This window comes from Terrapene carolina, unplaced genomic scaffold, assembly GCF_002925995.2.
Source record: "Terrapene carolina triunguis isolate 2854851 unplaced genomic scaffold, T_m_triunguis-2.0 Scaffold147, whole genome shotgun sequence".
NCBI lineage: Eukaryota > Metazoa > Chordata > Testudines > Emydidae > Terrapene > Terrapene triunguis.
This window is the reverse complement of record NW_020664498.1, coordinates 5,711,406-5,782,716: the sequence shown is the minus strand read 5'-3', so window position 1 is coordinate 5,782,716 and position 71,311 is coordinate 5,711,406. Positions and strand designations below refer to the sequence as shown.

The window sequence follows — 71,311 nt, the reverse complement described above, 5'->3', positions numbered from 1 at the left end:
CCTTCCCTCCAGCTGTTTCGCGCGCCGCGGCCGCTCGGGGTCTCCCCCTCCCTCCCAGGCTCTCAAACCTGGGAGGGAGGGGGAGATCCCGAGCGGCCGCGGCGCGGGCGCCGCTTCTCCCCCTCCCTCCTAGGCTTGAGAGCCTGGGGGGAGGAGGCAGGGAAGGGGCGGAGTTGAGGCGGGGCCGGGGGTGGGGTAATTAAAAAACGGGGCGGGGGGCAAAATTGTTTTTGCCTTGGGCGGCAAAAATCCTAGAACCGGCCCTGCTTCCTTCTGAAACCCTTTTCATGTGCCATTCTCCTCTCAAGCACACAACCTGAGGGTGGGCAGGGGGAGTTCAAAAAACACATTTTACAAAAATCTCAGTGTTTTTTGAGGTCTGACACATGAGTTTGAACTTTTGGGGTTGGCAATACTGAGGGTCGCATACACATACGGTGATCAGCAGAGGGGTGAGCCCAGGACCTGCAACTCTAAAAGCATAGACCTTTGTCTCTAGAGCAGGGGCAAGCAAACTTTGTGGCCCAAGGGCCACATCTGCATATGGAAATTGTATGGCAGGCCATGAATGCTCCTGAAATTGGGGGTTGAAGGGCAGGAGAGCTCCAGCTGGGGGTGCGGGCTCTGGGGTGAGGCTAGGGATGAGGGGTTGAGAGTGCAGGATGGTGCTCTGCGCTGGGACCAAGGGGTTCGAAGAGTGGGAGGGGGATCAGGGCTGGGGCATGGGAGAGGATCAGGGGGGTAGGCTCTGGGTGGTGCTTACCTCAAGTAGCTCCCAGAAACAGCGGCATGTCTCCCCTCCGGCTCCTATGAGGACATTCAGCCAGGTGGATCTGCGCACTGCCTTATCTGCAGGCGCCGCCCCTGCAGCTCCCATTGGCTGTGGTTCCCGGCCAATGGGAGCTGTGGGGGCAGCACTTGGGGCAGAGGCAGTGTGCAGAGTCCCCTGGCTATCCCTATGCTTAGGAGCCAGAGGGGGGACATGCCCTTGCTTCTAGGAGCCGTGCAGAGTGGGGAAAGACCCCGACCCCGCTCCCCAGCTGGAGTGCCAGAGCAGGGCAAGACCCAGACCCCACTTCCTGGCGGGAGCTCAAGGGCCGGATTAAAACATCTGGAGAGCTGGAAGTGGCCCCCGGGCTGTAGTTTGCCCTTCACTGCTCTAGAGCTAATGAAGTTCTCCAGGACAACAAATGGGGCTCCTGGGGAGTTCAGGCTTCAGGTTTTGCTGGGCTCTATGTAAATTAATAGCTGTTCTTGCGTATTGCTTTGCTTCCAGCCACCTCTTCTTTATCAACTGTGCCAGCTCAGTCGCCCATTTGTCATCTTCCCTCATGAATGTTCTCATGTTACCTTGTATGCATGGAATGTCCTCCCTGAACTACACCATAGATGAGAGCACATCTATCCTCCCTGTCCCTCCTCAAGGCTCGCCTTTGCTACAGTGTCTGCAAGAAATCAGCCAGATAGTGGTAGTTCATGGCGGCAGGGAGATAAATATCAAGAGTGGACTCTTTATCCTTCTGAAGGAAAAAGCGCCCTTGCAAATTACATTAAAAGCTGTATTGAATTGATTCAGGTACTTTTGGAAATTTTAACCAAGTCCCATTTTCAAAAGCATTCAAGTCCCAAGTGAGGAGCTGTGATAAATGAAGCGGGGTGGGGATTAGCTCCCTTTTATGGAAACCCAGCCAGCCAGTAGCTATAAAATCCTCTTAGTAGCTGTTCTCCAATTGCTCTGCCTGTAAAGGGTTAAAAAGTCTCACTGCAATGCACAGGTAAAAGGAAGTGAGTGGGCACCTGGCCAAAAAAGCCAATGAGAAGACTAGAACTTTTTAAAATTGAAACAAGACTCCCCCTTTGTCTGTCTGTGGTTGTTCTCCCAGAGAGAGGGGACAGGGCAGAGTTATGCTGTGAGAAGTTTGGGCCAGGTATGAAAAAACATCAGTATCATACCTAGAAACTACTCATCTAAAACCCCAGATATGTAAGTAGATCAGGAAATGTCTAGGAAGATGCGATTAGGTTTATCTCTTCTTATTGCAGTTCAGACAGACCCTTAGATTCCGAAGTAATTTAGGTGCTTTCGAAAACATTCTCCCATATCCCTCTCCTCCACCTTCCTGTGCCTTCTTTCTAGATTACCAAAGCCCTCTGGAGAGGGAATGCATACTTTTATATAGCATCCTGCCTAGCACAATGGGACCTTGATCTTGACTCTCACCTTTGGGGTGCTATTGCAATAATAGATAGTTTCTGTTTGAGTTCTGGGCAATGGATCTGTTCCTGTTTTATCTAAACAGGTTATTCAAGCTTAGTTGTTATACAATAGAGCAATCAAGATTCCTGTCCAATTATTCAGATAGTTGGCTTTAAAATACAAAAGATTTTAGATGTTAGAATCCTGCTGGACCTTCCAAGTTACCTCAGAAGGTAGTAGAAAATATTAATTCCCTTCTGGGGAGAAGGCAATATATGTCATGTGACAGAAACTGCTGCTCTGGTCATTTTATTTTTATCCTGGTGACCAGCCCAGCATGGGGGAATGGAGGTAAAGTGATATAGCAGTGCTCGTTAGAATAGGTTATGTAATGTGGGTACTGTATAATCTATGGGTAGTGGAATGTTTCCATTCTTAAACTGTCACTCAGAAAATTTGCCCTTTCGATGTCAGAGCGATGGTATGACAAAGTTTTGAGAGATAATTTTTTTTCTTTAGGGTCAAGAGTATTAAACTGAAATAGATGTATTTATTTGTCTCCCTGGCTGTCGGAACAGTACAAGCTCTTGCTGCAATTCGCTAGAATTGAAATAAGTGCTTGGAAGTGGATTTTAACTTCCAGGAACCTAAGTTCTATTTTGGGGTCCAATTGTGTGTGTGCTTATTTTTATTTTTTATCAACAACTTTTGTGGAGAATATTTTCGGAAGTGACTAGTGATTTCAGACTGAAAGAGCATAAAGGGACAACCTGATTTTTTTTTTTAAAGTGCTGAGCACTCACTCTCTGAAAATCAGGTCCTTTTAAAGTATCCCCAGTTAGGAACACAGAAGCTGAGATACCCCAGGTCACTAGTTACTTTTGAACTAGTCTTTGCCAGACTCTCCAAGTGACATTCTAAACCACACACCCTGCTTTATCATTACAGATTTAGCCCTATACATAGCCAATATTTCCTTGTGGTCACATGCAGGTATCTGAAGCCCAAAAAACTCAAACTGGAAATTAGGCACATTTTTATCAAGAAGGTGATTAACTAGGGTAACAAACTACCAAGAAAATGGTGGGATTCTGCATCTCTTGATGCCTTCAGATCACGACTGGATGCTTTCCTGGAAGAGATGCTTTAGTCAACCACAAGTTATTGGGCTCAATACAGGGGTAACGGCCTGTGTAATACAGGAGGTCAGGCTAGATCTAATGCTCCCTTCTGGTCTTACCTAGGTTCATAGACTTTTTCTCTCCATGAAAAAGCTGGTACTTGGACACATTGACATTCCTAACCAGGTCAGCTCTAGTACCCCAAACACTGATAATAGGAAGTGTTGCATAATGTATTTATCATTTTTATTATGATAGTGTCTAGCAGCCACCCAAGAAATGATGCCCTATTATGCTAGATGCTGTACAGACTACTATAAAAGACCGTCCTTGCCTTGAAGAGCATACAGTCTAAATAGAGAAGACAGAAAAAGATATGGGGAAAGAGAGAGAACATACAAGCAGAGGGAACGGTGCAACAGCAGTAAACGTCCTGTTAGTTCTGCATTTTTTGTTTGTTTGTTTATTTTAAATTCTTTAAGTGAGGCGGGATTAGCTAGATGGAAAGACTAGGGAAGAGACGGGGTTGGAGACTGGGAGGGAGATAAAAGGAGGAATTAGTGCAAACAGGCAATCAGCAAAGAGATCATGTTCAGAGTGAAAACTGGAGAACACACTGATAGCATCCTCTGTCCATCAGTCCTAGATTGAACTGCTTTCTACAGCTGCTGTGCTGGCTTCCTAACCTCCGAAGAGTAGACCGATGATATTCCCTCTTACAAGCCACATTGTACATCTACCTGTAGCGGGGTGGTTACCCCGCTCCTGCCCTGAAGGGCTTAAAACAGCCCTGGGGGAAGGTTGTGGCTGAGAGCGGCTAAGCTGGGCTGATTGGGAAGCAGCTGCAGCTTGGCCACACCCCAATCAGGCCTCAGATGGCCCTATATGAAAAGGCTGTGAGCCAGAGACCAAGCAGTCTCTCTTTGCCTTCAGAGAGAGAAGGGCCTGGCTGCAGGGAGCTAGAAACAGGGTACCTGAGTGGAGCAGGGCTGGGGAAAGGCAGAGGAGCTGGGGAGCTCCAGCCTGGAAAGCCCCAGGCCGTGGCCTAGTATAAGGCCAACAGGTACTGGGGGTTGCAGAGGACAGCCCAGGGGTAGGCCAAGGCAGCAGGTCCAAACCCTCCTTGTCAGTGATGAGTAGGCTGATACTGCAGTCTGCCCCAGGCATGGGGCTAGACGATGACTGGCAGTAGCCTTATACTGAGGTGAGGTGGGGATAGTGGGTGGGGGTTCCCCAGGGAGGGGAGACCCTAAGACTGAGGGGTTACTGCCAGGGGCCAGCACCCCAGGTAAAAGGGCACCGGGGTCCAGGGAGGGACACGGGGGCCAGAGGACAGGCGGATCACTGGCCTGCAGAGGGCGCTCCGGAGCTGGAACGAGCTAATTCCCGGAAGTCACCAGCAGGAGGTGCTGCAGGGTTGAGTCCACTCCTCTACACTACCCAACGCCAATAATTTTTTTTCATGCTACCATCACTAATATCTGCTTCAGTTTACATTATGAACTCTCACTTGTCTTGGGTTCCTAACATCTGTGTAAATGTAATCTCTGGATCTGCTTAACATAGGGTTCATGGAAGGAAATTCTGTCCCCATTGAAGTCACTGGGAGTTTTGCCTCTTACTTCAGGCTTTACATCCCATGTGTCCAGGCTTTGAGATCTGGAAGAGGAAGAATGGAGCTGACATGGTTTGTATTGTTCTCCTCTGTGTCTTTACACATCTGGAAGTGAGTGTTGTATTGCCTAGTTCTGAGCTCAGAGGGCCTCACTGTTTGCTCCACTCTTTGGCCATAATTTCAGTCATGTCTTTGGAGAGGAGGCTCTTTTGAAATAGCAGCCAACAATGTAAAATTTTAGTGCATATTTTTTTAACTTAGTACCTTAGTAAAAGCTGAAATGTGACAAAATTCTTAGAAGCACTGAGTTTCCCCCCATAAATCAACTGGGCAAAGAAGGCAGGAGGGAGGGAAACCACCGTGATATTTTGGCCAGACCACACTGGAGGTATAGTTGGAAAAATCTGGCATTTTGAAAGTTTAATATTTAATTTTAAAATGAAAGCTCTGAATAAGGTTCCGGTTGAAATGATTTCTTTCCTCCTAACTGGAAGATTTCCCTTTTATTACAAAATATGCTGTTATTTGGAGAAGTAGGGTTTTGAACAATTGTATGGGAAGACGACATATATAATTATATAAGATTATCCTAATGAAAGTTTGCAGCTGCACTGCAATGCTAATAGCATGCAGGAACCACTACGCTTTGAGTTGTTTTGGCAAAAGTTAAGAAACTTTATATATACATACTTTTTTTTTTTTTAAGTTAACCATAAAGCAAATCCAGATGGTCTCCTTTTGCACAGACAAGCAGTCTTTAAACTAGACATATAGCTATGGCACAGCTACGGCTTTTTTGATTTTTGCAGATTGAGACAGTCACATTCAAAAACAAATGGCCCAGTTCTACAAAATGCTGAGTGCCTTTGACACTCATTGAAGTCATCTAAAGCAGGCACAGTGATGCCTAGAATTTGTATGACAATACTGTACATGTATAAGGGCACGCTTTGATTATTTGTATGGAGGTATTGCCAATCAGAGGTCATTATGCTACATGCTATATATAGGTATAACAAAAAGACAGTCCCTGCTCTACATGACTTGCTGTCTAGATTGTCATTTGTTCCTTCTCTCCCCCATTGTAATCACTACCAAATAATTCATTTTTATTAAAAAAATATTCAGCCCTTTAGTTGTCTTCTTTAATAGGTTACTACTTTCAAAGGTTGATGAGAGAGAGAAAGGATTAAGGTTGGCACCAAGAAGGCCTCGCTGCTGAAGTCCTACAGTGCTCGCCTGTGAGTTGCGGTATACCTGGCATGCTACTGGCACCCTAGGGGGTTGGAGTACAGAGCAATCTCAATAATTACAATAGTCTAACACAGTGATAGAAATTTGTACAAAGATCTTTCTCTAAGGAGGGTCAAGTCATTATCCCAATGAGAAATAGGTAGCATGAGAGACATGATAGGTATATGCCTTTTATGAAGGTAGAAATCAAAATTGTGTTAAATCAGGAAAATGAAAATACTGACCAAGGCAAAGCAGGTGTGAATATCTTCCTTAAAAGACAATACATCTAGGTGTTTGTTGAAACATCATGTGTATATATACATTGTTAGATGCTTGTTAAATGTTTTGATCGGATATTTATTGGAAAGTTCTTCATTATGATCATGCTTTTAAGTGTAAATTAAAAACAAAACAAACAAACTCATAATATTCTAAAGGGGACATGAAATGAAAGGTCCTGCAAAAAAAAATAATTTTCTGAGCCACGCAGGAGGTGCATGCAAATTTCTGTTAGTTGAATGGCTCCTCAGAGATAAATAATTTGCATTCATTTCTTACAGATGGGACCTGACTGGCAAACAGTGCTTATAATCTTCGTATTGTTGAAACCTTGGACAAAAGTACTCACTCCCTCTCTTGTTACATGAGATACAATGTGGGTGAGATAATATCTTTTATTGGACAAGCTTCTCTTGTTACATTGCTTTTTTAGCCGGTCATGAGCCAAATGTTCTTGTATATTTCTATAGGTATTGTTTATCCAAGTAACATAACAGACAGAAAGCTGATATAGTTTTATGAGCTTCTTGTCAACTTCTGATATTATCGTAAAGGTATTTTATCTGTCCCACTCTATTTGGCCCTGGTGAGGCCTCAGTTGGAGTATGGTGTCCAATTCTGAATGCCATACTTTAAGAAAGATGTGGACAGATTGGAGAGAATCCAGAGGAGAGCAAGAAAAATGATAAAAGGGTTAGAAAACCTGACCTATGAGGAAATGTTTTTTAATGGGCATGTTTAATTTTGAGAAAAGAAGATTGGGGTGGGAGGTGGATACCTGATACCCCTTAATATATTTGAAGACCGTTGTTATAAAGAGAATGATGATCAGTTGTTCTTCATGTCCAGTGAAGGTAAGGCAAGAAGCAATGGGGTTAATCTGCAGCAAGGGAGATTTAGGTTAGATATTAGGAAAAACTTTCTAACTATAAGGGTAATTAAGCTGTGGAATAGCCTTCCAAGAGAGATTGTGGAATCACCATCATTGGAGGTTTTTAAGAGCAGATTCAACAAACACCTGTCAGGGATGGTCCAGGTTTATTAGGTCATGCCTCAGCGCACAGGACTGGACTTGATGACTTCTTGAGGTCCCTTCCAGCCCTACATTTCTGTGATTCTATGATTGTGGCTAGAGTGTCTAGGCTGTACATTGCATCTGTCTACAGCATACAGCAAGTAACCTAGTAACAATGGTTGCATTTGTAAGGCAGTACCTGGGCTTTGAGACAGAACAAGCTGTTGCTGGGGATTAAGAAGGCATCTCAAGGAAGAAAAGACCTTGCCTTTTAATAAGCTGAATTTATGGTATTCTCCCCCATTTGTTTGGTGGGGCCCCAAGTCTAGAGCCCTGAGAGAAGGACCATTTAGGGCTCCTCTTTTCCCCCCCTTCCTTCCCCCGGATGTTACCAGGCTTTGGGAGATTTGTCCTTACCTGGCGAATAGGGCATGGAATAGAGCAGACTGGCAAAAGAGGACTGCCTGTCACCTCCTCTTAACAAAGCATGTTAGGAACAGGAGGAGTGTGGTGGCCTTCATAATGCAGCCTTATCTATCTCTTAGTCAGTGTTTAGGAGGATAGCCCCAAAAGAGGATCTGCTTTGAATGGACCCTGAAAGGGGGGGACATTGACCAATGAATAAACTACTTCTATCAGGGTGCCCTGCATACCACTGACTGCTGCAAGCAATGAAGGGACCATAACAGTTGTGTCGCACTGTAAGTACAATACATGTTGTCGCCATTAGGATGAATTGCACTGCAAGTACAATACACGTTGTCGCCATTAGGATGACCTTATCCTTAACATACTAGAGCATGACACATAACACTGTGCTTAATCAATCCGCTGGAGGAGAAATTGGGAGATTGCCACAGTCTGTTTCCTCTCACTGTGCATGAGGGCAGGGAGGTTTTCATTTTGGAAACACAGGCCAATCTATTCCCTCAGCACAACGTAAATAAAAATAAGTTGATATTTTGCATGTAACTCTAATTTAAAAGTTTTGTCCAGGCATGCTGAGTGCACATTTCATGTCAAAGTAACCTCATGTGATGCGCTGAATGCCAAAACTGAGTCTAACACAAAGTAAATAGCCAGGAATTATATTGCTGTCGGTTATCCCTTCGGTACAGATTTCAGGCTCCTTGCCAGTGCATTATAAGGGAATGTGGAAATTCCCATTCTGGTCTATATAGTCCTGGGTCCTGCCATCAAAAGTGGTCAGTCCTAGGTACTTGAGAGGAAGGTACAAGAAATCCTGAAGTGTGAGTTTATAGGATAATCTGTCCCCAGGGGAAATGTCTACCTAATCCCCAACAACTGCAGGTGGCTTAAGACCAAAGCAAGGCCAATTATATTCCTTCCAAAACTATTTTAAATCACTTACTTTTTGTCTCTGGTTGGTCTTTGTTATCTCTATAAAATGTCCAATCCTTTCTTGGATACTGCTAAGCCTTAATGATATATTGTGACGGTGAGTTCCACAGGCTAACGGTGTGAAAAATAGTTTCTCTTATCAGGTTTGAATTTGCCACCTTTGCACTGAATATTCTATGCCCCTCCCCTCAGCTACTGCTCATATTGTAACTGGTCTGTGGTTCCATAATCTGCAGCAACACTGTCAGGCTGGGTCCTCTAACCAGCTCAGAATTAACAAAATATATGTAATGTAATAAAAGAAAACAGCAAAACAATGCATCAAAATTTACCAGGGACACTTTTGCATCTCGACAGTGTAATAGCTGCACTACGCTTGGGTGAGATCGCTTCTCACTCTGAGGGCTTGGCTACACTATAGAGCCTTTGCTGGTATAGCTATGCTGGCAGAGCCCCCTAGTGGAGATGCATAAGCCAATGGAAGGAATTCTTCTGCCAGCATAGCTATGCCTCCACCCTGAATGATATGTGCTAAGCCAACACTCTTCTGTTGCCGTAGTTGTCTATACCAGGGGTTTTGCTGGCATAGCTATGTCTGCTGGGATGGTGTGTGTGTGTTTTCCCCCCCACACTCCTAGTCAACATAGCTATGCTGGCAAAACTCTGTAGTGTAGGCTAAGCCTGAGTATAGACAGTTTCCTAAGGCTCTAAGACGAGAACATCTATACACCATAAATACTGGGTATAGAGTACAGCCTTGCATGGGGAAATACACAGTCCAGACTGAGCTGTTCCACTGTGAAGTAGAAATAGGATCTGTACTGTGAAAGATGGCACAGCTGTCTTAATAGTTAGCATCCAAATACATTTGGTTCTGAATTTTAGTGGTGGTGACCCACAAAACACATACTCTGCAAAGAAATCAGGAAAAGCTAAAAAATGCCTCAGGGCTTTGAAGTAATAATTATCATCCTCCGACATAAGAACGGGAGATCCTCTCAACTCCATCCACTACTGAGGAATGAATGAGTTTGGTTGGCGCGTACATCAAAGGTCTTTCCTAGTAATTTGCTTAAGAGATTAAAAATGAAATCTGAGGGAATTATTAAAGAAGAGCAAGCTGACTTTTTTTTTTTGGAGGGAAATAAGAACAATTAAGCATCTATTCTGTCTGAAAGTGATTACTGAAAAGCTTTGTGACAACCTTCAGCAAACAGCAATTGCATCTTAGTTTCGGTGATATCAAATAAAGCATTTGAGTCATTGAGGCCTGACTAGATCTGTTTATTACCAGGGATGGGTGACTTTGGTTGAGATACAAATGAGCTAGATAATGCTTTTCCTTTGCAGAATGGAAATCTCTAAGACACTGCATTGCTAGACCATGAAATGCATCACGCATCTTAGCTTACAGAAATATTTTATGAAAAAAACTAAAGACAAATAGTGTTAGGTTTGTTACTGCACTTCTTCCACTCAAATATGCTTTTACAGGGATTGATCAAGAGAGTGGGAAGCCATTTGGGTGGGAGCTAGTGTGGCCTACTGATCATTGCATAGTCCAGTGTGTCAACTTCTAGATTCTGTTCTTATCTCTGCCACTCTCTCTTACTGATATTGTGGAAGTAATTTAATCTGTCTGCGTACCCATCTGATTGCATCATTTTACCCATCTGTAATATTGGTATAATATTGAGTGATCTTACAGGAGCATTGTGAGTCTTAATATTTGTAATTTACATAGAGTTCTTTAAATGAAAGGCTTTCTACTTGTAAAATTATTACCACCATTACCATTTTATTGTTACCTTTATAAACGATGAGTTACCAGAGAGCAAGAAAGAAAACAATCAATATCAAAACTAGCATCATTATGTAGCAACTGAAATAAAATGTGCTGAATAGATTTTTGGAAAAATGCAGATGTTTTGTTGCATTAATGGAAGAGCAATGATACATCTGAAGGATATTCCTGAAATCCTTAAGTAGTAATGTGTTCGTTTGGAAGGGTTGCAAAGGCTGCTTGAGAGACTGGCCTGCTTCACAAAGGTGAAGATTTTAACATTGCATAAGAATGATAGAGCATTGTACAGTGCATAAGTGTAGTTGATTGATTATACCTGGGAGGCAGACAGTCACATTCACTATTCTTGTACCTCTGTCTCTCAATGGTATATAATAATACTAAATGAACTATATCTGATCTCTCCGCTCTAGTCTATAATGTATCCATAAAGAGACTTTACCAATTTGAACTTGAAAATGACAGCAGGATTATTTTTGTTCTGTATTTCAACAACGGTAAGGAGTTTGCTTATCTGGGGGAGGATTTGCAGAGTGAGGTGTGAGAATTATTTATGACATAACCAATTGTGCACTAGAAGGAACATGTATCAATTTGACTAGGGGGAGGTGGGCTGGGGGGGCGAAGAAGATTGTCCAGTTTGTGATTCATATTTAGAGGAAATCTCATAATATTTCATAGATTTTTAAGGCCAGAAGGGACCATTATTATCATCTAGACCAGTGATTGTCAACCAGGGTACGTGTACCACTGGGGGTATGCAGAGGTCTTCCAGGGGGTACATCAACTCACCCGGATATTTGCCTAATTTTACAACAGGCTACAGAAAAAGCACTAGTGAAGTCAGTACAAACTAAAATTTCATACAGACAATCACTTTATATTGCTCTATATACTGTACACTGAAATGTAAGTACAATATCTATATTCCAGTTGGTTTATTTTATAATTATATAGTAAAAAGGATAGCAATATTTCAGTACTAGTGTGCTGTGACACTTTTTGTATTTTTAAGTCTGATTTTGTAAACAAGTAGTTTTTAAGTGAGGTGAAACTTGGGGGTACGCAAGGCAAATCAAACTCCTGAAACGGGGACAGTAGTCTGAAAAGGTTGAGAACCAACCGATCTAGACTGATCTCTTGTATAACACAGGCCAGAGAATGTCACCCAGTCATTCCTGTTTCAAACCCAGTATTGTTTGGTTGAGCCAAAGGACATCTTTTCAAAAGACATCCAGTTTAAATTCTTATAGTGTATTTCCTGGAGGCCCGCCCCTTATCCCCTGCCCAACATGCTATAAAAATTCCAGGGGAGTTAAAAATATTTACTCCAGACAGCTCTGGCTGAATTTAAGGCCTGTTCCTTATCTTCCTCTTACCTAAAGAATCTGATGTATTCTCTCTCCTATTTAGATTCTTTGGAGAGGGGTTTCGTCGTTGAGGTTGAGTCTTCTTCTTAGGGGGCTCAAGACATCATAGTAATAATGGATACTATTTAAAATATGAGCTAGATGAATAATTAACAGTTGTTCCAAAAGAACTGGTTATAGAATACATCCTTTATGGACTGACAAAGGGCCACAGAATACTCCACATTTTAAAGGCTACAACAGTTGCCATGTTTGGGGACAGTAAACCTGTCTCTTTTTTGGCTGTATATTTAGGAATAAGATTGTAAAGGGGACACCACATAATGAGTCTAGAGCATCATGTGCAAAGCTGACTTACAGCTAATAAACATAAAAAATCTTAATGCATTTTTCAGAGAAATTCCAGTGTTGATACTGATCTATTACTGATCTTGCCGTGGTAATCTATAGTGACCATAAATGGCCCTCCAACGTGGGGCTCAGAATCTTAATGCCTCCACCTGGTCACTGCTAGACAATAAAGACCTTGGCAAAAGTCCACTATGGCTTGTGTAACAGTTAGAAACCTTTAGACACTGCTGCGTTCTGGAGTAATGGTCTACAGGAGGAGTTTCACACTTTTTAATAGTGTGGATCACATCCTAGTGCAGGCTGTCTCAGGGACTACTCTCCTCACATACATGACCACATACAATTTGTCATATAGAACTTCCCTAAAATAAATATATATATGCTTTTAGCTGACTTTGAGATGGTGGGTGTTTTTGAAAAAACAAGTTGCTTACATTGATGACTCTTTCTGCTCTTCATTTCATCTCTTGTTGGCCCTCAAAGTCTTCTGTTTTTAAAGCCGGGAGATAGCTGGTGAGCCTCCAATCAGTTTGAGAACTTCAGGTCTAGCCCACCAAATCATACACCAGTGCTAATGTCAGAGCTGAGCAATACCAGTAAAGTAGTATGGTTTGAATATGTTTCAAATAAAAAAAGGTAATGGTTAGCGGTGAAAGTGAATTGGCGCACCAGATCACATGCCCTTCCAACTTCCGGAAGGTCAGATCCAGCTGTGAAGTAAGTGGCTTGCAGTTCGTCTCTTGTATTCTACAGTTTTAACACTTTTTTTTTATTTCTCTGAATTTGATTTTTTTTGATGAAATAAAAAATTAATGACATTTACAAAAACAGTCAGTAGTTCAGTGTATAAAGCTAAGCACTGTATGTTTTAAAGGAATCCATTTGTTACAATCAAAACATAGTTCTAAGTGAAATGTCATTTTCTCCCAATTTTACACCTGAAGATACATTTATAAGTGTGTGTATGTTTCTGAGAAGATGACTTCAAGACCAGGCAATTCACACAAGATCTTATAAACTAAAGTATTAAAATCTCCCTAGTAAAGCCTTGTATAAATATTATTATATGATCTTTCCAGATGTCAAAAACTTGATTAGATATGGCTCTGTTTGTAAATTGACACACAAATCTGTTCCATCAATTTATTTGCTGTGACATGGGGGCTGGTCAAATTTCCACTTTATGCTGGGAGTCATCTTGGATACAACTAGCAACCTCAACCTTACTGATATTCTATCAAAGGCTGTCCCATCGTGAAAGCTTGCAAGGCTCAAGGTAGCTAATTAAAGAATAGACTATAAATAAGGCTAAGATTTTGTCACGGATATTTTTAGTAAAAGTCATGGACAGGTCACGGGCAATAAAGAAAATACTAAAAATATACATGACAAAATGGGAAGCTGCTGGGCAGCTGTGGGGCAGCTGGGAACTCTGGGGGCCCCCACCACTCATGGGGGCTCTGAGTTCCAGGGTCCCCCTCCACCCACAGCTTGGAGCTGCGGGGATCCCCCGGCTGCCCACTGGGCCCGGGGGCTGCGGGGATCCCCCGGCTGCCCATGGTGGCTCAGAGCTTTGGGGGTTCTGCTGCTCCCTGCCACCGCGGGAGGCGGCAGGATCCTGAAGCTCCCAACTGCCACAGAGGTTTTTGGAAGTCACAGAATCAGTGACTTCCGCAACCTCCATGACAAAATCGTAGCCTTAACTATAAATGTCTCAGTGGTATAGATTTATTCCTTCCTGAGCGCTTCTAATTTTAGGGCATAGCCAAGTATATTCAACAGCCTGTACTCCTATTTGTGTTAGCACCAGTACATCTGCATGACATGCCAGTCGGCAATCTTCCAACCTTTAAGTGAACCTTAAAGGCAAATAAAAAGAACCCCAAATATCATAACTTATAAACTATACTCATGATTTCTAAACACTTGGGGCTGACAATATTGCAGTTCTTGCTCACAAAATTAAGTGGTGCATTATGTGTGCTTATCTAATTCCAAATTTGATTCCAGATCAATGTTTTCAATTTGCTGCTGTTACCAGAGTAGACTGAATCAAAATCCCCATGTCCAAAGAACCTCAGTGTTCAGGGTGTTTGAAATCTGGATTAGGATCTGAATTTTGTGGCTCACGCTCATCTTCAGTTAAAATGAAGTGTTAATACAAAGGCACAGCAAGGGATTCTGCCCATCTGCCTTGAGGTTTGTCTAGATGGGAATGTTTTTTCCAATATAGGTTTTCCCACTATAACTTTACCAGTATAACTACACTTAAACAGTGTGTCCACACCATGTTGTTTATGCTGGCTTAATCTAATTCTTTTGTGAGACACTGTGACTAGGCAGCCCTGTGTTTTTTGAAAATAACCACTCTGTGTTCTGGCCAGATATACCATGTTCTGCCGCTTGCTTGGTTTTTCTTGTGGTGGATTGTGGGATACCACCTGGAACCCTGGATGCCACCTGGAACAACTCCCATGATTCCTTTCCTGGTATCCTATAATTCTTCTGATTTTTAGCAGACCAGCACTTTCTCAAATTGCTGTCAGGCAGGATGGAGGAAGCACCGCTGAGCACCACAATCCTGATCATCATTATTATGAACAGGGGATCCAGATGTATGACTACCAATACAGACAGGTAGCTTTAGATGAGTTGCCGCAGAGCCATAGCATTACCATCAGGTCATCCGGTCAAGATGATCCTGGAGCAGTTCAGAGTTCATTTACAGAGCAAAGCCTTTTGGAATTCTCCCTGTACTGTGATGTCAGCAGTGCTGGTGCCCCAACAATGCACAGCCAATAGCTGTTGAAATTGTTCAGTTGAAACTTTTTTTCCATCCTTCTCCAAGCTGACGGAAATGGAAGTCAACAAACAGCGTAAATAGTGAAAAGTAAATGAAAGAAATTTTTTAAAATAATGTAGATAGTCTGTGGTGTTGGCTAGTCACTCTGGAAGGATAAACATTGCATTAAGAACAATTGGTGGCCGTTGGACTTCGCTAGGTAACTGTTGTGAGGGAGTAATGGCCATTCAGCCACCTCGGTAATTTTTTCCTGAAGGTTGGGTGCAGTGGGAGAAAAGTGAACTTAAAATCCAAATCTTCCATGAGTGTAGCAGACTAAAAAGCATCTGGAAACCTCTGGAGGGAAATAAAGAGTTATGAATGGAGAATAAAATATTGGTAGCGCAAAAGGGCTGTGGTGTCTAAAGAGCAGATGGGAAAATGTTGAGTTTGAAGTTTAAAAGACATGAGTATGAATCTTATTCAGTTAAGTGGGGGGAAGTGGTTTGGGTTTCCTTTCCTTGGAGGTTGGCTCCATGAGATGAATTGTCAAGATGTGCTATAAAGGTTTAAGATTTATAGGAGAGGGCCCACAGAATGCTAATGAGCACCTAAAAATAGATACAAAAGGAAAATATAAACTGACAAACAGAACATTCAGCATAACAATAACTTCATAATCATGAGGCTGTTGCCAACTGGAGATGGAAGACATGGCATGACAATCAGCTTTTGTTATTCACATCTGAAAGTTAAAGGAGTCAGAGTGGAAACAGATGTTCTCTTGTACAGTGTATCAGAATAATTCTAGTAACAGTCAGTTGTCACTAGAGCTGAACAAATAATTTGTAGCTAAAACTGGTCGGGATTTTTTTTTTAAGGTGATTTTCGTCAAAAAATTGCTGTGGTTTTTTTAACAACTTTATGAAAAATTGTTGACTTTGACATTTTTCATTTAAAAATTCCAAGCCTCTTCTTCCTCTAATGGTTTATTGCGAACATGACTGCTATCCAGGAAATATTCATAGAAAAGAATTTGGTCAATAATTTTGGTCTGTAGATTGTTCACTAGTGGCTTGTTGAAGATATTCGAATTCAACACATTGGAGATGTATTTTGGTTAGCTTTCATTGGATTGGACATGTAGGTCACATGGTACTGCCTCTGTTCTCTGACTGGATAGGTGTAGCTCTTATAATTAGTTTTCCTGTGAGAATACTCCTATGTATGAGTTAAAAGAATGCTGCCTGCGAATGTTTACTTAAAACTGGCCGCATCAGTGAGCAGTCTTGGAATCAAGCTCATTTGCTCAAATATTAATGGGGAGCAAGTGCCAAAAGAGAGCAAACACAGCTGGAGCAAGTTCAGCTTTTTATTTGAGTAAACACTTATGTTGAATCTGAATATGTGTTAACTCCTCTCTAGCTTTTATCCACCGAAGTATTGATTTACATACGGTACAGCATGAATAGCTAAGAACCCCAGCAGGAATCAAGATTCTGTCTCTGTGGAGTCTTAGAACTTGTGTGCTCCCAACCCAGGGCTGATTCTCTATGGTGCTAAGTGCCTCCTGAGTGACCTGAAGATCCCTTGGTTTCAGTGGGTATGGAGAATGCTAAGCACCTTACAGGATCAGGACCTGTCAAAGGTGGGTAATGTGTGGCAGATTTTGTCCACTGGAGACTCGCACTTCTCTTACAGAGGCAGGCTACTTTGGGCACTAGTTAGGAAATATCTTTTAAATCAGCTGTGGAGAAATATGAATTGAATCTTGGTTGGATTTTTGCTTTGCAGATTTTTAATTTTTATTATTATGGGAATATTTATATTTTTCCTTGGGGGCTTGTATTGGAGAGAGGTGTTTCATCTCCCGAGTAATTTCTCTGAGAACAGATTTGAAATCTGTGAATGCATTTAATTTGTCATCTTTATATGCCAATTTGATTATAAATATTTAATCAATAGTTTTTATTTTCTTTCTGATAGTTCTGTCTTCCCTGCCTGAAACCACATCTTCCTAGTGCCTGAAAACTGAAGCAGAGCCTGGAAATGCAGGCAAGGATTTGGTAGGGGTAGTATGGACTCAAATATGAGCCCAGCAGTCAACTGAGAATACCTAAGCATAGCTGCAGGCTGGGGTAACGTGGAAACTTTGTTGAAGCAGGCCCATGTCTGTTAAAGCCACTAGTCCCTTCTGCCAAAGGCCATCTTCTAAAAGAAGTGAGATTTATAGGGGGAAAGGAAGAGAATGAGACTGCTTGGCAAACTGAAGGAATGTGACTGTTCTAGGTACAGATGGTAGCAGAAAAGTGTTGTGGTGTCACAAGCGAAAGGAGATGTAGGACCAGTTTCACAGTGAGTATAAATTAGCATTTTTACAGGAGAGCTCTATAAAATAGAGGGGTGTGTGTGTGTGTGTGTGTGTAAAATTAAAAATAGTTAATTAAATGAGACAGTGTCAGTAGGTGGTACTCAAGAAAATGCATAATTGTTTCTGGGTTCTGTAGAACTAATAAAACTTCTTGTGCATTGCAAATAGCAAATTCAGTGGAACTACACTCATTTATACCAGCTGAGGATCTGGTCCATAAGGTGCAGTGAAACCGGAGAAGTTAGAAGCAAGTTTTACTGTCCAAAGCCTATTGGGACCAAGACTCCAGCTTGACATGATTCCAATAGATGTATGTACATTCCTAACTGTGAACAAATCTCAAGTGATCTTGCAAAGCATGAAAGTATCCTGCATATAAGCTCTTCATACCAAAGCATGGGGTAGCTAGGCATTCCTCAAAAGCAGAGCTATCTCTGGTACACATGGAATGAAAAGCAACAACGGGGGCAAATTAACAGTAGGGAAACGAGCTTTGTCATGCTTTAAAATCCTGGAAGGGCAGGTGGGAGCACAATGCAACTCAGATCTGGATACAGGCTGTTAGATCTGTCAAACAGAAGAAAAGTCACCCTGACTCCATATGGATAGCACTCTGATAGCAGGGTTCCCTTTGTTAAACCAGAGCAATAAGTTCGATACAGATGCGGAGGTGGGAGTTCTATTTGTTAAATGGATCTTAGTCCATCATTGCTCATGGGTGTTGTGTTTTTAGGGTACTATACTCAAAGAGCAAATGTATCTTTTTATTGAAAGTTGCATGCCAAAGAGTTACACTGGAAGTGCTCAAATTAAGCCTGCTCTGTGGGTCCTTCCCATGCTGAGGCATTACAGACCTTGGTCATGTTTAATGTTTTAGTAGTATGACATGTTCTGGTGCAAGGGCCCAGGCTGTTGCACAAGAGAAACCGCAAAAGCAACCACACCATGTACAAAGAAAAACCCGATAGAGGGGTTCTTCTTCCCATAACTGCACTGAAACTATCCTAGAGAGATGAATGTTTGCCCTGTTCTTGTAGCCAGGTTGGTCCGAGGCTGTGAGAGAGACAAGGGAGGTCGGATAATATCTTTTATTGGACCAACTTCTGTTGGTAGAAGGCACAAGCTTTCGACCTTCACAGACCTCTTCCTCCAGTCTGGAGAAGGTTACTGGAGTCTCCAAGCTAATTACAAGGTGGGACACGTTAAGCATAAGGGGTTCACACATGTTGTAGGAAATCACTTAAAATCAAGTGGGCAGTTAAGCATTAGTAGGCAGTATGTACACTGAGTTATAAATTGTTGTAAATGAGCCAGAGAATCCATGTCTCTGTTAAGTCCTTTTTTTTTTTTTTTTTAAGTGTCCTGCAGAGTTATGAGTTTAATTCCCAGGCTTGCCTTTTTGAAGGTGTTGTGCAGGTTTCCTTTGAGGAGGAGAACTGACAGGTCAGATATGGATATATCTTTTATCTTTTTTCTGTGTGAGTTCTTTCGAGAGCGTAGTGATTGCCTGGTTTCTCATAGTTGTTTGTTGGGGCATTTGATGCACTGGCTGAGATACACCACATGCTGTGATAGGCATGTGTAGGACCCCTGGATCTTGAAAGGTGTATGGGTGCGTATTTATCATTGTAGCAGTGGAGATATGTCTGCAAGTTTTGCATCTGTAGTTCTGGAGAGATGGTATAAATTAGTGCCCCGGGGTATGAAGAGACCACTATACATAGCTGTCATGGCTGTCTCATTCACATATTCATCTCCCCAGATGGTGTACATCTGTGCAATGCCCTTAATTGTTCTTTGGGAAATCACCGCTGGTGCAAAAGCCACTATGCTTGCTCCTTTTGCTCCTTTCATGTTACTATTTGGAGTCAGTAGCCTCTCCTCCCTTAGCTCTTCACAGGACAGATTTATAGTCTCTCTTTTCTTTTACAAATAAAACCCCAAGTGCAAAAACAAAGAAGGAATAATGCAACACAGACATGTCTGCTGCAATGTTCTCTATAATTACTATCATTAACACATGTCTGGGATGGAGAGCCAGAGAGATTGTTACTATATCTTCAGAAGGGGAGAAAAGACGGTCCAATGGTTGGGGAGCTGCTATAGGACTGGGGAGACTGGTGCTCAATTCCCTGCTCTACCCAAGACCCGTGTGACCTTGGACAAGTCACTTAGCCTCTCTGTGCTGCTGTTCCCCCTCTGTACAATGGGAATAATAGTACTTCCCTTTCTCAGAGGGATTTTGAGGATAAATACATTGCAGATTGCAAGGCTCATATACCGCAGTAACGGTAGTGGGGTCATATAAGCACCTAAGATGAATAGATGTTGATGAAATCATCCTTAGTGCTCATATAGTGCCATGTAAAATATGGGTGGGAAGAAGAGAATGCTTATGAGGGAACATACATGTATCTGTTATGACTAGCTCTGCACTTGCCATTATGGACAGAGAAATGCTATCGCCTTACTCAGCCTATAGTATCTGCTGCCTGTGTTTCTCACAAGTAGTAATTAGTACACTTGCAGATAAGTTTTACTAGAACTGACACTGCAGAGTCAGTACACCTATGGCAGAGTGAGTGGGATTCTATTCTCCTGGTGCATGATCAGCAAAATTGCCAGCTAAGTTCCGGTATCAGACTCCTTGTTACTGGTGAGAATTGCAGTGGCAGAAATAACAGCTGGATTTCTCAGATTCCCAAGTTGGTTTTGCAGAGCTGGCAGCTTGAAAAGCCATCTCAGTGAGCAAGCTTTGCACATGGGATCTGGAAGCTATTGAGTGAGAATAAATATGGAACCACCCCCTAATGCCTCTTTGATTTTTGTCTGATGCTAAGGGCGCTTTAAGAGATTCCTACATGGTAACTAAGCTTGGTGGGAAGAAGCCACCAGTGTGTGTAACGCATGTGGGTCAAGGGTTATGATTACTTAATCTTCATAAAATATTAATTCCAAGATGCACCTGTGCCAGAGCCTTTATTTTAGTAGATGCTCTCATAGCTACGGCATGTGTTCAATAGGCGGGCAAGCACCTATTATATCCATAAAAATACCTGCAGGAGGGGAAGGTAAGGGGGAACTGCGAAGAGATGTAACCAAGTTCAAAGAAAGGATGGAGAGGGACTAGCTGCTCACCAGCACCTGGAAGTTATGGCAAAATGGGATGACTCAAGGGGAGTATCTGGGAGCCAGCCTGACCACTGTGGGAGGGGGAAAGCTTTCCTTATCTTTCTCTTCTCAATGAGGTGCTTTTGGTTCACTTTCAGCTCCTGCAGTTTGGCCTCTTTTAGTTCTCTGGGTCCCTCTCCCAAGAGAAGGGTGGATCAACCCTGTGTGTATACTTTGAATGTTATCTAGTAATAATAAATTGTGCTGCTGTCCCTGATGTCACCTCTCAAGTGGTTGGAGATTTCTGAGATCTTGCTGGTCAGCTTCCCTACGGAGGCTAAATCAGTGACACAGAGTCTGGTTATAGTCTGAGTGTAACTTGCTTTATTTACACACGTGCACCGGTCCTGACTTGAGATGGTCAAACAGCATACAGGCAACCCCTTCTTCCAGATATCTTAGCCCAACTCCAATGCCTGCTCTGCTTCAGGAATTGACTCTAATCAGAGCCCCAGATTCAGTCTCCTGCTGCTCACACAGCTCCCTCTCACCCAAAGCTGCCTCTATGCAAAAACTCCGTACATAACCAGAACAGCTAACAGCACAGCATGCCTGCCCGTGAGTCAACACTTGCTTGCATGCTAAGAGAGAATCTAGAAGACTACATGGTATAGTGACACCTGGTGACACCTGCCCTAGCAGGACTTTTTGTGACACCTTTCATCCCAGCAACTCAGTGCTTTGCACACATGAACTTAGCCTCACAACACCACCATGAAGAAGTTACATATTATTATCCTCATCAGCTAGTTCAATTAATGCTGCTGGGCCTGCAGTGACTTGGGGCGGTCATGGGAGTCCTGCCATTGCTATTGTGAGGCTTACTGCTTGTGTTGCATTGCTGTGTGCTGTTGAACATGAGCTGCTGTTGTTGGTGGAGAGCTGTCTGGGGATAAGAATTTGAGCCCCCTGAGGAATCTGATCATGTTTCCTTGTCACAGCACTGACTGGGTCGCAGTCCAAGTTCCCCTGTTATAATGCGAGGCACATGTCAATAACACATTTGATCATTGGCGGTTTTGTTTTAATTCCACTGTGTAATCATGGAGAGGCATGGAATTTATGGGGGTTATGACATTTCTGGACTGGATAAATGCATTGAGCCTTTGGACTCGTGCCTTTCTAACATCACCTGCACTCTGCTAGGATTGCCCAGAAATGCCCTACCGTACCGTACAGACCGAGTTAAAGTGAGTCCGGTGCTCAGGAAAGGTGTCTGGTTGACAGCTGTGGAGAGTGAAGGCTTCTATCCACAAAACAGGTACAGGCCGGGCAGTGACAACACAAGATTCCCCACACTGCTCCATCAATACGCCCTGCCCCTGACATGGAGGGGGACCACCTCCAACAGTGAGAGAGTAGTTCAGCTGCCATGCTTGTTGAAATGCTTGGCCTCTCTGCTGAGACTGCCAATAAGCGGGCCACTCAGACCTTAGAGTCATAGATTCCCAGGCTAGAAGGGACCACTGTGATCCTCTAGCCTGACCTCCTGTACAACACAGGTTACCAAACATCCCTAAAATGATCCCTAGAGCTTTTCCTTGAAAAGTTGTAATACAACAGTGATTTTCTCCCCATCATTAACTGTGACCTCCCTCCCAGCCACTTTCTCCATTCCCCAATGGATCAGTCCTCTTCCAGCTGTCCTATCTTAACAGTGGAGACTAAATCAACCTTGCTATCACCTGACTCCTTTGAGGATACAAATAATTAGCATCGGTGGCAAGGGCTTACCAGTGCATATGAAAAGGAAAACATCACCTGAATTTAGCCACCAGCTCTGCAGGGAAGTCTCGTTTTCATATTACTCTGAGACACACACAGGAAGGGTGCTGCGCTCAGTAAAAACGTTACTGTGTGGCGGTTTAAAAACCCAGCAGTTCTGGGTGAGTGTATACAGCCCTCTATTCCTGCTCAGAATCTACAGTACTAAAAATACAAGCTGCATGACACTTTCACTACTGCAAGCCTTTAAGAACTCTCGAGGGAAAACATCACACCAAATTAATCTGCCGTCGAGTGGAAATTCTATATTATTTGCATTTGCCAATGCGCTGTATGGGGCTGTAATTGCATTGAAGTAAATATCTCCTTCCAGTTGTTCATGAGATAGAATGTGGTCAACTGGACGTAAAAGGGAAATCTGAATACAGAGCTGCTGCATTAGATTTGGTAGGTGCATTGTTCGATTTTGCTCTGACATGAGGTTAGCGTTCCTTTTTCAAAGGGAAAGATGGGGAATCTGAATAGAACATGGCACTAGACGCCAGGGGATCTGGATTCCTCTCCTGGCATTGTTACAGATTTGCAGTGCGTCAGTGGGGCAGTTTGCTTAACATCTTCGGGCCTCAATTTCCCCATATGTAAAATGGGGCTAACATTACTTACCTACCTCACTGAGGGGTTGTGAGGCTTGAACCAATTATTTGCCAAGTGTTTCGAGACACTGGGATTAAAAGCCAATGGAAATGGAAGCTATGATTGTTTCTATATAAAATAGCAGTGCTCAGAACATGGCTGTGGGCTCTAACTGTGTTGTGTTGTGTTAGTGATTTCACAGCTGTGCATCAGCTTCCAGCGCGTCACTGGGACCTCACATATCTGTTGATCATTATAAGGGTCTGAGAGTGTGGGGTAGTTGTGAGGGACCCCAACTAACCTACAAGGGCTTGTTGGGGTTCCAACGAGTCCACTAAGGCTTGCTGGGGAGGGAGGGGATCCAATGAAGGGGCCAGATGGTCAGCTGGTATGAATTGGCATAAGTCCAGTGGAACGACATTGACAGGCACCAGCTGAGGATCTGGCTTGTATTTCTGCAGGAGGTGAAATTTCAAACTCTCCCTGCTCGCTCCATATGGCAACTACAGCATAGTCCGGGTTCATCTATCTTGCCAGAGGTACAATCTTCCTGGAGGCAACCTGTATCTCTTGGTCTATAATCAGAAGATGTCCCCCCATCTAAAGTCTGAGGGGATCTATTCCTCTTCCTTTCTCCCTCGCTAATCGCATGTCTAGTTCCTGAAGCTGCTTGAGGAAGCCAGAGTTGGGACAGACCCCTCGATGTTTACACACAGCCTGAATTGCATCAACAAGGGTCTTGTTTTCACAGATCATTAAGAAAGCAAGTACAAGCGTTGCTGATCGGCTGATCCCCATTGCACAGTGAACTAATACTCTGCCTGAAAATAAAAGAGAGAGAGCAAGTGTCACTATTTTACACCGTATCTGCTGATGGAGTTCATCCAGCCTGAGCTTGGCCAGGCTACTGCTGCAGACAGGAGCATCTAGACTTTCATGATCAGACCAGGCATGGTACATCATCTGTGAGGGAATGTAGTTTGATGGTTGAGGACAGACAAACTCAGGGTATGTCTACATTGAATCTGAGAGCAAACCTCCCAGCCCGGGTTCCCAGACTCATACTAGTGCACTCAAAATACCTGAGTAGATGGCACTTTGACATTGAGGCTTGGGCTCTGAATGTCACCCCCAGCCGCCAAGGCTTCAGAGCCTGAGTTTCAACCTGAGCCACAACATGGTTATTTTTAGCAGCTAGCACAAGCCCTGCAAGTGCAAGTCTGTGGTCCCAGGTGCAGTGTAGACATGTCCTCCGAGGTTCTATTTTGTGCCAGTGGTTTATTTTGGCAATTCATTCATCACTCCAGATGCACATGCAGATAGGGGAGTAAGGAGGTGTAAGGACCTGTGCCTGACCCCACATTGTCAGACCCTACTCACCCTCCTGTGCAAGTGGGTACAGAGTGATGGTGGATCCTCCCCCAGGGAACCAGCCAGTGGAGCTAAGCTAACATGAAGGGGGAAGGGATGCATGCCAGAAGAAGGGCTGGAACAGCTTACTTCTATCATGAAACGAGGGAGTAGGGACTGATCTGTGCCTGAGTTACCATTTGGTCCCTGCTCTCATGACGAACTGCAAGGTACCAATCCAGCCCTTCGTCCCTCTGTGTTTGGGTTCCCTCATCCATAGCAGTGGGAATGATACTTATCCTTCTGCAAAGCTCTTTGGCTCACAGGTCTGCCTGTAAAATGTGGGCAGAGAGCCTTTCCGTGAAAGCGGGTATAGAAAGGTGCAGCATTATCTAGTAGAGCTGGCTGAAAAACTCTGAATTTCAAAATTTCCAACAAAAAAGTGAACAAACTTTTGCAAAATTTCCCCATTGTTCTACCTGCTCTATTTATCTGCCTGCAACACAAAGGGGAAGACTTTTCAGAGGTGCTGACATCTCTTCAAGCTGAGAGTGAAAATTAAGTCCTAATTGGCATTTTTCTTTGAGGAAAGTAGCCTAACATTTGAATAGGCTGTCTGCACTCATTTGAATATGATTCTCTTTGCTTTTTCCTTTTACAACAAGGGCTTCGCAATTGCTGCTATCCCTATGACATCCAGTTTGTTCTTTACTAGCAGGTAACTTTAAAAATGGATAATTGACTACCTTGAGTATGCCACTGATTTCAGTAATGTGCAAACTATGGGAAGAGCAGTATAGCAAATCCTGCAGTGTGTCACCATCCTGCCCTGGAGAGACCCTCTCTAGGTACGATTGGGTAGTTCACTTTCCACAGCTGTTCTGTACTTGAGTTCTCTTCTCCTCCATTCAAACTAGTGGGAGTACCACTCAGCATTCAGGATCCAGCCCAAATAGGGAATGTGAGTTTTATAGAAGCAGGTCTGAGACCAACTCATTTTTCAAAGGCCACTAATCCATCAAATTTCCTGCTTACCAAATGCTATTCATCCAGCTCAGCTAGATACTATTAGAATACGTTACAACTTATGTCCAGAAGAAAGTGAGAACAACTGATCCCAAAGGGGCAGAAAATATCCCATTTTGTTGTCCCTTGGAGGCAGAATACAACCATTGTGGTTATTGTAAGCCTTTAAAATGCAGGGGTGTTTGATGATGTGGACATTGTAGAGCCTACAGCTTGTCAGGGTTTGTCCTTGGTTTGTTCATTCTAACAGCATGTTAGCTTCTCTATTATCAGGGATCAGGAAAAAAGGACTTGTCTACACTTGAAATGCGACAGCTGCACCACTGAAGTGCTTCAGAGTAGACGCTACCTGTGCCGACGGGAGGCGTTTTCCCGTTGGTGTAGGAAATCCACCTCCCAGAGAGGTACTAGGTAGGTCGACCTGGCACTGTCTACGCTGACGGTTAGGTTGGCTTAATTACAACGCTCGGGTGTGGATTTGTCACGTATCCAAGTGACCTATTTAAGTCAACTTAATTTTCTAGTGTAGAGCAGGCCAAAGATACCCCTGTGTGGATGATGTCAATCTGTCCAGCCAAAGAAACTTGTTTGCTGTGCCTGTCTCCCTGGCTGTTAATACCTTGTACTCTGTGCATTGGTTTTCATCTCATATTTCATTGCTTTTGTGACACTGCTTTTATTTAAGGAGTTTATAGCAACAGTTGCAATTTTGACTAATGATGACCTTATAGTCACATGCTCAGAGAATGAGCGAGCATGTGGTTTAAAACCTCTTCTTGTCAGCAGGGTCAGAGAAGGTTTAATTCCACAATGGCCTGTATCTGATGAGACAGTCACCTTTCACTATCCTGGCATAAGAAACCTGAGCCCTGCCCCTAAATATAGACATGTCTTCAATAGAAAGCAAAGGACAAATATAGACTACAAGGAAGTAGTACCAACTCCCCTCTGTCGAGAGCAGATATTGACCAGGCTTTAAAACATTTTTTAAAATCTCTTATTATTGATCTTGCAATTAAAAAAAATCAGCTGCTGCTTGTGTTATCATTTTTCCTTTTCATATACAGATTTCAGAAATTATTGTGAGACAAATAAGGATCCCCTTTCTCATGTTGAATTGTATTTTACACCATGAGTAGTTCCACTGAAGTCAATGGGAGTATTTGCAAAATAGGCCAATATGTGCTGTGAGTAAGGGAAATGGCCTTTAAAAGATAATTCCTTGCACTTCAGAGTGCTTCATTTTCAAAGTCTTATGCAACCGTTAATCCTCACAATACCCCTGGTAAGTAGATAGGTTTTGCATTGCTCTCCTCATTTTACAGAGGAGACAGTTGAGACCCAGATAAGTTTGGACTGCGATTTTCAAAGGAGACTAAAGGAGTTAAGCACACAACTCCTGTTAAAATTAAATAGAATCAGGTGCCTATCTCCCACTGGTTTCTTTAAAATCCAAGCCTAAGTTGCTTGCACAAGGTCAAACATCAATTAGTGGCACTGGGAGACTCCAGAAGTTCTTATATACCCCAGCCCCAAATGGTGGAAATCTTGGAAGAAAGGATGTTCTTGGAAGAAGCCAGGGACACTTTCTTTTATGTGTCTGAAAAACACTGTACATATTTATGAAGCTCTAGATATAATAATATTAAAAATGTCCAGGGTTTGAGCTACATCCAGAAAAGAAGGTCCTACTGCTATGGGTCTGACCCAGCACTAGATCCATAGACTAGATTGGATCTGAATCCAAACTGTCCCTGAAATTCAGCATGGTTAAAATAGAAGACTGTTCTGAGTACTTGTCAGTCAGAACTCCATTTGTTGGCTTTGGGCTTGTGTACATGGCAAATTAGTGAGCGGCAAGCCAGGCGTGTAAATCTAAAGCGCACTAGCTTGCTGCGTTGTGTGGATCCTGCCACCATGCACTGAAAGTGCCATAATGTGCTTTGACTTTGACTAAAATTTCCTGTATGGAACTTTTTGTGCATGATAGCAGGGTCCACATGGCGAATTAGCTTGCGGCAGTTGTAGATTCACCCCCTCGCTTGCCACACACTAGCTTGCTGTACAGACAAGCCCTTGGAGTGTGAGACTGCAATCAGTAAAGCGACTGTTTTTTTTTTAAATGTTGGGTTTCATATTTATTCTCACTCAATGACTCTTCCATCTCAAGTATGCCCAGTCTCCATAGGTGCTGGAACTAGGGATGTTTCCGCACCCCCTGGCTTGAAGTGGTTTCCATTATATACAAGGTTTACAGTTTGGTTCAATGGCTCTCAGCACCCCCACTATATACATTGCTCCAGCACCCTTGTCAGTCTCCACATTTAATCTGGGATCTGGAGACCAAGCTGTGTTTTTTCCTTCTTATGCACCCCCAAAGATTCCACCATTGGAACTTACCTGACCCTTTTTTGTTAGGGATGCAGGATAAAGCCAGAGCTCCCTCTCCCATTCCTGCCTCTCCTCTGCAGGACTGGGAGCAGCAGACCTTTGATTTTATCAGTGAGTGAGTAGATATGTCTCAAATACAAAGAGAAGATGGAGGCAGTAAGAAGGTGCTGCCTTTTCATATTTGCTTCTCTGACTAGATCTTCACTTTAAATGACTCCTTTTCATATCAGCTATTAGTTTCTGAAGGTCTCCCACCAAGACACTAGACCAGCCTATGATTGGCTTTAGAGCTAATCTGCCTAGCTTTCTAAAGCACTTATCACCATGGCATGTAGATTAAGATAATTTACCTCCTTTATATTTTCAGTCTTTATTCCTGGCTGTTGTCCTTTGTTGCACAGAGATTCGGATGAATTCTACGTGCTGACAATAAAGTGACTGTTTGATGCAGATAAATCATTCACGTGAAATGATTTCATTAGTGTGAAATTGCTCTAATGAAAGAAGATTTTAATTTACTATGTGATTGTTTTGCAGCAAACAAATGAATGTTAAACTTGAGTAAGGAAAAAAAAGCCATGTTGCTGTTTAGCTCTTCTTACAGGCTGTGATCCTTGTCTGATAGCAGTTGATATAAACGGGGCAAGTGCAATCTGAACTCACTGTGATGTATTGCACTTGTTTTACTGAATCGATCCTGAAATGGGTATGTTCTGGATGGCAGACCTGAGCACTCTTGATGGCAGAATATTACCTAGGCCTCTAGCAGGGAAGCAGCTAGCAAAGATACCTTGGCGTCTGGTATCCATGCTCCAGGTCCTCATTCCCAGAGTAGAGTCAGCAGAAAGCCAGACATGCCATGGATGGATGAAGATCTGTCATCTGGCTGGGATTTACATAGAACAATAACACTTTCTTTCTAACAACGGAATATGGCTATTATCTCAGATTCATCCCTGATGTAACTCCGCTGACTTCACAGGGTTTCCACCAGGGATGAATTTTGCAAATTCAACTTTGTTGGCCAAATTCTAGTTGGAAAATTGAATGTTGTTTAACAAATTAGACATTACAGCACATAAGATCTGATTGTCCTTTTTGTTACCCACCATTAACTGAGCTAAATGCCTTGAACTAGCCTTTGCTTCCTCATAGGACTGAGTTAATTTGGGTTAAAACTGTGAACCAGCTCTTCAGCCAGTGTAAATGGGCCTTGCCCCATTGACTTCAGTGGAATAACACCAATGTACAACAGCTGAGGATCTGGCCTATTCTATGCATCTGTGAATCTTCTAGCTTACCCTTCAGGCATCTGAAGAAGTGAGGTTCTTACCCACGAAAGCTTATGCTCCCAATACTTCTGTTAGTCTTAAAGGTGCCACAGGACCCTCTGTTGCTTTTTACAGATTCAGACTAACACGGCTACCCCTCTGATAGCTTACCCTTGTTTTTCTCATCACTTGTTTTATTTTACCCACTACCATAAAGCCATGGGCAGAACCAATTGTGTCTTTACTATCAGCTGAACAATAGCAAAGGCCTACTTCCAATGTAGGGCTAATCTACACGGCACAGCAATGCTCACTAGAGGGATGTGATTTCTATATTAATGCACCCAAGGGAACTTTTGGTTCATGCCAGCAGGGTGTACACAGGACAGTTAGTACGCAACACATTGATGCGCTTTAGAAATCACCCCCCTCTAGCGCACTTTGCTGCGCTGTGTAGACAAGCCCTTATCCTATATAGTACCTATTATCTGAGGGTTTGAAAGTGCTCACAGATGTGGCCAAGAATTGTGATCAGGTGGGGAAAGTGGGAGGTTAAGTGACATGCCTAATGAGCCTGCCGCAGATTCAAGGAGGAAAATCCTTGTTAAGTCGCTGGGCCGCTCTGCCTCCCTTAAGGGGAGACCAACTTTTGCATTTGCACCAGCACAATGTTAGAAGAATGGTCTTTTCTGAACACCCATAATTTCAATGAGTTAATTGATGGTTTTCATCTGCTTGTTTAAAATATGTGCACAGATCAATAAAAAGAAAATCCTGTATTTGCAAACCTTTCTCTCCGCATGTAGTCTAATAATTTTCCATGGACTTCTCTGATCTGTGTCCACAGATTATTTTTCTCCTTCTGCAGACTTTATCAAAAACTGCAGATTTGCATTCGCATTTAGTTATAGTCTGAAAAAATGCAAATTGTACGCATTCCCATGCAAAGGAGCGAAATTGATATTCATGGTGTTGTTCTCTCCCCTAGTGCCTTCTCCTATCTGAAGCAAACAAGTTCAGTAAAGGATCAGCCAGAAACATTTCTGGCTGCATGGATTAGCTTGCTTGGAGGAGATTCATCTCACTTGCTGACCCATGAATGGGGATTCTCAAACTACTGTGGTAGTTATATTGTCAATTGAAACCAACGGTTGTACTGACTGTGTGCCATAGGGCCATGCAGGTATGGAGTGGCTGGTTTTCAAGCAGGGCACAAGCCAAAGAAGCTGGAATGGTGGCACCTCATTAAATAGTGCTCTCATGGCCTAGCTACAGCAGCAGCTTCTGGACACCTGCTCTCTGACAGTCAAGACTTAAGAGGTTGCACATTGAGGGTGATGGGTGCTCCTTTACTTACCAATACTCCAGAATAGTATTGGTGGAAAGGAGGTCAAGGGTGTCCAATAACTAAGACAACAGTTCCCCTTTAAGGATACAATAGAGCTCCCACTGAAATCAAACAAAACCAACCCTATCCCGCTGGGAATGTCTGCTGCTCAGTAACACTAGCATAAATCTGGAGTAACTCTGATTTCAGTGACATTACTCTGGATTTACAGTGGTGTAACAGAACAGAATCTGGCCTCAAGTGTAATTCTAAAGATAAAATATTTGATTCACAGCTTAAAAAAAACAGTATGTGTGTGTGCGTCATATATACTTAAATGTGACTCTGTATCCTCCTGGATGAACAAGTTAATAAAAATACCTTCTAAAAAGCTGTGTGGAACGAACTAGTCATAATTAAGTGGCAGTTCTACCAAACAGTTTCTCGATCAAACAAAAATACCATGGTATATCCTGACTTTCAAATGAATGGCCCTCGTGTTACCTGGTACATCTATGTTGCTGTGTATCACTACTTTTAAATAAATGCGGCTATTTGGATAACACACCCATCCCTCCTTTTTTTTTTCCTGTGCAGGCCCTGGATATTGAGCTGCTGAGTTACTATAGCTCAGGGAATTGTGCTTCCAGAACATCTTGTTCGTATACGTATCAAACTCTGTCACCCCTTTTAAAAAAAACTTAAAATGATGACTGTCAGCAGCAGCTGGATTGTTTTTTTTTTTTTTTTTTAATTTGGTCTTCTCTCCATTCCCAGCACTCCTGCTGGCATGTGGACTCGGGGAGTTCAGTAAAGTAATATCTATAGCCGTAACTGTAGGACTCAATTCTAGCTACGATTAGTTCAGCTGTGATTACCTTATACCCAAACTGTAGTTCCATGGGGCAGCAATATAGTCTATTTTCTTAACCGTTCCACTTTCAGTATTCTGGAATGTACCCAGAAAGGCTTTGTGGGCAAAGTTGTACTAACATCATCCGGGGGAAAGGGAGCCACTAAGTCAACATGGTTCTCATGTTTTATTCCTTTGTACATTCTCTACGCTAGAATTTACCATGGATTTACAACGGATTCTACCTTTCTTCAGAGGGCTGACTTAATTCGTAAATAGCACACACTGTAGTAGAAGGGGGTCCAGATCCAAACTCCCTGAACTATGGTGGTGGTTTTGAATGCCAAACATAGACCTCAGTTTTTCAAAGCCCAAGTAAATCTTTATGATGGGCCAGATCAAGTCTTCCAAATAGCCTCTGAACTTCTGGGTGTTCACAATCCAGGTCCAAATTTTGCCGCTTAGGACTAACCCTGGAGTGTAGTAGCTATGGACCTTTGTGTCAGATACATCCTACCTTAGTAATTAGTGTTTAGGATCAATGTTGCTGTAAAAACTTGCAACTGTTGAAACAGAACAGGCCCTTAGGTGCATAATTACCATTTGTGCAAGTCTGTAATCACTTAACTTTGTGGTGCTATGGAAAACCCTCCCAATAAAGATTTGCACTTAACTATCTGGATTCACCACAGGGTCTATGCCTCCTGACCACAGAGAGAGCCCACTCACAGAGATTGTCCTGGCAGAAAGCAGATGCAACCTGCTCTCCCCTAGGGGGCCCAAAGGGGCCGACACAGCTCAAGAAGTGGCAACACCTTTCCCCCCTCATTTGCCATCATGCTAACTACTTTGAACACTGAGTGTACAACTGCAGACCTCATTTGTTTGAAAAATCTGGCTCTTAATTCTTCTGTGCCGTATAATATTTCAGACCACTGGCTTCCTGGCATTGAAATAGACTGCAGGTTTGAAAGCAAGTCTTCTCTCTCTTTTTCCTCATGAGAGGTTTATGAGTTTTTCTTTCTAGTGCATAAGGGCTGGAGATGTTTATTCCCACCCATAGCGCCACATCTTTTAAATTTGCCTCTATTTTTTCCAATGGCCAGATGTAAAGAAGCTGTGATCTGTAACCTGCAGAAAGTGCACTCGCATAGGGGTGTGTGATTGTGGTTTAAAGATATGCTAGTCTAATGGCTCTGCATGCTATATACTATACCCCAGTGACAGACCACTCTATAGGTGCTGGGAGCAATTATGAGTGCTGGTGAGCACTGAATCGTCACATGAATTGGCAGAGATGTTACTGTAATTGTGAGACCTGTGAAGATGGCTCTTAAGATGCCCTTCTTCCTGTGTTGTGGTCTGGCGGTAACTGTGTGCAGCTTACTTTCCTCCAGCACACAGCCTGGCTGCTCCAGCTGAGTTCTGAGCATAGTGGGAGATATAGAAATAGATTTCAGTTGTAGCAAGGCTTTGTGTCTCCTTCTCTTGGCAGGGCTAAGGTTTCAGTGAAAAACTACTCACCTTCCCTTTATGGCTAATGGGCTAACTGGCTTACCAGACTAGCTGTGGGATTATGGGTAGTGGCTGTGTGACCAGGTATTTCAATTCCCACCCATCTCTACTTGGAATCTGCTTGTGCTGAATGCTAGCTGATGACTTGCTCTGCTTGTTTTTATGCTGAAGCCACGTAACGTGCATAGCCGGTGTTGTTACCTCTTGGAGAATTCAGCGCTGCTCTTATATATCTGGCAGCTTGATAGAAGTAAATGCTGAGATCAAAATTTGGATCATCATCAGCTTCTATTCCATAATAATCTACAGGCAGGTCTCTGTAGAATTTAGCTCCAGTGTCAATGTGAAATCTGCCAGCAGCAGCATTCACAATGTGGGTGATACCCATTCGGCGCAGCTGCTCTTTGTCCCGAGCTGTATATCTGAAAGAAGGAACACCTTGGGTATTCAGGGGGTTGTGCAAGGATTTCTCTGCCCACTGCCCCACAAACCTCTGGGCCAAACTATAATGGAATTGTGCTGCTGTCGGTTACAGACGCTAGGTGCTTTGAAATACTAGCAAACTGGCGTGGCTCAATTTTTCCCCATCAATATTTTTTTTTCAGCACAAACTGGCTCTTGTGAATTTTTCATTTCCATCATGTTTCTTTCAGGTTTTCATTGGAAAAAACAATTTTTTTCAAAGCAAACATTAAAAAAGTATTGTTATTATTTAAGCACTGGCAGCATGCTTAGCTGCTGTACTGATGCAGTCCTGATGCAGTGCTTCTGTATGACCACAGAGGAGATGTGGTCCATGCTCACTTTACGCCTTAGGATTAGAGGAGGCATAAAGATGGTGTAAAGCTGCCTTCTCCTCCCCTGCCCTAGGCATAGTTCAACCAGACCCAAGGATTGGGCCCCCATTAGCTGATGATTCCCAAACCTTCCATTCTCCAGTGATTTCATTTGACAGAGCCCCCATTTATCTCCTCGTTCTTGTCTCATTTTGAGGTCAGGTTCTTTAGGAGAATCTCACTTACAAGTCTCCCACGTAGAGGTTTGGCCAGACTTCATTCACGTGGCCAGTGGAAGGCTTATGTGTCCACAGCAGGCGTTGAAGCTCTGTCAGAGGTGGCGTTTGGTAACTGCTCTGGCTTCTGGGGGTCAGGCTCAAAGCGCTTCGTATCCTGGGGCGCAGCAAGTCGTCTTTGCATAACGAATTGAAAGCCATTCTGAAATACAGAATCGAGAAGACACCCCCCCCCCGTTTATATAGTTTCATTCTCCCTCCCATTCAAAAACTCACCTACGATTACAATAACAACTTACAAGATCCCTGCCCCAAAGAGCTTACTATCTATTTGTTCTGTGTTTTGTGTCCTGATCCATGACAAGGGCTCCTAGCTATTACTGCAATATAAATAGTAGTAGTAATAATAATAATATAAGCTGTAAGGGCCGTATTGTGATAGCACTGAACAGTTCAGTTCCAGTGTCATACTCAATGTCCTGACGACAAACTGCCATAGTAGGAAGGAATTGTATGAGCAGGACAGAACAATTCTGACTAATGAACAACTTCACAGACATGTAGATGTTAGCGTTTTGAGAGCATTAATTTTATTTCACTTACTTTCCTCCTTCATTCCTTTTCTCTCTCCTCTCTAAACTTCTAGTCTTGAAATAAATGTTGGAATTGCAGATAGAAAACAAAACTGACCATAGATATGGAGCCTTTACAAAATTGCCCATCTCTGCTTACTTTAGGAAAGAGAAGGAACACAGGAATTTGCATATAAGAACAGACATGCTCCACCTATTCTGATATCTTCAGTTTGACATTGATGAGTCCCAATATCAGCTACTTCAGAGGTACTTCCACCTCCAGTGCATAATGAACCTAATTGTGTCAATTCATGCCCTAACTCCAGCTGGTGATCTCAAACACCTACATGACTTGCCTGATGTCACAAAGGAAATCTGCAGCAGATTTTCTGTGTCTTAACCACCAAACCATCCGTCATTCCATTAAAAAATAGCAGCTCCCTCAGTCCCTCCCATCTCATAATAGCTGCAGCTAACCTTCCCTTCCTTTGACATATCCCATCCCTTGCAGCGTGGCTGGTGACCACTCTAGTGTAGCTGATGACCTTATAAGCTTCCTTCAGCTGTTTTGGCCTCTGTTTATTTACTGCTTCCTGTCATCCCCTCTGCTTTCTTTCTCTACTGCATAAAATTCTTGGTTGACTTTAATTAATATTGCTGAGTCTTTGAGAGCCAAAGAAACCTATCAACCTTGCCTCTCTGAGCCATACAGTAGTAATGAATTATAGGCTGTCTTGTGAGCATTCTGGGTAGCTGTGTGTAGATTGTGTTGCTGAATGAGATCTGGGAAACAGGGTGGCTTAAAATTTATCATACTGCCCCTCCAGGAATTGGACTGTTAAATTATATTAGGAGAGGGCAGTTTATCAAAATACAAATAGAGAGAGTATTTTCTTGGATAACAGTGCAGAGGCACCTATATCACAAACACAGTTAGAATTTACTGAATGCCTCAGCAGAGAGACCAAGGATTGAATGGGCCATGGAGACTTTTCTGCCCCAGGGCCTCGTCTACACTAGCTTTTCTGCACTGTTGGTCAACCAGTGGTGTACTTCCCAGAGTTGCCAGTGGTGTAAGCACTAAAACAGAGCATGCATGAGCTTTTATTTATCACCCTGTTGTCAAACTGTGTTCAGAGTGTGACCTGATGGTGAAAACACCTGCACTCCTACATTCCCTAGCAGTTCCACCAATGCTATGACTGATGGAGCTGCATCAGTGGTAGGCAAATGTTGGGATTAGCGCTGATGTAGATGTATCCCTAGAGGTGGTCGTTCCAGGAGAGCAGAGGCATGTTGACCAGGTAGTACAGGGAAGCTTGTGCTGTACGTGCCCTATGGATAAAGAGAAGATATACTGAAAGTTTTGGAGACTGAAACTAAAATGGGCGAATCCCTCCAAAGTAAGTAATCCTCAAGTAAGCTCCAGCTGTAGTCTCACCCATTTTGTATTCCAGTGAACAAGTTTACAAGCAGGGATGTTCACTGAAAAAGTAAGCATTACAGTAAATTCATGGAAATCAAACCTTGAATTCTCACCCACAAATATTCCCACTACAGCCTGATTCTAAGACTCACATTTATCCAGCTAGGGAATAGAATCGTGTCATGTGACTTCTGTGCCCAATCAAAGCTAGCTATCATTGCTCAAATTTCAAAAACAGAATACTCGTAGCAAGTTGATCACAAATGATCTATAGATAGAAAATTCCTTGTAGAAATCATTTAAATAATGAACCCATTCAAGAAAATAAGTAGCTTCCAACAGAAAATTTACAAACAGAAAAAGAAAAATATACTGAATAAACTATTCACTCCAAACTATTTTAGCTCTAGCTTTGTCTACCACTTTTTCACACACTACATTTTTTTGTCTACCACTTTTTCACACACATGCAAATTAATTTTGTATCAATTTATTTAAATGCACACTTTAAAAAAGGTGATGAAATGCATAAAGTTATTTTGTCTAGCTGAAATAAGCTAGGCATGTTGCTTAAAATGAGGCTGTACATTAAAAACATTAAGCACACATGGAATATAAATAATGTGGTTATCCAAAGCTATTGTAAAATATTTATAAATATATATTTAATGACTAGCTTGTTTAACTTATCTTACATTGCTTTTTTAAATCTTTTTACTCTATTTCTGTAGTGGGCTTGGTTTTATGGCTTACTTTACATGTATATTGTCTTTAAATGCCCATCCAGTTGGGATGCTCTTAATGATATTCATATGAGACATTTCTGGTCTTTGCCCTATTGAAACTGTATCACAGTAATTATTCAACCATGTAAGAGAAATTTTAGCACTATATTTAAATTAATTTTGAGTCACTTTATACTAGAGGTAGTAATTTTAGCTGAACTGTGTAATGTAATTTAATTAAATATATATATAATATACGTTAACTGGAGAATTGCAATCAGGCAAGCCTTTAATAGATCTGAAGGTTAGAAAGAAACATTATGATCATCTAGTCTGACCCCCTGCAGAACACAGGCCAGTGTCTCATCAGTGATTCCAGCACCTAGCCCAACAACTCCTGGAGAATTATTGATGTTATTTAGCATTGGTATTATGGTAGTGCCTAAAGGCCAACCAGTTCAGGGGCCCATTGTGCTAGATACTGTACAAATATGTAGTAAACAACAATCCCTGCTCCCAAATTGCTTACAGACAAACAAGGGAGCCTGGATGAAGGGGTGGAGGAAGACTGGGTAACAAAAGTAATATGCATAGGAAGACAGTTGATTTGTCTCATGGCAGCCTTGAAGTCCTTTCATATGTTGTCCTTTACTCTCCTCATGGGAATGCTGAGGTAGAGTCTCTCTCTTCAGCACCATTTGGGTGGGTGGGAAGGCCTTTTCTCTCTTCCCACCCAGACAAGCAACAAAGAATGCCATTTTCATTAATTCCGGCCTGCTCTACACTACTGAATTAGGTTGACGCAAGGCAGCTTATGTCGACCTAACTATGTAAGTGTCCACGCTAAAATTTTGCTCTTGCCGACGTAACTGTCTTGCTACACCAACTTAATAACTCCACTCCAGGAGAGGCGTAGAGTCCATGTTGATGTGGTTAGGTTGACACAGTGTCAGAGTAGACACTGTGTTGCTTCCAACGACTGTTACTGGCTTTCAGAAGCTGTTCCACAATGCCCCACACTGGACTTAAATTGCAGCAAAGGAGGTTTAGGTTGGATATTAGGAAAAACTTCCTAACTGTCAGGGTGATTAAGCACTGGAATAAATTGCCTAGGGAGGTTGTGGAATCTCCATCATTGGAGATTTTTAAGAGCAGGTTAGACAAACACCTGTCAGGGATGGTCTTCTAGATAATACTTAGTCCTGCCATGAGTGCAGGGGACTGGACTAGATGACCTCTCAATGATTCAATGATAGTCCAGTTACTACAAGTGCTCCTGGTGAGGATGGGCACTGCCGACACAAGGCAAAAGTGATTTAATTACTGCGGAGGCTGTATGCTGACATAACTTGAGTCGACATAATTTTGTAGTGTAAACATACCCTCAGGGGTGCCCTGAAGCATGTGGTGTAACTAGCACAGTTTCATGCCACAATATGGAGAGGACCTTTGAGGTAAGGTCCCCTAACATAAATCCCAGTCCTTTGAAACTCCATATTACTTTCCTCCCAATTTATCTGTAGACATACTTGGCTAAATAGGAAGGAAGGAAATAATAGGGCAGGGTGACTAGTGACTAAGTGACACTGTTCCTTTTGAGTCAGTACTGAACCAAACTGCCGCACCATATTAGCAGATGACACAGTGCTGCACAAAATAGTGTTGGCACTTCAGTAGGTGGTATTGTGTTCTTTGCATGGATATGAAGCCAGTGCCCTAGCACAGCGTCATCTCATCACTTCACTATACTTTTTTTTTTTCTGGCGTGATAGAGGAGAATTTTAGGAAAATTTCATGACATCATTATCCTTGCTTCAATAATCTATTAAGTGTTTTAATCCCATCAGTAATTATCAGTCTGTGCATTTGTAGAATACCATCTTTTCCCCAACTTAATAAACACGCCTTTAATGTTCACCCTGCAGAGACATTACTCATGATTTGTTTTTGACTGGCTGTGACATGTTGTAACCCTATCATTTTAGTTAAAAAGTCAACCTGAATGCACTTCAATTGGATTATGTTTGACAGATGATTGTAAAAGACCAGACTGAAGCTCTGGGTTTGGCCAAGGTAGGGCATGTCAGGTCTGTGCCAGTTGTATTTTTAGAGAGACAAGGTGGGTGAGGTAATAGCTTTTATTGGACCAGGAGACAAGCTTTAGAGTTCATGCAAAGCTCTTCTTTAGGTCTTGGAAAGGTACTTAGTGTCACAGCTAAATACAAGGTGGAACAGATTGTTTAGCATAAGTAATTAGCATATGTTGCAAGAGACCATTCAAGGTGAAGTAGGTAGCCAATACCTCTGCAGTCATCAGGGCCGGCTCCAGGTTTTTTGCGCCCAAAAAAAAAAAAAAAAAAAAAAGCTCCACCTTGTATTTATCTGTGACACTCTGACTATCTTTCTCGGACCTGAAGAAGAGCTCTGGGTACCTTGAAAGCTTGTCTCTCTCACGAACAGAAATTGGTCCATAAAAGGTATTACCTCACCCACCTTGTGTCTCTCATATCCTGGGACCAACACCGCCACAACACCACTGCTAACAGTTGTGCTTTAGAAAGTCACAAATGCTTTGCAGAAAACCTATCCATTGGAAAGATTACTCCATGATAACATATGTTTGAGGAAAGGTTTTGTACTTTATCTGTTACATCTCTACACAAATGGCAAATATTATAGTCATCATTCTTCCTTCTTGCTGTTTAACCTGATAGTCTCACTGGAGCCATAATTTATCGATTGCTGGGAGTGCTGTGGGAAATAGTATGAATCAACTACAGTGATGATTGAGGTAGGACTGGCTGGGTTTGAAAGCTGAGACATTGGCTGTTTCCTGGGATGCACAAGGTATTTGAGCAGCCAACTGTCTGTAAGAAAATCTCTCCAGCAGCTGGAGGATGTAATCCGAATAGCATTTCCAAATTTAGTAGGGACAAGTTTAGCACCAGCTGTGCATTTTGTGTAAGGTGATGACCACATGCCCTAGTCTGACTTTGCAGAATCCATTTCAGTGGCCTGCTCTTCTCTATACCATGTGGTGTCAATGTCTGGAGGAATGTGAGCTAGATCACTCTTCACACAACATAGAGCTGCACGGATGAGAATGAAACATCTGCCCGTCTTCTCCTTGGATACTATGCTGGTAGCTGGATACTATCCTCTCCCAATATAGGGCTAGATTGGGATGCCCTTACTCCACATGGAATAAGGTCTACTCAGTGTAAGTCCCACTGAATGCAGTGGAAGTATTCATGGAGTAAGGTGTACAACATCAATAAGGGCATCACTATCTGGCCTGATTTTCAGAGGTGCTGAGCCTGCCCCAGCTCACATGGACTTCAGCTGGAATTGTGGAGAGACAGCTCTTCTGTAAACCATGTCTCAGATATGTCTCCCTGATCTCTCTCTTTTCCTCTCTCAGTGATTCTGTGGGCTGGTCAGCTGGGATCATACCTGCTGATCTTGAATGCTGCAGGAAGTAAAACAGCACATGGTCCCTCCAGATGGGTCTATATTGCTCTATAGAGTATCAGATGTTCTTGTGACATCAGCTACTTGCTGTATCTCTGTTGATGAGTATTATGTGTGTGCGTGTGGTCACTGAAGGGGAGAGCATGGAGAGGATTCTCTCTATTGCGCAGTAATATTGTGGTTAATTGCAAAGTCTGGTTACAGCTGCTGATGTCGCTGTTCTTTAAAGTGGAAAATGGGCTCACCAAAGAAGTTACCTACACTGCATTGAAGGTCACGGTCAGGGGTTAAAGTTCAGGGGAACACAGCCCTTGCTCCCCTGCTAAAAGTACATGGGAGTTCCCCCTCTTCCTCTTGGCTTGGGAGACCATTTTTCCAACTGTAAGCAGGGTCTGAATGAATTCTCCCCTGACAGCTAGCTGGGAGTGGGAGAGACTTCAGGAGCAAACTGTATTTACATGAACACACCTACTCTGCTTAGATATCCATCAGATAGAGCAGCGTGGTTCAAAATAATCAACTTTGGCAGGTGTTGGGTTACAAATCACTTGAGTACTGAATGCAGGGGTAGTGAAATGCTGTTACCAATGTTGTTGTCATTATTATATGAATAAAGGGGAGCAGAACTGTGCTTAACCTGTCACAAATGAGGGGGTCATCCTCAGCTGAAAGGACCTGGTTTAGCCAGGGGCTTGAATGCCAGAGCCCTGTGAAACTAAGGGGGTGGGGACAGGTGTCCCAGCCAGGAGGTGTGGACTCTCTCTAAGGGTCCCTGGTCTGGTTTAACCTGTTCCTTCCCACTCTTCAAAGAAAGAGCTAAATAGGCTTCATTAGGAGCCTCTTTGTTATGTTAAAGTGCTCAAATGAGAGCTGAAATCACTTGAAATGGGGCAGTGTTTCTGCCCAGCCTGCAAAGAATTGAAAATTACTAAGAGACTGATGTGCAGAGGTTGCAACAGAAGGTGACTGACAGCTGGCGAACTAGTGGCTGGCAGGGCAACGAGCAGAATGAGTGGCTGGTGGGGCGGCCAGGCAGCGAGGAAGCGCAAGCAAGGTGCCTTCGTCCCCAGGTGGGAGGTGAACTCACACAGATACACCTCTGAATCCTGGGTCCTCACTGACCAAGGACAACCACTGTGAGTGGGGTATGGTGAGGGAGCAGAGAGGGACACAGAAAAGGAACTTTTGGTTGTAGAACTCAAGAACATGAGGTGGAAGGCACTGCCCCATGCACTCTGGGGTGAGTGTCCTGCTCACAGTTTTATGATTATGAATCCTGCTTCTGGCATTTCCCCTAATTAATGTTGGGTGACTTCCCTCCTTTCATTAAAAGTTTCTTTTCTACACTCAGACTCTGTGCTTGCGAGTGGGGAAGTATTGCCTCTCAGAGGTGCCCAAGGGTCGTGTGTAATTGTCCCAGGTTACCGGGTGGGGGATCGAGCTGGTTCTGTGTGGTATTGTTGAAAAGGAACCCCTAGATATTGAACCCGGCCCTGGTTGCTGCCAGCTCCACCTGGCAGAAGGGTTACACAACTATAGCGCCCCTTCCTTCTTGGTTGCCATGGTGAGGACTCAGTCTACTGGCAGGGTTACAAAATGGCTGTTAAAACATGGCTTCGTCAAGTAATGTAGGTTGGATTGCAATGATGTCTCCAAACTGTGAAGGTACACTCCATATACACACACACCCCTCCCCAGTATTAGCAGGGAGTCTGGCTATGGAATTCCTGTCCAGAAGAGGATGGGTGTCAGAGCCCTGAGAATGGGTGTGTATGTGTGCTGAGTGGGAAGATCTCACCACTTCCATGCTGGAAGAGGAAGATTTAAGGCCTGATCCGAAGCCAGCTCTGCCATTCCCCAGTAAGTAACCTGAGGGCACCTGTCTGAATGTAGCTGAAAGAGGATGTGAAAGACCAGAACAAAAGGAGCTGTAGCTTCTGTAAAGTATAGAAAGTAGCTGACCAAGAAAAGCAAGATACTGAAGTGGCTCTGCTTGGGCTTGTGTCCTGAGTGAGTTGGGTTAGAAAAGGACACCAGACCCTCTTTGCTAAGACATTGAATTAAGATAATTTATATGGCTACGGTGAGGTTAACAGGATTTGCAGGACTGGGCCCTTACTCTTGTGAGCATTCCCACTGACTTGTGCAAAGCTGACTCATGAGCAAGGGTTTGCAGAATCAGGAGTCTAATCTGTTACTCAACTGTGGGAGGAAAATTTCCCTTTATTGTATGAGTAGGTATTTTGGGCCCAATATGGACCGCAACATATAGCTATGGGGAGCATGGCAGACAGTGAACACACAGAAATCAATTTTCCATGGCTTCTGCACCCCTGCTGCCTGGAAATATTTTGTTGCTGAATTGGGCCCTTTATTTACTAGTTACGAATTTTATGTGCCACTTTAATAGCGTGCATTGTAACTATTTAAAGACCTGCATTAAACAGGCCCAGACATTGTGTTAACAATCTGCACATTACGATGTATTTTTTGTAACTGCTTGTTATAGCATCAGCTATTAAGAATTTATTACTAGTGCATTTTAGACTGTGCTTTACAGTAACTTTAATTACAGCCATCTAGCTATCATTAAATAAATATTCATCAAGAGCAGGAACCCCAGGGTAAAGTGACCCGAAAGGCTTTTACCTGCCAAGACCGGAGGTCAGGCCCTTAGGTGTCAATGATGCCATTGGCATTTGCAAGGAAACACAAACATTTAAAGCTGTGCAGGGAGCTGTGTTCCTCCCCTGTGCTAGGTGTTCATGAGGTCATCAGCTGGAGCATGAGAGAAACAGAGCCCTGAGGGCCTGAACTTAGCTCTTGGCAGAGGAGTGAAGGAAGCAGCATGGGCCAAATCCTGCAGTCAGTCCCCCTTCAGCCCATTGAAGACGGTTGGATTTTTGGCAGAGCAAGTACAGGAGAATGGCTGCAGGATGGCGGCCTGGAACAGAAACTGTAATGACTGCACGTGCATCCCAACAGAGCCCTGCTTCTAGGAGCTGGCTGAGCTCCCTCCATTCCCATCAACCTGAGCAGCAAAGTGAAACACTTAGGCTCTGGTACAACTTCAGATACGGTGATTATGAATGTGAAACAATCCAAAGGCTCTAGCTGGTCCAAAATGCATCTGCCATTTCTTCTGTAATAAAACCCATGCCACAGACACTCCACAGGCTCCCAGTCAGCTTCTACTCCCAAGTTTAATGCCTTGGTCACAGTCTTCAAAGCCAGGGATGGATCAGCTGTGTTACACACTGCCTTTCTTTCCACCAACCACCAGGACAGTTGCACCCCTCCGGGACAATGCCCAGGTTGAAGCATGTGAGAACCAGGTGAAAATGCATTCTTGCTCCAGGGGATCTGGCTGAGGAACGAATGTCTGGAGGAGAGGAGATGAATCCAGTCTGCCCACCTTTAGGAAATGCTGCAATTGCTTCCTCTTTAATAAACCTTTCCCACCATAACCAGAACAACAGTCACAACTTCAAATCCTACCCCAGTGGAGCTTTCCATTACCTGAAAAAGGAGAGGAACCAGACACTCCTTGAAGTCTACTTTACATGGATGGTGATCAGATACTGTAGTCATGGGCAGCAGCACAAAACTGCAAGATAGAAACTGTTAGTGATTCAGGGATCTCAAACATTTTCTCTGTGAAGCACTTCAGTCTGCATTAAAAGTGTGACCATGAACAACAACTGCCCTGCCCAGCTCAGATGCTGGTATTTCAAATGAAGAAAAATGGAGAGGTGCTTTTCATAGGTTTGCTTACAGCTATAGTCTATAGTTCATGCCCTTCACCCAAACTGGCCTTACAGACAAACTTTAAGTGGTATTTAGGAAGGCAGACTTCAGTGGGAGGTTTGGCTTGTGGGGTCAGGAGAGGTATATGCTGCCATTTTAAGTTTAAAACCCAGAGATTTGCTTGCTTTGTTGCTCTGCTCCAAGTTTTCTGTCGCTCTCTGTTTTGGATTGTGATAAAAATGATAATACGGCCCCTCTGTGGGCTGCCACATTGTTGCATTAGATTTCTAGACTACAACTAAGGTATGTCTACGCTACCCGCTGGATCGGCGGGCAGTGATCGATCAAGCGGGGGTCAATTTATTGCGTCTAGTCTAGACGCGATAAATTGACCCCCGAGTGCTCTCCCATCGACTCCCGTACTCCACCACCGCAAGAGGCACAGGCAGAGTCAACGGGAGTGGCAGCTGTTGACTCACCGCAGTGAAGACACCGCGGTGAGTAGGTCTAAGTACGTAGACTTCAGCTATGTTATTCACGTAGCTGAAGTTGCGTAACTTAGATCGACACCCCCCCCCCAGTGTAGACCAGGCCTAAGTAATCTCTGAGAATTTCATAGGACTATTGACTTCTCTTTCAGGAAAAATGCCTGGGTGCTGTGAGGATATGTGCACTGTTTCTTTAAATCTGTAGGAGGTCATGATGGTAAATGCCTGCCTGAGTTCTGCCTACCCTACAACTTCTTCTACAATTGGATTGATGCCAATGGTGAATTATGTGCAATAGCCTTATTGAGGTGAAGCCTGAGGAATACTCAAGCTCTGTTAGAAGTGGGGGGAGCCTCAGTTTTCACTGTTTGATAAGACAAATCATCCCTTGCCCCAGGTGACATTTTATGCATTGGGGCTAGAGTGGCTGGAGCCTGGAAAGGTTGAGAGTTTTGGTTTGGAATTCCAGCTCCAATTCCATCCCCTTGAACTTTGGGAAATTTGCATCCAGATCCAAATGTCATGGCTAGTACATCCTCCTAGTACGGACTCCAACCATCCAAACGTTCCCAAACTTGGAGAAGATTTGGATCTCAGTTCATTGAGGCTCACCTCTAATTTAGATAGTCCCCCAAACATAGGATGCTTATCTCATTGAGCCAAATTATTTGAGACTATACAATTAATTTAGAACATTTTCTCTTCCCACTTCAAGACTTCTACTTGAAGTGATGCTTGCATCAAATTTGGCTCTTCCTGTAGATAGGGGTAAATTTTGGAAGTAGGATTCTGAACCTGCCTCCTGTATGCAGGTTTTACGCGGGTGTAACTATAGTGACTCTGGTGGCATTATTCCTGATTTGCACAAGCATTAATGATCTGGATGGTGGGATGAATTGCACCCTCAGCAAGTTTGCAATGACACTAAGCTGAGGGGAAAGGTAGATACGCTGGCGGACAGGGATAGGGTCCAGAGTGACCTTGACAAATTGGAGGATTGGGCCAAAGAAATCTGATGAGGTTCAACAAGGACAAGTGCAGAGTCCTGCACTTAGGAAGGAAGAATCCCATGCAGTGCTACAGGCTAGGGACTGACTGGCTAAGCGGCAGTTCAGCAGAAAAGGACCTGGGGATTACAGTGGATGAGAAGCTAGATATGAGTTAACAGTGTGCCCTTGTTGCCAAGAAGGCTAATGGCATATTGGGCTGTGTGACAGGGTGCAAAGCAGAAAGCTGCTTAGCCAACCCTCTGTCACTCCAGCTCCAATTAAGGGAGGTGAATTGGAGCTGGGTAGATCACCTGGCCCTGATTGGGGAAGCTGGAACAGCTGCTGCCTCATCAGGCTGGGGCTGGATAAAAGCCCCAGGGGAAGGAAGCCAGGGAGGAGCTGGGAAGAGGGGAAGCTGCACTAGGGGAAAGCAGGGAAGAGTAGCTTGTCCCCTCTCTCCTGCTGGCAGACAAGCAGAAAGGGATTGTGTGTATTGTGGTGAAAAGGTGGTGGGAACGCTACTTGTAAAATAAAGCACCAGGTGAGCACTGCAACAAAAGACTCTGAGTGACTTTCTCAGCCCAGCAGGGGCAGGAGCCAGGTGGGCCCAGCAGGGACACCACTACAGGATGCATTAGTAGGAGCATTGCCAGCAGATCGAGTGAAGTGATAATTCCCCTCTATTCGGCACTGTGAGGCCACATCTGGAGTATTGCATCCAGTTTTGTGCCCCCACTACAGAAAGGATGTGGACAAATTGGAGAGAGTCCAGCAGAGGGCCACAAAAATGATTAGGGGGCTGGGGCACATGACTTACGAGGAGAGGCTGAGGGAACTGGGGTTATTTAGTCTGCAGAAGAGAAGAGTGAGGGGGGATTTGATAGCAGCCTTCAACTACCTGAAGGGAGGTTCCAAAGAGGATGGAGCTAGGCTGTTCTCAGTGGTGGCAGATGACAGAATGAGGAGCAATGGTCTCAAGTTGCAGTGGGGGAGGTCTAGGCTGGATATTAGAAAAAACTAGGAGGGTGGTGAAGCACTGGAATGCGTTACCTAGGGAGGTGGTGGAATCTCCATCCTTAGATTTTTTTAAGGCCCAGCTTGACAAAGCCCTGGCTGGGATGATTTAGTTGGGGTTGGTCCTGCTTTGAACAGGGAGTTGGACTGGATGACCTCCTGAGGTCTCTTCCAAACTTAATCTTCTATGATTCTATGAGCAGGGGCAAAATCAGGCCCTTGCTACATTCCAAAGTGATTCTCTCATCCTGTGGGTTACAGTCTAATGAGCACGATGCCAGAATAAATCTCCATTGGCCTCCTATAGGGAATACAACTGCCCTTGCCTGGTAGAAGAAATATGTGTCACTTTGATTTTGTTTTGGACTGTAAGTGACCAGATGGCTTCATTTCACTTTTATCAATAGTTCTCTCAACCTTTTTCATATCAGGACTGCCCCTGGGTGTCTCACTCTCATCTAACTGGGACCTCCCACTGTCCCAGTTAGCAAGTGTTGTGACCACTGGTTGTTTGCTCACATGATGTTTATTTGCATCCCCGCTGGGGGTTGTGGCCCTCAGTTGGAGAACCCATGATTTACACCATCTTATTAGCAGACAGTGTTTGTTTCGGGTACTCTTGCAGAGAAGCACAAATTTTGGATTAATTTTGGATTATTTGGATTATCTGCACAGCTGATTTGGGCTGATTTCTTCCAAGCAGGTACAGGTACAGAAATGAAAAGGTAACTGATGGTGATGTGAGTTAAATGCCAGTGTGATGGCTGTGCAGGAAAGGGGTTTGTTAGGACCTTATCTCCACAAGGTAAATTCTCATAGCTAAAAAACATTCTCTCTTTAGCAGCCGCTGCTGGCGTTTGGGATGACTGTCGTACCCAAAGCAACTTCTAAAAGCATGTCATGCTGACCCACCAGGCATAAGCCTTCTGCTATTTAACATACAGGCTTCTTTTCGAGAGCTGTCAACCTGGACATCTTGTCACCACAGCGAGCAGGTCCGACTACAGTTAGCTAGATGACAGAAGGACTAAATGCGGCTGCTTCCTGTCCCTCATCCACTCCTCTCACCCATTTCTAGGTTTACACCCTTGTTCCTTTTCTCAGTCTACCCACTTTTCCAGATTGGCTCAGCTGATCTCTGTCCCAAATAGTCTGAAACAAAATGACGTTTATTACTTTTATTGCCAGAGCCTTATCGTGCTAGGCATTGTACAAAACCACAACTATAATCCACACCTACTCCGTGTGGGGCTCTGTTCCCCTCTAGTGGTGGCCGGGCCATATATAGAGGTTGATGAGCCTTACATCTTTTAGCTCAGGCTGTAAAGGTTTGTGGTTTAAGAGCCAGAGGTCCCAGGTTCAATCCCATTACTTGTAAAGAGACAACGCTTGCCCCAAAGAGTTTACTGACAAAGTACTTATTTAGCAGATATAAAGTGAGGCTCTTCTCTCCTGTATTAGCTCCAAAGTGCTTCCCCATTTAAACTGCCGAAAAAGAAGGGGTTAACTTTCCTGTCTATAAAGGTCATTGCTAGCAGGTTGCTTCCTGCCATGTCTGTTTCTTTAGGGCTAGCTGTAGTGTTGCTGCCTCTGTTCCTGACCCATAGCCTTTGCTGTAAGTTGTGGTGTACCAGTAGCTCTGTGCTACGAGCTTCAGGAGAGCGATGACTTGGGTATCTCTATATTTACACAGAAGGGAGGCTTTTACATTTAGTGAAGGAGTAGGAGGAATGAAGGGAAATGGCAGGAGGTTGACAGTGAGTATATTAAGAACTGGCATTTTATGGCAGTCTGAGTCATTACTAAATTTAGCCTGTGACGCAAGCATTAGTATCCCCATTTTACAGATGGGAAAACTGAGGCAATGAGCAGTTATGTGACCGCAGGTTATTAGCTTAGCCAGGGGCAGAGCTATGCAAAATGTTGGTAGTGAAACCCGAATCCAGGCAAAGTCCAAAACTTGGGACAGATTTGCCCAAAGCTACATCTGTCTCCCAGGGAACCTGGGCCAGTCTAGGGTCTGAGGCACAAAGTGGGGAAAAATTAGTGTTTCTGCATGATCCCCACTCCAAAATGATGCTTTGGGCTGAGTGTTGCTTTGAGTTTTGGGGTTCACTTGACCTGAAGTTCAGAAAGAAATTCAGGATGTGCAAACCCAAACCAAGGAAGATGTGACCCCTTGAGTACTGAAACATCACAGCTCCAAATGCTGCTCTCCAGGACTCCTGGCTCCTTCCGAGACAAAACTGGGGAAACTTGTACATTCCCTGATGTTGCTGCTATGGGACCCCCATCATATAGCAGGCATGTGCCTGCATTAAATACCGTGCCTGCCTCTGAATTTTGCTTTCTCAGTGGCTCTTCACCTCTTTACCCACTAATCCAAACAGCATGACTGCCCCTTGCAAAGGCCAAGATTCAGCATATCAGAGCCTTCAGAAGTGTGGCTTCAGCAGCATGTTCCTTCCACCAGTCTCTTTTGGCAAAGAGATGAGCCGTGCCACTTGTAACAACATCCTGTCTTTTAGGTTTCCGGCTGGATAATAGGCAAAGGTTGACACCTCCCTGCCCATTGCGAAGTAGACACAGAACAGGAGAGAGGAATGGAAATCCTCTCACGATGGGAGACTTACAACAGACAGAAGCAATTCAGCTGTTTTGTTTTATTCCCACAGTAAGGCCACAAGCCACCTGTTAAATCAGGTTTGTGAGCTAAAGCTTATTGGAATTTGAGACGCTTCAGTCTTGGTGCTCGGGTATGGATCAATAAAGGCTTCTCCGATAACAGTGACAAAATGCATGTGCTACCCATGCAATCCCAGGTGCCCCTCATAAATCATTAAAATACTGGCCTGTTATAATCAGACCCCTGGGTACAGAGTAATGCACCATTTGAGAACTAAAAATAATAAAGTAAATTAGTACAAAGGTCAAACTGAGCTTGAACAGACTGGGATTTGCCGGCTCATCCTCTCACAGTCTAAAAAATACAGTGGAAATAAATGAAATCACAATCACGTAAGCCATCATTGTAAAATCTCACTGTTAAGCCAGCTGTAGTGAAGACAAACAGGAACTGATCAGATTTTGCCTCGTGGGTGACTTTCATCCCAGCATTTGTGCTAGTTTTCTGGATTCAAAATATGTCTGTTGTTTTGGATCAGCCTGAGTATAGATTAATTCTTACCACATTTCTAAAATAACTAACCATTCAAGATAAAAACGATCCAAAACATAACACACGTTGCAAGCAAAAAAGAGAAAAGAACAAGATTTACCCTGGAAAGGAATGGTATCTATACAAAGAGACGTATGAGGAAATAGTTAACCATTTAAAAAAAAAAGAGAGGCACAATTAGAGGGCAATGTATTGGCTACTGTGATTGTGTTCCACTGTATTCTATTGGATGCAATGGCCAACTTTATGAAGGGCATGTCTCCCTCTAGTGGCTGGAGGCCTAAGGAGGCTATAATCACTAATGCTGCTTTAGCTGAAGGAGATGCTCCTTAAACTCAAATGGTAGGGACCTCTTTTTTTTGGAGCAAAAGGATCTGAATTCCATCTACACTTACAGCATTGTATGAGAGTGAATGTTATGGGATATAAATAGTCTAAGTGACCTTAGTGTGTGGTTTGACTGACAGCGAGGTTTATGTGGTTACAGAATGATCCCAAAGACTAACTTCTAACTGTTGTGCTCCCATCTGTCTGTATCCACTTGTTGTTTTCTCTTGACTTTATATTTGGGTAATAAGTTCTTGGGGGCAAGGACCATTAAATACAGTGCCTAGCAATACGTATAATGAATAATAATAACTGGATCCCCTTCATCCCATGTGACACTCTAACATTTGGAGGAGGCAGGGTTTTAAAACTGTATTTAAAAAACAGTTGGGCACAGAGAATCCTCTCCTGTTTTTTTTCCCCCAGTGTTATCCTTTTAGTGGTGCTCTGCGTGGGTTCTCCTCAAGCTTCAGTTCTATTTGTGCCATCTATCCCTGTGGCTTCCTTTGCAACAACCACCCTTCAGTCACAGAGGACTGGGTGCAACTCTGTTCTGAGCCTACTGAGACTGCTGTTGGACTGGCTACAGACATTATAGCAAAGACATGTCAGCTGCTTATTGTGGTGTATTGAAAACTGTGTTAAAATGACACTATCACTTTAAGAGTCAGGGGCTTCCTGGTCCTGCTTACAGCCTAGGGGGCTCTATAGGGAAGTGTGTGATCTGGTTCTTCAGCAGGCAGTCTGCAAAGAGCCAGGCTAGAGCAAGGTGGCTTGAGTTGTGCCTTAGGGAGCAGCCTGATTTATCTCTGACTGTTTGTTGGTTCTTGTGTGCTAGGGTTTTGCATTTTAAGAAATTAAGTAGTGTCATTGCAATCTTTCAGGGAGAGTATTTGAGTATTGTTTTTTGTTTCTAACTCTTTGGGTAAACCATGAATTTATCCAATCTTGGATCTCACCATTGTGCCTTCTCAAGGCTCCCAACTTGAGGCACCAGAGAGAGGTCCGAGGAATTGGCCCAGGATCTTTTTCACAGCAGAGCACAGCACTGAACAACAGGGTCACTAGACCAAGCCTATTGCTTCCATTGCAAAGCAGTGAAAAAAGTAATCATGAAATGTTAGCAATTAATAATAAATCAAGTAAGAACTAGGTTATTAATCTGGTGAGAAAGAGAAGGTCCTGGTGGGTCTGCCCACGTGGAGGCCAAAGGGTCTAAAGTTAGGACTGGACTTGTTCTAAACTCCTGGGACAATCAAGGTATAGTTCTGTACTTGCTGGGAAAATCTGGCTCTCAGTGACACGAATGTAATCCTACTGAAGCCAATGAGGTTGCACTGCTAGGGTGTAACAGCTATACATATGTATAAATAGATATATCAATATCTTAAATGGAACAAAGTTGATAAAAGATGTATTTAATTTCCAACTAAAGCATACAATCATCACTTGATTTGGATTGGTTTTTAAACTGGGGAAAATATTGGAATGAGAAAGGAAAGTCAATTATCTCATTCGTCAATATATGCTAGAGGTAGAGTTGTAGCACAGCCTCGTTTGGGGACTTCATGTAGATCCATAGGTCAACAGTGATATTCAGACCAACTTAATTTGCTCACAGGACAAAGGATCGCCTTTTTTGGCTGTGTGGTTGTGTATCTTTGTGGTGAATAAAATAAGGAAGAATTTGAACCTCCCTGGTCAAATTGCCCTTGTCCCCCAGCTAGTACTCTGTAGTGTGAGCATTGGGGATGAACTGAAGTCTTGCAGAGAATCTACAGCCAGGATTAGAGTAGTGTGAATCTTTCATAATGAATCCCAAAGCCACATGAAATCTCCAGGAGACAGACAATGGAATATTAGGGATTTCCTTAACAGTCTGAATCTTGGACCTGATTTGCCCCTCTCCCCCCAAAAAAAGCATTTTTAGACAAGCTTGGGTCAATGTTATGATATCTAGAACAAACTACTGCTGGATGGGAAACAACTTTCCTGACCCACAAGAGTTTTCAAGATATCAAAAAACTTTCCAGGACCAAATCAGAAGAAGTCAAAATCTTGAACATTTTTGTAAATGGATAATCCAAAAATTTAAGTGGGCCAACTGACACTTTTCATTTCAATAACCCGTAAAAATTACATTTTGATTGAGCCTTTTTTATTTTTACTTTTTTTTACTATAAATAATTAAAATTTCTAAACAAAAAGCTATTTTAAACCAGCAAATGAAAAATTTCTTTTAAAAAAATGTCAACACAGGATATTCTAACAGTTTCAAACTTCTCTTTTCAATTTTTTTTCCAAATCAGGAGATTCATTGAAACTGACCCTTTCTAAACAAAAACTGTTTGCCAGACAAATCAACATTTTCTGATGAAAAAATGTTGTGTCTGAAAATTCTGGACTAGCTCTAGATCAACTCATAGGAAACTCAGTGGCTTATGACCCCCGAACTACATGAAAATTGGCAGTTTTGGCTGTGTTTTGTTCTGAGTTTGGGGGCTACTTTTTTTTCTTTCGTATGGCTGGTGTAGAGCAGCAACTACAATTTCACCTGAAGTTGATCAAGCCAAATGGCTACATCAGGAGTAGCAGAATTTTTTGCAGTGACACCTCCTTCATATTTATAAATTGGGCAGTAGGTAATGATATGTTCGATGATCTGTCGTGGGGAACCACACTCAGACACTGGGGAGTCCTTGATTTTCCATTTGAGCATTAGATATCTGAATCTACTATGGTTGGTTTGAATTCAGTTCAGAGTTGACCAAGATGACCGTGGAAGGTCAAACCCAGGAACCTTCTGTGTGGGATCTGGCACGAGGTGCTTATTTTTTAAGTCTTGCTTAGCCCAATCTGCTTTCCAAGCCTCCTCCTGATCATACCCTGATTGCATGAGGCTAAATGAATGTTCCCACAAAGGCTTGCAGGACTTAAGATGTTGCAGGGGGGCATTGTAAGGTCTTGGTGAATAGGAAGACATCTGTTTTCCTGGATTCGCTGAGCTTCGCGGAATGTTGCAGCAGTTCGGCGTATTGGTGGGGGAGCAATGTTAGATAGGACAGGTAGCCCTAGTGTTGAAGTCGACTTAAGGGTTCCCGTGATGCACCAGATCACTCTATTCAGCTGGGTATTCACAAATTGTGTGTGGCTGCATCTGCTCCATACTGGTTCACAATGTTCAGCTACTGAATATACAAGTGCTTTTGCAGATGTTCTCAGAACTAATGCTGGTGCACCCCAGGTTGTACCTGCTAGTTTCTGGATTATGCTGGCTCTTGTTTTTATCTTTGCAGCTACCTTCTCAAAATGATCATGGAAGAAGAGGGTGCGGTCGAGTTTCACTCCAAGATATGTTGGAGTGTAATCGTGTTGCACATTTTTACCACAGAAAGCTACTTTCAGTGTGTTTTTGGCACTCCTATTATCAAGATGAAATGTGCTTACTATTGTTTTTCCAGGATTTGGTTTGAGCCTCCATTTCCGGAAATATTGTTCCATATTTTGGAGGTCCTAAGTTAATGCTTTCTCAATGTCATGGAGGTTTGATGCTTGGATTGTCATGGCAAGATCATCTGCATATCCAAATTTTCATGATTTAGTTGGAGGCATGTCACTTATGTAAATATTTAAAAGGGTTGGTGCAAGTACAGAGCCTTGTGGTAGCCCATTGTTTGATATGGGGTGAGCTGGTCTTATTACCCAGGTACATCTATAGGCGTCTGTTACTCAGCATGGTCCACAGCAGGTGAAGTGTTTGGTAGCAAGGTATAATTTTAGCAAGTTTCAGCATGGGGCCCTTAATCCATACAGTATCATATGCAGATGACAGGTCAAACAATACTGCACCAATCTTTAGGTTTTTTTTATAGCCAGCCTCAATGTGAGTTGTGAGTGCCAGAACTTGGTCACAACAACTACGTTTTGGCTGGAAGCCTGCCTGTTCGACAGGGATAATTGGCTCAGTAAAAGGGCGTATTCTTTTGAGGATGATACATTCAAGAAGTTTATAGGTTGTACATAGTAGAGATATTGGCCTATAGCTTGGGGCTACTAGGAAGATGAAACTCAGCAAATGTGGGTCTCTCACAAACTGACACCAGAAAACAAAATGTTTGTATGGACCCCTGAGAACTAAACCACTGGGAATCAGACAAGCTCTGTGCACAGTCCTTTTGCCCGCAGGTGAGAGTGCTCATCAATGAAACTATAGAGATGCTTTAGAAAGACAGCATGACATATCTTGGTCTCAGATACAATTTGCCCTGAAGTTGATGAGAGTTGTGCATGTGTATCTGAGGGCAGAATATAGCCTGTAGAATGGAAAACAGATGTAATGTGAGCAACTTTCATGCTATACTATGATGGTCTGAATTGTTTCCATTATTTCGAGTTAAGTAATTCCCCACTATCCAACTCTAAAGTGCAGGCACTGCTGCCTTTATAGGCCCCAGGGAGAGGAAGCAAACTAGTCTTTCATTCTTTCCCCAACCTTACTGCTCATATTTTGCTTTCAGTGAATAACTCTTCAAATCCTTAATAATATTTCATTCCGATAAAAGATATTTACTGGGGGGAAGGGGTGTTGTGGCAGTGGTAAGGCTGTGTTTATTATTGTAGAAACAGCACATGACTAGCTTCACAGTAAGGAGAAGCCAAGAACGCAGAGCACTGCAAATCTATCAGAGCAACAGCATGTTTTCCACCTGTTGAGGCAGAGATCACAATACAACAGATGCACATAATAATTACGTGCACCTCAAAGGCAGCTCCAGGTCCTGCAACTTCTGCTCCCTGCCTAGCAGACAGCAGGAGAATGGAATCACAAAACAGGGGCATTGAGTAAGTAGAGTGGATATTGCTCCTGAAAGACAGGAGAGCAGCCACACTAAAGAGAAACCTTAAGGTGGAAGATGTGAAAGAAAGATCAGAGACAGCATGAAGCTAAGAGAAGAGGGGAGGAGTGTAGCATTGGAGCCTCAGCAGCCAGCTCTATTTTTAAAGGGACAATCATGTTTTTTACACACACGTTTTAAAGACTGCCCTTTTTACATTAATAACCTCATAGATTATTAAAAACAGAAACAAACATGCTCTACAAATCTGTTAGGACCCATTTTCCTCTCTGCGATTGCCCCATGATGACTGGTCAGGTTGGGTGTGTGGCCTCCATGGAAAAAGCCACAGGAGCAGAAGGTGAGGACTGAGGCCAAAGCTATCCACAACAAGACCCAGTTCCTCTTTGCCTGCTGTGGCCCCTGGCAGTCCGGCTGCATTGGACTGTGCTACCAGGCACTCCCTCATCTGTGGGTGCCCTGGGAAACCTGGTGGGGGTAAAGGGAGGGGTAACATAAAGGTAAAACAGCTTCAGGTTCTAAGAGTAAATTGCATGGAGCTAGAAGGGGAATGATTTGTATCGCCCTGGTTCTGCCCTTGGCTTAGTCTCCTCCTCCTACCCCTGTGTGGACTGCATGGAGAGAGCTCTGCAAGGCCTGAGTGGCGCAGGGTGGCCAATACCACAGACGTGATAGAGTTCCCTTCTACATGAAGGGGATAGATCTCTATATAAAGTAGCCTGCCATGCATAGATTGGGAGCAAGAGGGATGATGATCTTCCCCCATGATTTTATCTTGACAGAAGCAGATGATGAGCCCTGTGTGCTGAGTTGGAGTTTTCCTTTAAATTCTTACATAGTGAGGACCATGCTATAAATACTTAGATAAACAGTGTCTCCTTAGCCCTGGGATAACTCTGTGTATTATTTCCCATGCAGACAGTAATGTCTGCTGGTCCATATTTAGCAGGAATTAATTTAAATGAATTTCTTAGGTCTGTGCTCTTTGCTCTCCGAGATTGACCGATTGCACGTTCCTACTCATTGCCTTCCCAGCCCTATAGTATGCATTGCCTCAATAATTGCAATTTACACGGGATTGTCATTGCAAAAATCACATTTCTTACATTCTGCTTTGGTTTTAAGTAACCCCTAAGATCACTATAATTGAAAGGAGTTACCAAAAAAAAATCTTTCTCTATTTTTTCAGTTTGCTTCGTGCATTTGACAGCATTTGCGTATAATCAGTTTCACGTTTTCCCTGTATATTAGTCAATTATTGAAAAGACTCTTATAAACATCAACAGGGGATCAGGAAAACCTTACAAAATGTTGTGAAGTACGTTATTATAGAATATACTCTTTAAATTAGGAATGCCCTGTCTGGACTGGAATTAAAAGCAACATTGTTTTAATTGTCCTTTTCAATGCAAGTTGCTTCTCCTGATAATCCAACTGGAGAAAGCAATCTAAAGCTTCACAAATGTTTCAGTTTTTGAGAACGACAATGCAGATCATAACATGGCGTAGAGCTGCAGTTGTTCCACCACTCACATAGTTGCCTATGATTAATTTCATGCTGCCCAGTGCATGTATTAAGTTTAGTGTTATTGGTTTGTAAACAAGCTTAAAAGTACTTGCCTTTAAGTTGCAGCTCCCTCACTGTGCTGTTTTGGATTAATTTTGTTTAAATGATGCCGTTTAGCTTCTTCCTAAGATGTTAGTTATGCAGCAGATTTCCAGACTGCCTGCTACTTTCACGTGTATTCAACTTCTATTTTTAATGAGTTAATTATAAACCTAAAGCATCATCCAGTAAAGGGCAGCTGAGACAACAACAGACAGAAACTGAGATCTAAATGGGATCAGATTCTCAGCTGGTGCAAATTGGTGTAGCTCTGCCAATGTCAATGGAGCTACACTGATTTATACCACCTAAGAATCTGAGCTCCTTGTGCTGTTGAGTAAACCTATCAATTGAAAGCGCCATAAAATATCCCATCCACCTAGGGTTTTTTCAAAGAATCCTAAATAAAAATAGCAATAAAGCGTTCAATGCAGGGAATTTCCTGAGGATTAATGACCAGATGGAATTAATAGCCAGAGGTGCAGACTGGGCCAATCTGTTCCTCCTCGCTGCTCATTAATCCTGGGACAGGACCTCTACCTCAACATGGAGTAAAACACATTTCGCATAGGGAATACAAGTTATTAATTTATTATTTTTCTCTGTGTTTGATGTGCAACAAATTTGTCCCAATCTGGTTGTATCATTGCTTGCTATATACATATATATATACATATATATAAGAGAGAGAGAGAATAAGTGTTTACAGCTTATTACTGTACAAAGGAGGAGTTTATGTTAAGAATTTCAGGGTGGAGACAGAGAGCTTTCCTAATGATCTGAGATGTGGTAATTCTGGCTCTAATGGAACACATTCAGCATGGTGTGCTGATTTGCTTTCTTGAAAGGGTGATGGGAAAACTTGTGGATTGTATGTAGGATTTTAAATGTGCTGTGTACATATTACCCAGGGTTTAGTTTGCTGGGTTCCTCAGCTCAGCCTCAGGTGTATACTGCCATCTACTGGTGAGAGGGGATCATAGCTCCTAGCATGTTTTCTCATCCTGCTCCCACAGAGAATACTTATTGCAGAAACAGTCTGCAAATCCTTGGGTTGGAATTTGCTATTAGAGAGACGGTGCAAACACCATTCTAGTGATTTTTCCCCCCCAACCAATCAGCAATTCTGGGAAAATGCACTAGAGTTTCTTCCATGGAAACAAATGAACAGCACTATAGTAAACCATCACAGCCGTAGTATCAATGACACTTTAAAGTCCATATAGAATTTTTCCATCATAACAATGAATAACCACAGCAGCTCTGACACACCCATATGTCTGTCACGCCAACCAGCTCCTTTGGAATTGTGGGTTAATTTTAATGGTATTAAAATATTGGTTCTCTCCTCTTTACAATTCATCTGTTGTACTGTTGTGTAAACAGGCAACAATAAAGATATTAAATGTTGTACACAAATTAATCTCCTTAGGTTTTGGTGCTTGAGGATGTCCTGTGCAAATGGCAAATATTGCTGTTCAGCAAATTCCTTCAGGGTTCAATGGCAGTGTTCCCCTGGGAGGAAAACATTGCCTGAAGGGCTCAGTCCTCCCTCCACTGAAGTCAACGAGAGCTTTGCTGTAGACTTTAATGGTAACAGGATCATGCTTGAGTACTCAAAGATGTCTGGTCTACTTCAAAGTTCCATGTTCATTTGGTAGGCTAAGGCAGATGGGATCTGCTGGTAATTGGAGAAAATCCTGTAATTGTGGATAGTTCTGCACTTGACTGCCTGGGAGGCTGAAATCTGTCTTATGGACAGCACAGGGAAGGGCAATGCATGCTTTTTCATGCTGCCCTACTCATCTGCCTCTGCCCTGTTCCTGAGCAACCAGCTCAGGGTAGTCTGGTATCCATACCTATTCATTCCTGAAACTGGCAGCAAGGATGGGCACATCAGTGGCAGTTCTGAAGCTGGCTTTGTGATGGGGATGCCTGTCTACTGGGGATGGGACTGGGACGGCAAGATTCATTTCACATAATTACAAGCCAGCATAGAGCCATCAGATGACAGTGACTGTGGGTCACTGCTACACTGGCCCAGACTTGCTCCAGTGACCTAGAGATAAAAGGTGCTGCACCTATTAGCACTCCCCTTAACAATCCAGTGCCCCACTGGCTTCTCTTTGTGTTTTCTCATTGCAGATGGGCAAATACTACAAAACATGATCTTTCTGTGAACGTAGTCTTGATTTTGAGAGGGGAAACTGTAAATAAATAAAAATTAAAGTTGCAAAGTTGGATCATCTTTTCAGATCTAATGAAAGACCCTTGATTCTCGATGGCTGTGAGTTTTGCCTTACACACACACACACACACACACACCTCTACCTCTGCTGCCAATGCAATAGTTTTAGACCCTCAGCTGTGAGACCATTTCCAAGCCGCCTCCTTCATGACAGCATAATCATTTTCTACAGCAACTGCTTGACTTTTGGTGGGGAGCAGCCAGAGCAGATGAAAATCCATTCAAGTTAAGATCTTTTCATGAAAATCCCCTACTGATGAAGACCCAGGGGGAGGAATATGGAAAACAGACGGGAATTGTTTCTTAAGAGAGTGGCTTCAACATTTCCCAGCTGTTCTATATCTAAAGAGCCTCCATGGCCCAGCCAAGGGGCTCAGATTGCTGCACAAATTGTTATAACCTATAACAAACAGATGCCAACATTAAAACCTCAAAACATTAACAATCTTAAACATATATTGCACCATGGGAGCCCTGATTGGGGCCTGTAGGCACACTGAAGTACAAATAATATAATAACAAAGCACTTTTCACCCCCAAAGAATCCTAACACTTCACAGGCTAATATAAATGTCATGCATCACTGAAATGCAGCCACCTCTGGGGTGGAGCTTGGCAGCTGCTTAACAGTTTACAGCTATTTCTCACAACAGTTGAGGGCAGGGAGTGAAGAATACCAAAGCCAATTGAGCTGCAGGTAGAATTTAGATAGGCTTTATACAATGTAAAGATAATAAAGTCAAATAAGCATTTACATATAGAATATGTGTTACGCTGCATTTTCAGTTTACGCCCTTGGTTTGGAAAACATAATTCATTTTAAAAGAGATCCAGAAAATACTGATGGTGCTGCATCCACTTTCTGTGCAGTTCTGTATTATGGTTCTTTGCTGGCAGATTCTCTAACTCCTTTCCTCTTTTCATTTAACTTGATGTCCAGGTCTCGGAGCTGGCTCAGGAATCCTGTATTTGGGCAGATCTCTCTGTGAGAATTCACCATTTTTAAAGCCTCCACAAGCGTCATGTTTTCATGGATCATTAAAAAAGCGAGCACTAAAGATGCAGAGCGGCTTATCCCCATGGCACAGTGAACGAACACTTTACCTGCAAATAAATGAGACAACATGTGCCCAGTGGGCTTTAGAACTTGCAAGGTAAGAAAGACCCAGACGGGTCAAAACAGCCAGAATCAATAAATACAATAAATAGCCAGATTTTCCCTGATTGTTAGCGCATCCTGAGGTGCTATTGGTTTGGGACACTGAAGCTCTCTGATCATCCATATATGAGTAACAGCAATAGGTATACTACTAAACGTATGCCGGAAGGGAGTGGGATCTAGATCTTACAGCAAGGGCTTGGCCATCAGGAGTCCTTGATGATAATCTTGGTTCTGCTATGAACTCACTATGACTGGAGGTAGTTGAAAAATGGTGTTTTTCTTCTATGATACATTTTGGATAAAATTTTAATGCTGAAATGTTTTGGCCAGAAACAGAAATATTTTGCCCCCAAAATAAAATATTTCAATTTGGAAAGGCTACCAAAGCATCTCAGGGGGGTTGTAGTTTAAATGCCTTGTACTCCCATTTCTCCCTGGTTGGACTACATCTCCCATCATGGTCACCCATCTTGGAGGAGAGAGGTGGTGCATCATGGGAGTCCCTGGCTATGTTGCATCATGGGAGATATAGTCCAGCTGGAAGCATGACCTACAGAGGACAATGGGGACATGAAGAAACCAAATTACAACTCCCATTTCCAAATCAAAATATTTTGTTTTCAGGTATTTGGTTTTTTGACAAAAAATTGAAACTTTCTGCAGAAGGTGGATGCTTTTTGTGAAAAATGTTGTTTTCCATGAAAACAATTTTATCAGAAAATTTTCAACCGGCCCTAATGGTGACCTTCAGCAAGTTATATAATTGTTCTGCATATCAATGTATCATCTGGCTGTAAAATGTGTACGTTACCTACTGTACATCAACAATTGTGAAGTGAGGCTTAACTACTGAATATTTTAAAAACGTTCCAGTGAGAAGTGCAGTGTTATCACCGTTATTTTTTTCTGTGACGCAAGTGCTGAACTCTTCCCACATCTGTGGTTTCCACACTGGTCTTAAAGGAAGTATCCTCTTGATAGGTGATTTTGACCTCCATGTTATCCTTGCCTGGCACCTTGTTAGGCAAAACCATCAGGAGGTTGGTAATGGGATATGAAACTTTTAAACTTGGAAGTACCTCAAATCTCACAATAAAAGTCTCTGACTTCATTTTGTAGGCCAAGTGGTTCAGATGTTCCTCAAACCAAGGCAGTTAGACATAGAAAAAAGACTTATAATCCAGCAGGTTTAGTCTATAGCTTTCTCCAGAATAGCTTTAATTATCTCAAATCAGGGGAGAGTCCGTCAATTTCTGTGGGAGACTATTCCACAGACTAATAGCTCTCAGGACAAGAAGTTTTTCCTAATACTGCTTAACCTTTTTCTCTCTTACTGTCACCTCATTACTCCTAGGTTGTACTCTAAGGCAATTTCACTCCTCTTAGGGTTTGCAAGCTTCATGCACTTGTAGGATTCTATCATGTCCACTCTCCTAGCTTTTGTTCAGCCAAACTATTTATTAATCTTTCCTCGCAAGTCAAACCCTCCTGTCCCTTTATGTATTTTGTTGCTCTGCTCTGAAACTCCTCTGATAATCTTCCTGGTATTGAGGTGCCTCAGAACTGAACACAGTAATCTAGGTATGACCTCACCAGAGGTATACAGAGGAGGACTTTCTTTTCCCATGGTGCTTTGGGGCCCTTAGCCAAGCTATTAAAGATCAGACCCCCTGGCTCATGATTGAAATTTGTGCCCCCAACGGTTGCTGCAAACAAAAACTCTTTAACTCTTCCTCTCTTGAAATGGGGGAAAGATGAAAAATATTGCACCCCACAGAACATAAAATGTTAACACCTTAGTCATTATTGGGATTATGAAATGTTATTTCCAAGCATCAGTCAGGCGCAAACTTCTATTTCCCCTTTTGTTGCTACACCAGGTGGCTTCTTTTTTCTAATTATACTTACACTTAGAGAGCACGTTACCTTTCCGAAGTACTGTATGAACATGAACCCTTGCAGCACCTTTGCAAGGGGGTAAATGACTATTCTCCCCATTTTACTTGTGGAGAATCTGAGATGCAAAGCGGTTGATGGCCCAGACCTGTGAGGCGCTGAGGAGGAAGTGGAGGTTGATCAGTACATCCTAGGATAAGATCCTCATTGACTAGTTGCCAAAGACCACACAGCCAGTCAGGATCAGAGGGAACAACTAGACCTAAAAGTTCCTAGCAACTAGGCCATGATGCTGATAGTGATTGGAAAGAATCCCAGTGACTTCAGTGGGCATTGGATCAGGCCCTCCATCCTTGGCTCAGTCCACTAGTTCATGTTGCCTCTCTGGCTTAATTGACTGAAATAGTCTGAATTAGAGCAATAGGTTCCATTCAGCAAAGCATTTACGCACGTACTCCCCATAATATCAAACACCTTTCTTACCTCCTGGTGTGTGTAAGGCTTTGTGTATGAAATTAGCCGCATCATAGAAAAAGATACTTAAATCAAAGGAAGGGTCATCGAACGCTTCTACTCCGTGGTACGCTACTTGCAGATCTTTGTAATATCTGGCTCCTGTGTTGATACTGTATGGCCCATCTGCTGCATTAAGGATGTGAGTAATGTTGAGATTTTGAAGAGTTGCTTTACTTCTAGCAGCCCAGCTGTTGAAAGATCATGAAGGTTTCACTGAGATCATTGCTGACTTTCTGCATTCAAATAGCGCCGTTTAATGTGAGTGCCCACTCCCCCTGGGGGAGAATGCAAGCACTGCAGCTCGCTTTACAGGGCAGTGAATGGCTAACAGACAGCTGTGTTAGTCCATAGTGCCTTGGTCTTAGAGAGATGGCTACTGAAGAATGTGAGATGGTATTGTAACCACCACTTGGAGTTTGCCCGCTGCTGGATCACCGGACTGAGCCGCTAGGGCAGTGGGTCTTTAATTTGATTGCGCCCCCTTCTTTGTGTCTGTAGTAGTTTACACCCTCCTTCCCACCACACAAGTACATATATTGATTTAAAAAAAACCAACATGCAACTCTCACTGAATATTAAAAACAGTAAGGCATTGATTCAAACTGTAATGGTCGATGCTTACAATTAAATGCTTACAATTAAATGACAGCAAACCGATTAAGGTACAGGTGGCAACAACTTTGTATAATGCTATACAAGCTTAACAGAAATCCATCAAAATGCACAGCGCCATCTAGAGTCAAATACACAGCGCCATCTGAGGACCTGATATGTCTGGAGGAAACAGCTTTTCTAGTTACACATTGCTGTGGATAAAATGTGTGCAGTAAGTTTTCTTTTTCCTAAAGCTTCTCACCCTCCCCCACAAATACATTCCATGCCCCCCCAGGGAGTCCCACCCCCCAGTTTGAGAGCCTCTCCCCTAGGGGGTGCTACCAAAAGGACTACAACTAAAGCAACTACCAGAGCCCTTTGACACCATTTCCCAGCACGCATGGAGTCAGGGGTGGGGACAGAAAGAACTAGAAATTACTGGTGAGGCTAATACGGAGGCAGTCCACTGGACCAGTGACAAGCCAGGGCTGCACGCCCCCAGCCGGGGACAGCCTGACCCCACACAGATAGGTTTAATTTCAGTTTTGAGTTTGGAAAGTGGGAAAGAAACAGCACAGCGCCCACTGCCCCCAAAGCAAGTGTTTGCTCTGCTGTGAGATCTAGCTGCATGGATTGGGCCATTCCAGCACCCAGCCAGAGAGAGATACGACCTGGCGCCAGCTACTGAGAGCCAGCCAAGACCCCCTCCTCCCCCTCCCCCCACCCCGGATTCTAGACCATGGAAACAGCAAGCCTGGTATGAGTCCAGAGAAGATCCTGGCCCAGCCAGGCATGAAGAATTAAAGTAAGCTGACTTCTATCTAAACCTGCCCATATCACAGTGCTGCAACACTCCTTCTCAGGATTCAACCTCAGGATGCCATGTGCCTGGGAAGATGCCAGGATGGGAGCTGGAGGTTGGGATAAATTGTGAGTGTTGGGAGGTGAGGGATTTGTTTGTTTATTAATGTTTAGTACTTATTAGTTAACCTTAACCCTTTCCTTCCCTCAATTGTATTTTCCTGTTCCAGTAAAGCCCCCCTTTGTTATGCTGCTCTTTTAGGTGTGTTCTTCCTTTTCTGGGGTTTCTGTTTATGTACTTCATTGTCCCTCATGTACTGGGCTTCACACTCCTTGCCAGCTAGTTGTATTGATTTTTCTCAAAGGGAAGCACCCCTGTGCATGGGGCAGTGAGGAGTCACCTCGGGTAGAGGCACCACACTCCAGAAAATACCCAGGACCCAACCTGTGCAAGGAGAAGGAAGAAGCAGCTCCTAATATTGATGATGGCAAGCAGCATGGAGAGAGAAGGGAGAAGGTTTGAGCCACACTTCAGGGAAGGGGCTACATGAGTACAGACCAGCCTGTGAGATACCAGTTGTTCAGGTAACTCCCTCCTTGTAGTTAATCACTGGGAATGTTGTTCAGTGGTTAGAGCAAAGGATAGTAGTTAGGATTCTCCTTTGACTGTCCACACCGATCCCACTTCTGGTACGCACGTGCCCCATGAAGTGGGCTCCATGTGAACAAAACATCTCAAAGCCCTGCAGTTATTGAAAATAGCCATTCTTTCTTGGGTTCCATTCCTGTTTCTGACACTGACTCACTGTGTGACCTTGAACAAGTAATTTCCTCTCTGCAGGCCTCCCTGATTTCCCATCTGTAAAATGGGGATAAAGTTATTGCACAAGGAAGTGGTGATGTTTGTATGATGTTTTTAAAGCACTTTAAGATCCTCGGATGAAAAGCGATTTAGACAAATAGACAGAAGTGTCTGTCTGGTGATTGATAGAGAGAGGCAAAGTAGCTCAGCAATGTGTCTTTTGCCACAAGTACAAAGTAATTGTGCAATATGTTTTGATATTTAGTTATAAGCTGGTAAAAGAAATTCTGTGTTTGCATCTGTGGGGCCCCCACCATATAATTATGGGTCTTTGTCCTCTCTTCATTCTGACTCCTGAGGCTGAACCTCTTGTACCTCAGTTACCTGTCTGTAAAATGGGCATAATAATACTTCCTTTCTCACCCATTGTCCGTCTTATTTAGAGAATAAGGTCTTAAGGGCAGGGACTCTCTCTTAGCATGTATATGTACAGTGCTTAGCACAATGAGATAGCGATCTCAGTTGGGGCCTTCTAGGCACTATTATATACAGAGGGGAATAGACACCTTTTTTTTATTTGGAGTACCTAGAGTTAAAAGATAATAAAATAAGAGCTGTTGAATATCACTTGGAGTAGCTTTGTGCCATAACTAAATGAGTCCACTTCTAATACAGTGAGATAAATGAGCTTGTGTTTTAAACTGTTTCCTTTATAAATGCAAACTCTAAATATTTGGAGGAGAGAAAGCCCCCCAAGACCCAGTTGTCAATGTCCATGATAAAAATAATAAATACGTTTATCTTGCTAAAATCCATTGTGATCCATGGAATGTAGAAAGCACAGCTCAGGCAGACTAGGAGTAAGTTATACGTGTACATTTCAAGCTTTTCATGACATCCAAACCACTTGAGGCTGACTGTCATGGTGTTTGGCTTTGGAACCCTTTGATGTGAGCATAGCTTTACATCTCACTGTTAACCACCTTTACACCCCTCCATCTCTCTCTAGTGTGCTAGTAACAACATAATATACAATATCCTCTTACACGTCTCCCAGGAATAGGTTTGGCCAGACTTGGTCCAAATGATTGTCAGACCCTCCTCTGGACCAGAACAGCTTCTGAAGGTCAGATAGTGCTGGTGTTTCATATGGTGCCTGGCTGCTGGTTTCAGAGGAATAGCTCTTGGTGTGAAGCATGCCTGCTCTTCTGTTTCACACACTCAGGTGGTATCGCAAAGAGCCTTTCTGAAATAAACCAAGAGAAGCTTTTCATACATAACTAACATTCTCTGTAAATTAGTCCTGTTCTTTGCCCTCCAAATAATATTGCATTTTTATTAGAAGTGTGTACAGTTGAGCCTGAAGGTGTTGCTAAAGGCAGCCAGCCATGAGGGTTGCCTCTGCACTGTCACTATACAGATATGGAATTTGTCCCTCAGGAAAGCAGCATCATAAGACAGTATAGTAATTTCTTGTCAAATCATGCTGCGGAGAAGAAAAGCCCAGCCCCTTCCAAATGCATTGGTGATTAACACCCCCCAACCCCCTCCACATAATCCTCAGCAACAGCATCCTGCCTTAGTACATCATTCACTCTGACGAACACAGGTATAATGATAAAGCTGCCACCACCACCACACATGTCCAAAGGCTCCAAGTAAACTTCTAATTCCCTGCTTGATACTTTAGGGTATTGGCATTCCACTGCACTGCATTTTATAGTTTTGAAAATGAATTCAGCTGTGGTGAAAAGTGTCAACGTGGTGCATTGCCACGTGGAGTGAGAAAGGGGGGCTTGAAATGCATTTAATGAGAATGTATCCACAGAACAGGTACAGTATGGGCAGCAACAATGGTTCTCAACACTACACTGGAGATGCCATTTTTAGAAACAAGGGAGTAGTTCAGTCTCCATGTCTATTCCGTCCCAGGTCCCTGAAATACTGTGGCCCAGGGACATCTCACTGTGTTCTGTACTAAGGAGAAACATCATCCAAGCTGAAGGAAAGCTCTCCTCAAGTTGAAGAGGCTTGTGAACCTTGATGGCCCTGGTCCAGGCCCACTAGTCCTCCTGTTGAGGCTGTAGACGGGAACTCAGTCCTTATCTGTACCCTGGATTCCAGCCCAGGGACCCTGGAGCAAGTGATTAAGATCTGTCTGGTCAGACTTCTTGATTTTTACCTGGGCTACTTCCTACAATGTCTCCATCTTCTCCTCAGGGGAGGTTGTATTCTCAGCAGGAGTCTGCCCTGGGGCCTGGCCCCTAGTCTCAGCCCTCAAGATAACAAAGAAAATAAGTTAACAAAGATAGATGGCTCCAACTTCTCTGTCCTGTCCGGATCCTCCAGCCATCTGTCCTGTGGCTTTGTGCTCACAGGCAACCAAAGGCTCTATGAGCTGAGGGTGAGAGGTCTGTCCACCTTCCCAGGCTGAGTCCTTCTGAATTGACCTTCTCCCTTTTTAAGGCTCCTCCTCCAAGACTGGCATGCCTTGCAGGTGTGGGGGGATGAGAGGATGGGGACGGGACTGCCTGAGGCCAAACCTGCTCTTTAACCCCTTCTTGCCTGGCATGGGGTTTGTACACCCTGTCACATCTTCCTTGATACACCTGAAAGAAGAAATTGAGTACACCTCTACCCTGATATAACACAGTCGTCGGGAGCCAAAAATCCCTACCCAGCGGTGATTTAAAGAGCCCGGGGCTCCAGCCACAGGGAGCCCCAGGCCCTTTAAATCGCCGGCGCAGCCCCGCTGCCGCAGCCCCGGGATAGTGGTGGCAGGGCTCCAGCGGTGATTTAAAGGGCCCGGGGCTCCCCACAGCAGCTGGAGCCCTGGACCCTGTAAAGTGCTGCCCAAGCCCCACTGCCACAGCCCCGGGGTAGCGGCGGCAAGGTTCCAGCGGTGATTTAAAGGGCCGGGGCTCCCCGCAGCAGCCGGAGCCCCGGACCCTGTAAAGCGCCGCCGGAGTCCCGCTGCTACCGCGCTATATGCGAACCAGTGTTATATCGGGTCGCGTTATAGCGGGGTAGCGTATCTACATCTCTTTTGCAATGACATTTGCTGCTGTGGTAGTGTAAAAACCCATTTGTTGATTCCTCAGTAAATAAGCCTCTTCAGTAGGTCTGGATGTCCCACCTACTGTGAGATTTCTCTTGCATGCTCAGCTGAAACCTTTATTAGTTAACACTGCACTAAACTGGAGTTTTATATCGACCATTAAGATTGAGCAAATTTCATTCCCAATTGCCTTTGCTACATCTTAAATAATTTCTGGGATAATGAGGTCATCTTGGTCAGGGGTGATGATTCCATCAGCCCAATGATGCTAGTGACAGGTTAAACTAACATTTCAGAACACATCCATCTGATGCCTTCAAGTCTGGAGTGCAGAAATGCATTCATTTAAATACATTCATTTTTGCCCACTGCAAAACTCATTCATTTCTATTACCCTTGATAAAGGTTGTGATAATTTAGTTGCTTAGATTGTGAGTTGTTCTGAACAGGGACCACGTCTTTCTCTCTGTTTGGAAAGCTCCTAGCATGTGGTGGGTGCCACAGCAATGCACATTATAAAGGAGGATCGGCGAGAAGGGGGAGAGATGGCAGAGGTGGCACCATGCTATTCAGCAACCTGTTGCCAGATCAGTAATGGCAAATGGACACTGGGATCAAACCCCAGGCAGTGTGTGGCCCTACCATGGCTGGCTCTTACCTACCTCTGAAAGATACCTGAAAGGTCTGTCTCTTTTATTATATACTTTGGCAACAGTTGCATAGCTTGTCATGCTAATAAAATATCTTTAAACGGAACTATTGCAATTCTCGCCTCCAAAGAACATTGCACTTTTACCAGTGATCAACTTGCCATTCTGATTCAGATCCAAACTTTTCCCAAAGCGCAGAGCAATTTGGATCGAGGAGTCTATGTGGATCAAGGTGGTTTAGATACACTAGAAAGCCAGAGCTAAATCTGGGAGTGCTTTGACTCTATTCTATTCTTCATAAATTCTTATACCTTGCTCATTTTTGTAGTATCGGGACACCTGAACCCAGGGTTCGGGTTTACACTCATCTCTATAATTTTCCCAGTTTAGCACCATGCTCTTTTCTTCAACAGCAGAGACAGCTTTGGGGCATACACAAAAAAATTAGCAGAAAGGATTTATTTTGAAAAAAGCTCATTTTCACCTGTGGGGGGGAACAATGCAGACACTATATCAGGGTTTTGAATACTCCAGATATATTCCTTTGTGAGATTTTAGCCTACACACAATTTTTTTTGTTTCTCATGCTAATTTCAAGAGCACTGACAACTGTCCTCAGGAAAGGATCTCTCATTGGGGTGACCGTTTAATATGCAATAAGATGAAATTAAGCAAAGGGAAATGTAGGTTAGGAGAAATTCCCTAACAGTAAGGTCTGTTGATTCATTAGACTTTCCAAGGAAAGTGCTTGAACCTCAATTACTTTAGATATTTAAAAGTAGATTGGATTGACACTGAGGAACATACTGTAGGGAGGTGTCCAGCAGAGACAGCTAGGCACAAATGAGATGGGATCTAAAAGGGGTCTCTTTTTGTCCTATCTCTCTCGTATGATTTTAGACTTCTGCTATAGTCCGTGAGCCTTTTACATTTTTCTCCCCTCTCCCATGGTCGTGGTTCAGGGACTGATGTCAGAGGAGCTCTCTGCACCTTGCGGGATTGAGCCCTTGGTACTGAATGGTTGCTTCACCATTTCATGCCCTGTCATGCATTCTGTAACAAAGTGCCCTTTCATACAGCTCTTCTGTTCCCAGGAAGTGTGCAACATCATTTGCTCCACATGACTAATACCAAACAAACAAGTTCCTCATATCATCATGGAGTGTAACTCCTAACCATTCAACTCTGTTTTTGTGCTGCATTGACCTTGAGATGAATTCGTCTGTGCGGTCTTTAGGGTAAACTCCGAAATAATTACACCAGATGATTGGACTAATGAGGAAAATTATATGAAAATTTTAATTGAAGACCTGGGACTTTGTTGAGATGGTTTGGGTTTTTTTTTAAAGATACTTAAAGACCGAGCTGTAAAGCTGGCAAAAAGTGCTGCTGCTGATTGGGTTTTTGTAAACCATCCTGCATGGCTAATTGAAACGGATCCATTTTGGTGACAATCAGCAACTGTAGGAAGGTATGGTCCCTTGTAATTAGAAAATAAGTTCTGGAGAGAAAAATGTAGCTGCTCAGTGTTACAAGGACTTTAAATAGGAAACTTTTTTTGCAAAGATCTAGTCCACATACATTAGGGAGGATTATTTTTAATTCCAAAACTAGGCTGTAGCTTGGGAACATTTTAGGAGTTTATTACTGCATGGATTTTTTTTTAAGAAGCTTGTACCCTCAAATATATATATGATGTTATTAAGCATCAGTTTACAAATGCACAAAGCACTGAGCCCTAACTGGCCAGGCTTTGGCTGGGCCCTGTGTCTGCAGAGCAGTGATATTTGATTCCGGAAGCCTCAGGTTCCACTCTGCAGTCATTATGGAGCCACCCTATCCCCAAAGGCAAAGCCCCGCCCCCATGGTAGGTATCCTGCAAGTGGTTCAGCACCTCTAATTTTATTCCAGACTCCAACTGACTCAGTGCCTGTCGCTTGCTGAGGTGGGAAGTATCAAATTAGAGAGCCAGGCTCTAGTTCATTTCCCAAACAGTTAGTATGTACTACAGGGCCATGTCTACATAAGCATTTTGTCTGTCTATGGCAGCAGTTCTCAAACTGTGCATTTAGACTTGCTGGGATCCAGGGCCGAACCCCGAGCCCCACCACCCGGGGCCGAAGCCCGAGGGCTTCAGCGCTGGGTGGTGGGGCTCGGGTTACAGGCCCCCCACCTAGGGCTGAAGCCATTGGGCTTTGGCCCCCACCCATGGCAGTGGAGCTTGGGCTTTGCCCCCCCCCCCGGGGCGGTGGGGGCTCAGGCTTCAGTCCCCCCTCCTGAAGTCGTGAAGTAATTTTCGTTGACTGAAGGGGGTTGCAGTGCAATGAAGTTTGAGAACTGCTAGTCTACAGTACCTCAGTGCCTCACAAACTTTTACTGTGTTTAGCCATAACTCTCTGGTGACACAGTAAGTAGTATTATTCCCATTGTATGGTTGGAGAACTGAGGCAGAGCGAGACTTAGGCCTGGTCTACACTACGACTTTAATTCGGATTTAGCTGCGTTAATCCGAATTAACCCTTCACCCGTCCACACTACAGAGCCAGTTAATTCGAATTAAAGGGCACTTAAAATCGATTTCTGTACTCCACCTCAACGAACGGAGTAGCGCCTAAATCGATTTTGTTAATTCGAATTAGGGTTAGTGTGGCCGCACACCACCGAATTACTGTGGTTAAATTAATGGGGTAGTGTGGCCGCACACCACCGAATTAATGTGGTTAAAAACCGAATTAATGTGCTTAGTGTGGCCGCGCACAATCGAATTTATACAACCTGTTTCCCAAATTCGAATTATCTAAATTCGGATTAATCCTGTAGTGTAGACATACCCTTAGTGACTTACCCAAGAGAGTATGTGGTGGAGCAGGGAACTGAATCTGGCTAGGAACTGAGCAGGTCCCGGCTAACATCCTAACCACTGAAGCTTCCTTTCCCTCTCCTTTTACCATCACTTTCCCCAGTGGTGCAGCTCCACTGGTGATAATGGAGGTGGAATAATTAACATAGAGCAGCCACAGGTGACTTTAGATAACAAGGTCTTAAATTAGAATGTAAATTTATCTTAGGTGCTGTACAAAAGACAGACTAACACAGTGCAGCCCTTGATCAAAGAGTCTGGCTGCTGCTGTCATACAAATGTTAAATAATAATATAAAACAGAAGTTTGACAGTAAAACCAATACAAATGAAATAGCTAAACACTTGAAAGATTCAAACAGTAACACCAAGCATGAAATCATTACTCAATTAGCATGGCTCTTTTTACTGCTTCTGCACTTGGACATCTGTCGGCTCCATCTCCTTCTTCCTCTTTTTCCATATGAGCATCTTTTCATTCTGCAGTCATCGTTCCATTGCCTGCCCTTCTCTCTCAGGTAATACATCCTGGGGCCCTTTGTCTTC

The 71,311-nt window shown here is 43.3% G+C and overlaps 2 protein-coding genes and 1 long non-coding RNA gene across 5 annotated transcripts; 1 reads left to right on the top strand and 2 right to left on the bottom strand.

Annotated features, from left to right (window-relative positions):
* Positions 1–4,750: 4,750 nt before the first annotated feature.
* On the top strand, positions 4,751–7,135 carry LOC113406874. Its single transcript, XR_003369898.1, has 3 exons — positions 4,751–5,005; positions 6,086–6,174; positions 6,730–7,135. It is a non-coding gene; the product is annotated as an uncharacterized LOC113406874 (long non-coding RNA).
* A 16,370-nt stretch (positions 7,136–23,505) lies between these two features.
* On the bottom strand, positions 23,506–56,286 carry LOC112106598 (dual specificity protein phosphatase 13-like). 3 transcript variants are annotated; one of them, XM_024199941.3, is made up of 4 exons: positions 56,194–56,286; positions 33,788–33,979; positions 32,967–33,187; positions 23,506–23,853 (listed from the first exon to the last, which is right to left on the bottom strand). In XM_024199941.3, exons 2-4 carry the CDS (start codon positions 33,976–33,978, stop codon positions 23,633–23,635), a joined length of 633 nt encoding a protein of 210 aa, XP_024055709.2. In that variant the 5' UTR covers position 33,979; positions 56,194–56,286; the 3' UTR covers positions 23,506–23,632. The 3 variants fall into 3 exon arrangements, with proteins under 3 accessions (XP_024055709.2, XP_029767869.1, XP_024055711.1); XM_029912009.1 differs by lacking the exon at positions 56,194–56,286 and adding an exon at positions 54,470–54,569; XM_024199943.3 differs by lacking the exon at positions 56,194–56,286 and adding an exon at positions 34,381–34,499.
* Positions 56,287–59,304: 3,018 nt separating this feature from the next.
* On the bottom strand, positions 59,305–65,396 carry LOC112106609 (dual specificity protein phosphatase 13-like). The gene is made up of 3 exons (XM_024199965.1): positions 65,245–65,396; positions 61,969–62,189; positions 59,305–59,531 (listed from the first exon to the last, which is right to left on the bottom strand). Exons 1-3 carry the CDS (start codon positions 65,394–65,396, stop codon positions 59,305–59,307), a joined length of 600 nt encoding a protein of 199 aa, XP_024055733.1.
* Positions 65,397–71,311: the final 5,915 nt, after the last annotated feature.

What these genes read in the sequence shown, in the direction of transcription:
- LOC112106598 (XM_024199943.3), bottom strand. Translation starts at nt 34,499, where the DNA reads ATGGGCAATTTTGTAAAGGCTCCATATCTATGGTCAGTTTTGTTTTCT. An exon ending in AACCTCTACGTGGGAGACTT is followed by an intron (nt 33,188 to 33,787) that starts GTAAGTGAGATT and finishes TCCTTCTTTCAG; the next exon opens with ATATACAGCTCGGGACAAAG. An exon ending in AGCGCTGAATTCTCCAAGAG is followed by an intron (nt 23,854 to 32,966) that starts GTAACAACACCG and finishes TTTTATTTTCAG; the next exon opens with GCAGAGTATTAGTTCACTGT.
- LOC112106609 (XM_024199965.1), bottom strand. Translation starts at nt 65,396, where the DNA reads ATGCTTCACACCAAGAGCTATTCCTCTGAAACCAGCAGCCAGGCACCA. An exon ending in AACCTATTCCTGGGAGACGT is followed by an intron (nt 62,190 to 65,244) that starts GTAAGAGGATAT and finishes ATCTTTCAACAG; the next exon opens with CTGGGCTGCTAGAAGTAAAG. An exon ending in AGCCTTACACACACCAGGAG is followed by an intron (nt 59,532 to 61,968) that starts GTAAGAAAGGTG and finishes ATTTATTTGCAG; the next exon opens with GTAAAGTGTTCGTTCACTGT.